This window comes from Dipodomys merriami, unplaced genomic scaffold (assembly GCF_024711535.1).
Source record: "Dipodomys merriami isolate MVZ:Mamm:240054 unplaced genomic scaffold, mDipMer1.0.p SCAF_2, whole genome shotgun sequence".
Lineage (NCBI taxonomy): Eukaryota > Metazoa > Chordata > Mammalia > Rodentia > Heteromyidae > Dipodomys > Dipodomys merriami.
In genome coordinates, this window is record NW_027203381.1 from 60,474,115 (window position 1) to 60,543,685 (window position 69,571).

General features: G+C 43.0%; 3 protein-coding genes and 5 non-coding genes across 14 annotated transcripts in view; 7 read left to right on the top strand and 1 right to left on the bottom strand.

Moving 5' to 3' along the window:
• Kng1 (kininogen 1) overlaps positions 1–12,438 on the top strand; it is a 23,116-nt gene extending 10,678 nt beyond the window's left edge. The window contains exons 5-11 of one of the 3 annotated variants that reach the window (XM_070029783.1): positions 568–675; positions 3,435–3,519; positions 5,387–5,556; positions 7,191–7,295; positions 7,686–7,772; positions 9,981–11,823; positions 12,207–12,294. In XM_070029783.1, the coding sequence (XP_069885884.1) occupies positions 568–675; positions 3,435–3,519; positions 5,387–5,556; positions 7,191–7,295; positions 7,686–7,772; positions 9,981–10,805 (1,380 nt within the window). In that variant the 3' untranslated portion in view covers positions 10,806–11,823; positions 12,207–12,294. Of the gene's footprint in view, positions 1–567; positions 676–3,434; positions 3,520–5,386; positions 5,557–7,190; positions 7,296–7,685; positions 7,773–9,980; positions 11,824–12,206 lie in introns of all 3 variants that reach the window. The other 2 variants (XM_070029784.1, XM_070029785.1) reach the window with 2 other exon arrangements.
• A 21,992-nt stretch (positions 12,439–34,430) lies between these two features.
• Eif4a2 (eukaryotic translation initiation factor 4A2) lies at positions 34,431–40,576 on the top strand. 3 transcript variants are annotated; one of them, XR_011373529.1, is made up of 12 exons: positions 34,431–34,521; positions 35,348–35,393; positions 35,485–35,617; positions 35,907–36,046; positions 36,787–36,955; positions 37,045–37,154; positions 37,367–37,510; positions 37,792–37,929; positions 38,163–38,252; positions 38,475–38,554; positions 38,980–39,086; positions 39,812–40,576. XR_011373529.1 is itself a non-coding variant. In XM_070029786.1 (11 exons), the coding sequence occupies exons 1-11, from the start codon at positions 34,493–34,495 to the stop codon at positions 39,954–39,956; spliced, it is 1,224 nt and encodes a 407-aa protein (XP_069885887.1). In that variant the 5' UTR covers positions 34,431–34,492; the 3' UTR covers positions 39,957–40,576. The 3 variants fall into 3 exon arrangements, 1 of the variants encoding a protein (XP_069885887.1); XR_011373530.1 differs by having other exon boundaries at positions 38,980–39,090; positions 39,812–39,910; XM_070029786.1 differs by lacking the exon at positions 38,980–39,086.
• Positions 35,737–35,805, top strand: LOC138832728 (small nucleolar RNA SNORD2). The gene has a single exon (XR_011373663.1). It is a non-coding gene; the product is annotated as a small nucleolar RNA SNORD2 (small nucleolar RNA).
• LOC138832667 (small nucleolar RNA SNORA63) lies at positions 37,195–37,321 on the top strand. The gene has a single exon (XR_011373615.1). It is a non-coding gene; the product is annotated as a small nucleolar RNA SNORA63 (small nucleolar RNA).
• On the top strand, positions 37,549–37,726 carry LOC138832725 (small nucleolar RNA SNORA81). Its single transcript, XR_011373660.1, has one exon. It is a non-coding gene; the product is annotated as a small nucleolar RNA SNORA81 (small nucleolar RNA).
• LOC138832666 (small nucleolar RNA SNORA63) lies at positions 37,966–38,097 on the top strand. The gene has a single exon (XR_011373613.1). It is a non-coding gene; the product is annotated as a small nucleolar RNA SNORA63 (small nucleolar RNA).
• LOC138832677 (small nucleolar RNA SNORA4) lies at positions 38,276–38,416 on the top strand. Its single transcript, XR_011373623.1, has one exon. It is a non-coding gene; the product is annotated as a small nucleolar RNA SNORA4 (small nucleolar RNA).
• Positions 40,569–57,947, bottom strand: Rfc4 (replication factor C subunit 4). 3 transcript variants are annotated; one of them, XM_070029787.1, is made up of 11 exons: positions 57,883–57,947; positions 55,779–55,919; positions 53,768–53,846; positions 50,984–51,063; positions 46,805–46,924; positions 43,098–43,241; positions 42,624–42,744; positions 42,059–42,184; positions 41,034–41,114; positions 40,835–40,951; positions 40,569–40,747 (listed from the first exon to the last, which is right to left on the bottom strand). In XM_070029787.1, the coding sequence occupies exons 2-11, from the start codon at positions 55,907–55,909 to the stop codon at positions 40,652–40,654; spliced, it is 1,095 nt and encodes a 364-aa protein (XP_069885888.1). In that variant the 5' UTR covers positions 55,910–55,919; positions 57,883–57,947; the 3' UTR covers positions 40,569–40,651. The 3 variants fall into 3 exon arrangements, with proteins under 3 accessions (XP_069885888.1, XP_069885889.1, XP_069885890.1); XM_070029788.1 differs by lacking the exon at positions 57,883–57,947 and adding an exon at positions 57,715–57,876; XM_070029789.1 differs by having other exon boundaries at positions 40,680–40,766.
• Between the last annotated feature and the right edge of the window lie 11,624 nt (positions 57,948–69,571).

Below are 69,571 nucleotides of genomic sequence, written 5' to 3' on the forward strand. Positions count from 1 at the left end.
GCCTGACAGCTTATCCAGACTTTTCTAATATCCTAGTGCGTCCCTGTATTTCAGCCTTTTGTGGGTGATCTACTTTGGCTAGCAACCTTCTATTGCTTCCATGTAAGACATGTGTATTATTCCATTATGACCAAATATAGTGTTCAGAATGGGGCCTGCTTAGGATAAGGCAAGAAATCTCACTAACTAGTGATGTGAGAATTTGAGGACTTACTAGGCAAGGTCACTCCAGCTGGAAGTCTTCTTATCTAGACCATTGTAATTCACTAGGTTCAACAAACGCTTTTCTCTCTGCAGCCGAGAAGAACAACTTTTGCTTGGTCTTATATAGAAAATAGAATAACTCCACCTATACTATTGCTTTTCATTTGAAGATGGATAGATGTGGAGGGGCTGGCAAGAGCCTCAAATTTTATTTAGTGGTGACTAATGTCTAATAATAATAATAGTTTGTATTGCTTGAGTACTTATATGTCCTTCAATGTTTTAAATACAACATGATGTTCATGTTTCATTGTAAATACTGTTTAAACTGTACTTTTAATAAGCAATCTAAATTTGTTTCAGGTGGTGGCTGGGTTGAACTTCGAGATTATATACACCATTTTGCAAACTAATTGTTCCAAGGAGAATTTTCTGTTCTTAACTGAAGACTGCAAGACCCTTTCAAATGGTGTAAGTGGCCAAAATTTAATTGTTAATAATAAAGCTCCTAGCCTTTTGTTTAGTTTTCACAAGCACAGGAACTATCAAACTGTGTAGGAAAACCATTGCTAAAATTTAGATGACATGGCTGGGAGTGTGGCTTAGTGGTAGAGTGCTTGCCTAGCATGCATGAAGCCCTGGGTTTGATTCCTCAGTACCATATAAACAGAAAAATCTGGAAGTGGTGCTGTTACTTGCGTGGTAAAGTGCTAGCCTTGAACACAGAGAAGCTCAGGGACAGCACCCAGGCCCTGAGTTCAAGCCCCAGGACCGGCAAAAAAAGAAAAATTTAGATGACATTAGCAACTCAAATTTGATGCAAAAATCACATGAAAATGAAAATTTACATTTGCTTGGAATCCTGAAGTTCATATTGCTGCACAGCTAGCAGTAAGTGTTGGCAGAGTAGAGCAGGGTCTATGGCCTGAGCAAAGATGAAGCAAAGAAGGGCTTATCTTTGGCTTGTGTCTTCATACTTTGAATTCTTCTCTTCTTCCCAGTAGCACCATGTCTTGCAGTATTCTACAGCTCTACTCAAGACAGCTTTTCACTTCTAGTTTCCCCGGGCTAGTTTTCTTTTTCTTTAAAACAAAAAAAACCAAACAAACAAAATCCAGGTGTTGGTGGCTCATGCCTATATAATCCTAGCTGCCCAAGAAACTGAGATCTGAGGATTACAGTTCAAAGCCAACCTAGGCAAGTCTGTAAGACTCTTATCACCAATAAACTACTCAGAAAAAGCTGAAAGTGGCACTGTGGCTCAATTGATAGAGTACTAGCCTTGAGACAAAGAATCTTAGGAACAGTAACTAGGTCCTAAATTCAAGCCCCAGGACAGGCACAAAAAATAATAAATAAATAAATAATAAAATAAACACATTTGCCTCTTTGTGACTCTTCCTAGGAGGATATTGTATCTTCCTAACCACAATTATGTTAGATGGTATCTCTCAGGGTAGTTACAGTGTTCAGTTTTGTTTTGTTTTGTTTGTGCATAAATTAAGGGCCTTATACTTGCTAGGCAAGCAAATACATTTTTATAAAAGAATGCTAGCCAGGCACCGGTGGCTCACGCTTGTAATCCTAGCTACTCAGGAGGCTGAGATCTGAGGATCGAGGTTCAAAGCCAGCCCAGGCAGGAAACTCTATGAGACTCTTATCTCCAATAAACCACTAGAAAACCAGAAGTGGCGCTGTGGCTCAAGCGGTAGAGTGCTAGCCTTGAGCTGAGGAATGCAGGGACAGCGCCCAGGCCCAGAGTTCAAGCCCCACAACCAACCCCCCCCAATTAAATAAATAAATGCTATTATTTTTTATATTTCTAAATAATTTCTAAATAATAATTTCTAAATAATTTATATTTCTAAATAATTATATTTCTAAATAATTCTAAATAATACATTTCTAAATTTCTAAATAGAAATGTATCTCTAATTCTTAAAAAGGCATTTATTTTAAAAATACTTGCAGCTGGGCACCGGTGGCTCAAGCCTGTAATCCTAGCTACTAGGAGGCTGAGATTTGAGGATTACAGTTCAAAGCCAGCTGAGGCAGGAAAATCCATGAGTTTCTTATCTCCAATTAACCTCCAGAAAACCGGAAGTGGTGCTGTGGCACAACTGATAGAGTGCTCACTTTGAGCTGAAGAGCTCAGGGACAGCACCCAGGCTCAGAGTTCAAGCCTCATGACCACCAAAAACCAAACAAACAAACCAACACCATGCAGCCAAGATGTGTGAGTTGGGATGAAATTTGAGAGTAAAAACAGTATATTCTCTGATTCTTTAACAGTTTTTTTCTGTTTCAGTCAAGTTTTCTTATTGATTTTCAGTCAATGTCGATCATGAATACTTTTCCAGGATAGTATCCATTTCACAGGAATTTAAAATAACATGTACTTGTTGATAATATTCTCATATTTTTATATTTATCTGTATGTTATGTTGTTTTTACACATTCAGTATTTTTCTTTGTTCAAAAGGATCAGTTGCATTTTTTAATTAATATTTTTTGTTTTTGTTTTTGGTGCCAGTCCTGGGGCTTGACCTCAAGCCCTGGGCACTGTCTCTGAGCTTTTGTGTTCAAGTCTAGTGTTCTATCACTTGAGCCATAGCTTCACTTCCAGATTTTTGTATGTTTGTTGGGATATTTTGTAGTTAATTGGAGATAAGAGTCTAACAAGCTTTAATGCTCGAACTATGATAGATCTCAGCCTTGAGTAGCTAGAATTACAGGCATGAGCCATTGGTGCCTGTTACACTTTTTTTAATTCTTAAGTTAAACATTTAGATTTGAGATAGGAGGGTAGTTTGGTTTATTTACCCCATCTTTTTAAATTATGAAATCATAAAAGCATAGATTAGGCTTCTATGGTGTTTTGGCAACATGTATACAATTCTTATTTTTACTGTTTTCTTTTATCTTAACCTTGGGAGAGCTCAGACTTTTATCTCTATATATAAACAGTGAACTGTTATACATGTAATTACATAGTCATTATTTCTATCCAAGGAATTCTTGTCATTTCTTGTTTTCTGTGTGTGTTTATACTTGTGTGTTTTTCTTATTGATTCTATTACATGTTTCTTATTTTTCTTTTATAATTAACCTATGTTTTATTTCATTGTTTTCTATGCAGTGATTTGGAAAGTAAATGTTGTATCTCTTAAGTTTATTAGTATTTAAATTATTCTCTAAAAGGATTTTAATGTTTCCATTTTAAAAACTAGGATGCTGGTGAGTGTACAGACCATGCATTTGTGAATATTCATCAGAGAATTGCTTCATTCCAACAGAATTGTGAACTTTATCCAGGTGAGAGATAGCACCCTATACCCTAGCTGTGGATAGTGAGCAAATCTTTTCATAGAAGCTATGCTTTTGTTTCCATGATACAGTCACTAAGTTTATGTAACTTCTAGGATATTTTGTGTGTGTACAGTTTCTGAGGCTTGAACTCAGGGCCTGCCACTGTCCCTAAGCTATTTTGCTTAAGGCTGATACACTACCACTTGAGCCACACCTCTATTTCTGGCATTTTGCTGGCTAGTTAGAGATGAGTCTGATGGACTTTTCCTTTTCCTTTGAACCTCCATCCTGAGATCTCAGCCTCCTGAGTAGCTAGGATTATAGGTATGAGCCACTGGCATCTGGGTCCTATAAGCTGGTCTGAAGATATCTTCCCATACCTGATTATGCTGTACCAGCTGCAACTGGTATTGATTGTAAGTGGCCACAGACAGAAAGGACCATTTGTGATTTTTGAGTAAAGATAACTTTTGAGTACAATGCCACTGGTGGGTTTTTTCCAGTCCCGGGGCTTGAACTTACAGCCTAGGCACTGTCCCTGGACTATTTTGCTCAAGTTTAGCATTCCATTGCTTGAGCTACAGCTTTACTTCTGGCTTTTTTGGTGCTTAATTGGAGATAAAGCACAAGATACGTGCCAGTGGCTCATGCCCATAATCCTAACTACTTAGGAGACTGAGATCTAAAGATTGGCGTTTAAAGCCAGTCCCAGCAAGGAAGTCTGAGACTCTTATCTCTAATTAACCCCACAAAAACTGGAAGTAAAGCAGCAGAATACTAGCTTTGAGCAGAAGAGCTCTGGGACAGTGCCCAGGCCCTGAGTTCAAGCCCTGGGACTGACGGGGGAAAAAAAGTCTCATGAACTTCCTTGTCTGGGCTGCCTTTGAACCATGATCTTCCTGAGCAGTTGGGTTCCAGGCATGAACCACCAGCACCTAGCCAGCTGGTCTTTATATCCAAATTGTTCTTAAAATTTGGTGGTATAAACAAGGCAGCAGTGGCTCACACCTGTAATCCTAACTACTCAGGAGGCTGAGATCTGAGGATCATGGTTCAAAGCTATCCTGGGAAAGAAAGTTCCCCAGAGACTCTTATCTCCAATTAACCACTCAAAAACCAGAGGTGGTGCTGTGGCTCAAATGGTAGAGCACTCGCCTTGAGCTGAAGAATTCAGGGACAGCACCCAGGCCCAGAGTTCAAGCCCCACAACTGACAAAAAAATCATTATTTCATTTTTGTAAATTTAATATGGTTTATTCAGTCAATACAAATCAGTATTTTATTTTTAAAAGTTGACTTTCTTTATACTTGAAAATTGTTTTATGCTGCACAGTGAGCAGCTTTACTAAAACTATATGTTCCCCAGAACTACAGACTTTAAAATTCTCTCATTAAGAGACTCATTCCATTAAAAATTGCTTTTTACAGTTTGCACCAAAAGCATAGAAAGTTGTCAGGGATTGTGGTTCATTCCTCTAATCCTAGCTACTCAGGAAGCTGAGATCTAAGGCTCAATTTTGAAGCCAGCCCAACAAATCCAAGAGACTCTTATCTTCAATTAACCAGCAAAAAAAACCAAAGTGGAGGTGTGGCTCAAATGGGAGAGTGCCAGTCTTGAGCAAAAATGCTAAGTGAGAGTGCAAGGCTTTGAGTTCAAGATCCAGTTTTGGCGTACATATACAAATGAAGGAATTCAGAAGAAGTGTAGCATACTGATTGAGTCAGTTGCCTCTGTTTGAATGTTACCCACTGAGCTCTGAAGAGGAGGAGTAGGAAGTGAATCTTGTCTTGTGTCTGTCATTCAGCACTGGACCAGGGCTATACACAGCACTGTGTGCAGTGCACATGTTGATTGGAAATCTGATTCTTTCAGCGGAAGACGAATCACATGTTCCCCTGGTATGTGTTGGCTGCCCCAAGGAGATACCCGTGGACAGCCCACAGCTGGAGGAGGCGCTGACTCATTCCATTGAAAAGCTTAATGCAGAAAATAATGCAACTTTCTATTTCACGATTGAAACTGTTAAAAGAGCTACATCACAGGTCTGGAAATGACTTTAAGTAGTGGAAAAATAGTCTATTTATTTTCATCTTTCTGCTTCAAGCTAACACTTTACCACTTGAGACAGAGCTCCATTTCTGGGTTTTTGATGGTTAATTGGAAATAAATGTCTCTCAGACTTTTTTGCACAGGCTGGCTTTGGACTGCGATCCTCAGATGTCTGCCTCCTGGGTAGCTTACAGGTGTGATTAGATGTAAGTAGGTTAAGTGTGATCAGACTACAGGTGTGATTAGGTGTGAGTAGACTGCAAGAGCAAACCACTGGTTCCTGGCTCTTCTCCATGTTTTTAAGATGCATAAGGAGATGGAGATGACTATAGTTTGTATTTTCAAAAGTGGAGTTACACTATCATCTTGTAACTCACTTTGTTTCAATAATGACTCTTCTTCTAGGTCATTAGGTATACATGTCATACATCACTTTTAATAGCTACATGAGGGGCTGGGAAGGTGGCTCAGTGGTAGAGTGCTTGCCTTGCATGCATGAGGCCCTGGGTTCGATTCCTCAGCACCACATAAGAAAAAAGAAAAAAGCTGGAAGTGGTGCTGTGACTCAAGTGGTAGAGCACTAGCCTTGAGCTGAAGAGCTGAGGGACAGCGCCCAGAGTTCAGGCCCCACAACTGGACCCCCCCAAAAAATAGCTACATGATATTACAAATATACACAGACACTTAAATCTTATGATTAAATGCTAGCTAATTTGGTCAACAAATTGAGCTAAGAAAATGTTTACTGGATGACAGCATTTGTATAGTGACTAGAACTGTTGTTAAATGGGAGGGATTGGGTTGGGAGGGATGGGGACACTGGTGACAGGGGTGACATGGATTTAGATGCACTGTACTTATACAGACCATAAAACACTTACTACTCAAAATATTAGCGGAACCCTGAGGAATACAAATACTTAATCCATATAATCTTTATAGTAATGCTAACTCAGTATTTCACTGATTCAAGGTTTGGCAAGGACTCTAGGTGCTGGTGACTCACGCCTGTAATTCTGGCTACTCAGGAGGCTGAGATCTGTGGGTTGGAGTTCAAAGCCAGCCCAGGCAGGGAGAGAGTCTATAAGACTTTTGTCTCCAATTAATCACCAGAAAACCATAGAGTAAAAAGTGTGGTTTAGGCACTGGGAAGGTGGCTCAGTGGTAGAGTGCTTGCCTTGCAGGCATGAGGTCCTGGGTTTGATTCCTCAGCACCACATAAACAAAAAAAGCCGGAAGTGGGGCTGAGGCTCAAGTGGTAGAGTGCTATTCTACAGCTGAAGAGCTGGGGGACAGTGCCCAGGCCCAGAGTTCAGGCCCCACAACCGACCAAAAAAAAAAAGTGGGCTGGGAAGGTGGCTCAGTGGTAGAGCGCATGCCTTGCATGCCAGAGGCCCTGCATTCGATTCCTCAGCACCATATAAGCAAAAAGCAAAAAGCCGGAAGTGGCGCTGTGGCTCAAGTGGTAGAGCGCCAGCCTTGAGCTGAAGAGCTGAGGGACAGCACCCAGGCCCAGAGTTCAGGCCCCATGACCGGACCCAAAAAATAAAAAAATAAAAAATAAAAAGTATGGTTTATCACACACTATTATTCATTAAGTACTTGTTTGTGCTACTTACTCTTCCAGGTGGTGGCTGGGATAGTATATTCTATTGATTTCTTGGCCAAGGAAACCGAATGTTCTAAGGAAACTAGCAAGTTCTCCAAAAGTTGTGAGCCCAAGAAAATCGGAGTGAGTAGTAATGAAGTGTTGTCCTTTTCAACTGAAAACTTGTTTGATGTTTTCTTTTTGTTGTATTGTTTTTTGTTTTTTATCAGTCATGGAGCTTGCTTGACCTCAGGGCCTGGGCACCATCCCAGAGCTCTGTTGCTCAAGGCTACAGCTCTACCACTTTGAGCCACAGCTCCACTTTCGGTTTTCTGATGGTTAATTGGAGATAAAGTCTCATGGATTTTCCTGCCCGAACTGGCTTTGAACCATGATCTTCAGATATCAGCCTCCTAAGTAGTTTGGATTTATAGGCATGAGCCACCAGTGCATGACTCCCTATTTGATGTTTTAATGATCATATGTTTAAGTGTCTCATGAGTAACTCAGGTCTCTTTTGCCTTTTCTTTTTAGCAACAGCTAAGCTGCCATGCTCAAGTTTATGTGGTATCTTGGGAGAAAAAAATTGAGGCCACCGTCATCTGTCAACCACTAGGAATGGTATAATTCTAAATGCAGCTAGCTTGGGGGTCATTTCAGCTCAATCTGAAAAGACTCGTGTTGGGATTGATAAGAAGCCATTTCTGCAACGAATGGGGGGGGGTCTTTTCTAAATGGAGAGAAAGGTCAGAGCAATGCTTTTATTGCTTTGTACACCATACACCAGGTGGACTGGTCTTTGCTCCGTCTTTGGGCTGGTAGCCAGGCAGTCTCCGCTGTGAGGCATTCCCCTTCAAGTTGTGCCTGAGTACATAACAACACCTCTTGGTGCTATGCTTATGTCCACAGGGCTGAGTGAGAGATTCAAACTCACACCAGTTCCCCACTCATGAATCAAAATCTACATGTCTAAAAGATCCCCAAAGGATTCACACACATCATTCTTTTTTTTTCGGGGGGGGGGGTGGTCGGGGCCTTCAGCTCAAGGCTAGAGCCATACCACTTGGGCCACAGCGCCACTTCCGACCTTTTTTTTTTTTTTTTTTTTTGCTTACGTGGTGCTGAGGAATTGAACCCAGGGCTTCACGCATGCGAGGCAAGCGCTCTACCACTGCGCCACCTTCCCAGTGCCTCACACACATCATTCTTGTCTGAAAAGCTTTAGGTTTTTATCCCTCCCTTCCCTCCCAGCCTGCAGCTTAACTTCAAGGTGCTCTTGCATGGTGCTTTATGTGGTGCTTTACTACTTAAGCCTCTGTACTTTAGGTGGTTAATTGGAGATGAGTGTCACCGATTTGTCAACCCATATGGGCTTTGAACTGTGATCCTCAAATCTCAGCATCCTGAGTAGCTACAATTACAGACATGAGCTACCAGTACCCAGCAAAAAGCATTTGTTTTTACCATCTTTTTAAGTCTTAAAAGAATCCTAGCTGGGTGCTGGTGGCTCATGCCTGTAATCTTAGCTGAGGAGGCTGAGATCTAAGGATCGCAGTTCAAAGCCAGCCCAGGCAGGAAAGTCTGTGAAACTCTTATCTCCGATAAACCACCAGAACACCGGAAATGGCACTGTAGCTCAAGCGGTAGAGCGCTAGGCTTGAGCTGTAGAGCTGAGGGACAGCGCTCAGGCCCAGAGTTCAAGCCCCAAGACCGACCAAAAAAATAAAATAAAAAAATAAATAAATGAAAAGAATCCTAGAGGATAAGTAATACTTTCCCTGTCTTTAAAGAGGAGATAGAAAAATTATAAAGACTCTGAAGTTCTAGAAAAAATAATAACATTATTCAGGACTTCCTTTTGTCCCAAGCACTTCTCAGAAAGAGTTGCCCTTATTTTCCATCCATCCACTTTGAAACCCTGTGAGGCAGGTACTGTTAACACCCACAGGTACTGTTAATATTATTCTGCTTGAAATTGAAGCTACTGGTGCTCAGAATAATTGCAGGTTGTATCAGAGGCTACCCTTTTCACCATGATGCTGATTATTAGAGAGGGCTGGTTTGACTCCAAAGCCCATCTTATTTTACCTTTGAACAGCATAGACTCACATGTAATAGAAGTGTAGATAGAAATAATCTTTGAGTCTGAATCTTCAAGACAAGCTACCTCTGCTCCTCTTTTCTAGTTTAGGTTTTGTTGGTGCCAGTACTAGGGGTTGAAACTCAAGGTGTGGGCTCTGTCCCTTGGCTTTTTTCTTTTTTTCTTTTTTTTTTTTTTGGGTCCGGTTGTGGGGCCTGAACTCTGGGCCTGGGCGCTGTCAATCAGCTCTTCAGCTCAAGGCTAGCGCTCTACCACTTGAGCCACAGCGCCACTTCCGGCTTTTTTCATTTTGCTTTATGTGGTGCTGAGGAATCGAACCCAGGGCCTCAGGCATGCAAGGCAAGCGCTCTACCACTGAGCTATCTTCCCAGCCCCCTTGGCTTTTTTCTGTTCAAGGATGGCACTCTACCAATTGAACCACATCTCCATTTCCTGGTCTAGGTACTTATCGTGTGTATGTATGTATATGGTCTAACATAGTATTACACAGAAGTTGCATTTCAAGTTTGTGAATAATGCCCAACAGGACTATAGCCTCTTATGGAATCAGTGTTTTAAGGCCCTCAGAGCCTTTTAAGATAAAACCAGTACTTTATATAGTATTTTAAATCTGGCAGATACCTGCTCCGTTGCAAACCAGCATAGTGTTGCCAGATCTCAGTCTCTTCTTTCTTCATTGATAGTGCGGTTTTCACAGTAATGCATTCATCTTAATATTTCCTGTTTAGATTGCATTGATGAAAAGGCCTCCAGGTTTTTCACCTTTCCGATCAGGAGATGTGCAGAAAACAGGAAAAGAAACAACTGTAAGTCCACCCTACACTTCCATGGTACCTGTACAAGATGAAGAGCAGGATCCAGAAAATGAACAAGGACCCACTCATGGGCATGACTGGGACCCTGAAAAACAGATAAAACATGAGACTGGTCATGATCCTAAACATAAGCATGACCAAGGCCATTCACACCATGGCCTTGGCCATGGACATAAAAGAAAGCATGGCCATGATCATGAACTTAACCAGTATAATCTTAAACACCAAAGGGGACATAGCCTTGGCCATGAGCATCAAATGGGACATGACCTAGCCAATGGACATAGACATAAGCATAAACATGGTCACGACCATGGAAAACATAAACATAAAGGAAAAAAACATGGGAAGCACAGTGATTGGAAAACAGAGCCCTTGGCAAGCTCTTCTGAAGATAGTACTACATCTTCACAGACACCAGAAAAGACAGAAGGGCCAGCACCCATTCCTTCTCTGGCCCAGCCAGAGGTAGCAGTTACCTCTTCTGGCTTTCAGGACTCAGACCTCCTTGAAGCCTGGACGACTATCATCCCAACAGCTCCCACAGAGAATGATGATGACTGGATCCCTGATATCCAGATAGAACCAGATAGCTTTTCATTTAAGCTGATATCTGATTTTCCAGAAACATCCTCCCCTAAATGTCCTGGACGTCCCTGGAAACCAGTTAATGGAAAGAATCCAACCATGGAAGTGAAAGAATTGGATGATTTCGATCTCATTGATGCTCTTTCCTAACCTATGCAGCCATGGGGGTTTCTTTACCCCTTCATCAGCCCAAATATCCTCATGTGAAAGCGCCAAACATTATGAAATTTTAGAACAGCCTAGAGAGTGATGAGTCTCTGAGAGAGGACATCAGTGATCTCTGTCCCTGTGTGAAACTCTGTACCTGAATTTTAAATCCTGAGTCTTTCTCAATAGCTTCCTAAATTAGCAGAAGACAGACAAACTAACCTAATGTCCTCATGACCTACTGCAGTTAGCTGCTCTGATAAGGAATGTGTGTACCTTAAAGTGTACACATACAGTGATTCCAATGGTTCATGATTATACAGCTATTCCAATGGTAGCCTCTAGTCCACAGTGTGTGAAAATATGGGAAGTCTAAAGACTGCATGTTGAACTTGGAAATGGGGTGAAAATAATAAGGAAATTTTTCCATTATTGGCTAACTAGAAAGAAATACAGGTTAGCCAAAAGGAAGGAAAGGGTAAAGTAAATTAGTTGACCTTCTGTTTTCTAGTTATACATACTCTCACTTGACCAAGAGTTTCTCCTAAGTCTTTCATTTCAATTTGCTCATTACTCTGGGCCACAGGCTTTCATAAGTTTCTGTTTATTTTTTGCTAAGGTTGCATTGAATAGTCCTCAATTTCCAGAAACTCTGCATTTAATGATAAGACTGATTTTTTAAAAAAAAGAAGTAATATCAAAGTAGATTTATGCAAAGCATCTTTAAGAAAATTGAAACAGGAAGATCATGGAATGTCATGCAAACTTTCTTCAGAAACTCTATGGGAAAATTTCTCTGTAGCCTCAAGCTAAAGACACATCATCTCTTTGTTATGATACTGAAAGCCATTGACTCTGTACAAAATACAATTTATAAGCCAGATACTGGGGTCTCAAACATGGAATCCTAGCTACTCAGAAGGCTGAGACCTGGAAGATCAAGGTTCAAAGCCAACCCAGGCAGAAAGGTCTACAAGATTCCATCTCCAATTAACCAGCAAAAAAAAAAGCTAAAATAGAGGTATGGTTCAAATAGTAGAGTGCCAGCCCCTGAAAAAGAAAGCTGAGGGAGTGTGAGTTTAAGTAGCAATATTGGCAATATATGTGATTTATACTATCATAAGGAAAGCATAGATTTTATAGTCCATGCTGTGTTTTTACTGAGGCAAACAAAGATAGGGCTTTAAACACCTTCACCTACCTGTGGATACATGAGTCTCTTCTATTTCAATTAATTGGATGCATTTTAGCCCTGAGTACTTCATTTCAAATATTGTTCCTACTTTTAAATAAAAAAGCAATTATATGAGGAAATAAAGTTACCTTGTCAACTGGGACTGCATTACTTTTTATTTAAAAATTTCACAGTAACATCAGATTAATGGAGTTTTACTATACTTACAGAAGCAGCTCCAGTCCTGTGTGTACAGGGGCCATGCCCCGAAGGCAGGGACAGAGCCAACTCCTGAAAGTGAGGTCTCGAACAGTGAGCAGAATCTTCTTACCAGGCAATAACCCAGCAACCTCTGCCAGCAGCTTTGAGTAGAAGGACACGAAGAAACATGGGATAAAATTTAAATAGAGGATGCCATTTTTTATTCTGCTCCTAGGCAAAATAAAGTTTAGACTTGATTCATTTACTGGTGTCTTCTTTCAGCCATGCCCAACATCCTGTAGCAAATTCCAGCTTGTCACCAAAGCTGTAGCTATGCCTCTGGAACTCACAACCTTAATCTGGAATATTCTCTAATAAGGGCAGAAGTCCTTAAATGAGACTGCCTTACTACCCAAATGCAAAGTTAGGGGGCAGGTGCTGGTGGCTCATATCTGTAATCCTGGACACTTAGGAGGTTGAGATCTAAGGATCCTGGTTTGAAGCCCAGCCCAGGCAGACAAATCTGTAAGATTCTTATTTCTAGTTAACCAGCAAATAGCTGAAAGTGGAGCTGTGACTCAAGTGGTGGAGTACCAGCTTTGAGTGAAAAAGCCAAACAAGAGTTCAAGGCCCTGAGCCAAGCCCCAGTACTGGTACAAGGAAGGAAGGAAGGAAGGAAGGAAGGAAGGAAGGAAGGGAGGAAGGAAGGAAGGAAGGGAGGGAGGAAGGAAGGAAGGAAAGAAGGGAGGAAGGGAGGGAGGGAGGAAGGAAGGAAGAAGGAGGGAGGGAAGAAGGGAAAGAGAGAAAACGAGAGAAAGAAAAGAAAGAGAAGGGCTGGGAAGGTAACTCCGTGGTAGAGCGCTTGCCTTGCATGCATGAGGCCCTGGGTTCGATTCCTCAGCACCACATAAGCAAAAAGAAAAAAGCTGGAAGTGACACTATGGTTCAAGTGGTAGAGCGCTAGCCTTGAGCTGAAGAGCAGAGGGACAGCGCCCAGGCCCAGAGTTCAGGCCCCACGACCGGACCTCCCTCCCCCAAAAAAAGAAAGAAAGAAAGAAAAGAAAGAGGGGCTGGGAAGGTGGCTCAGTGGTAGAGCGCTTGCCTTGCATGCATGAGACCCTGGGTTCAATTCCTCAGCACCACCTAAGCAGAAAACGTGGCGTTGTGGCTCAAGCGGTAGAGTGCGAGCCTTGAGCTGAATAGCTGAGGGACAGCGCCCAGACCCAGAGTTGAGGACCATGACTGACAAAATAAATACATAAAATAAATTAAAAAATGAGAAAGAAAAGAAAGAGGAAAGAAAGTAAAGAAGGGAGGGAGGGAGAAAGAAAGGAAGGACGATTAAGGAGTCATATTTCTACTAATCTAAGCATTCTCTCTTTCTCTCTGCCCTCCTTATTTGCCCTTCTCCTAATTCATCTGGCCAAAGCTAGGCTTGCTTAATATTTTTATAATTACTAAAGAAGAGGGCTGGGAATATGGCTTAATGGTAGTATGCTTGCCTAGCATGCATGAAGCCTTGGGTTCAATTCCTCAGTACCACATACACAGAAAATGCTAGATGTGCTGGTGAGGCTCAAGTGGTAGAGTGTTAGCCTTGGGCAGCCTTGAGAGGCTCAGAGACAGCACCAAGGCCCTGAGTTCAAGCCCCAGGACTGGAAAGAAGGAAGAGAAGGAGGAGAAGGAGGGGAAGGAAGAGGAGGAAGAGGAAAGTAAAACTTTGTCAACATGATGTCTACCAACTTTTCATTTTCAGAAAACAGCTAATCGCCCAAAGTTATTAGAAATAATTGAAGCCTTCCTGATCCCTGTAAAGGAGAAAATAGGAAAACAATGAAATCAAACATAATAGGAATTTTAAATTTTCTTTAGTAAAAACATTTATTAACTGCCTCTGATAGCCATTCACTGTGCCAGACCAAATTTTAGTGTGTAACTTAATCCTTATGAACATGTGAGGCCCAAGATCATTTTTCTTTTACAACTTGGAATCTGGAGCTCTTTGCTCCCTATGTGGGGTCACAGAGTTAATCCATCACAGAGCTGGCATTCAAACTCAGACTTTTTGGATCCATTATACAATGTCATTTTGTACCTTTCTTATCAATATTATCACAAAAAATGCACAACAATCATTTCTGCAAGATGGTCATTATCTCAGTAAAAAAGAAAATAATCCTCTCATTAAATAGCTCCTTGCAGCTGGTGCTATTCTGAGTACTCTTCAGAGTAAACTGTAATAGAGAAGCATCTAGTCCTGAGAAAAAGAGAAATGTGTTTTAAAAGATCTAAATCCTTTCCCTACCGGAGTTTACAATCCCACTGGGCAGTCAAAAGGAAAGCATACGCAGCAGAAACTTAATTCAAGCCATGATCATTTGAGGGGCAGTTAGCAGACACAACCGTGTGATATGATGTTGGAAATTGGGTGGTATTTGCCTCCTAGCTACTCCGTGGGCTGAGATCTGGGGAACAAGATTCAAAACCAACCAACCTGAGCAGACAGTCACTAGTGAGCTAGCAAAAAGCAGAAAGTGAAGTTGTGGATCAAGTGGTAGAGTGCCAGTCCTGAGTACAAGAGTGTGAGAGGATGTTGAAGAAGTAGAGGTACAATATTTGGAAAAGCAGGCCCAATTGAGAGTTTACTGTAACAGCAGTCCTTGCTACAGCTCTTGACATGCTCAGAGTTTTTAAGATAGATCATTCTGAAGGGTTGGAGTGGGGTAGCATTAGTTAAAATGCGAAGAGAGGGCTGGGAAGGTAGTTCAGTGGTAGAGTACTTGCCTTGCATACTTGAGGCATTGGGTTTGATTCCTTAGCACCTCATAAGCAGAAAGTCAGAAGTGGCGTGTGGCTCAAGTGGTAGAGCACTAGCCTTGAGCTGAAGAGCTGAGGGACAAGCACTCAGGCCCAGAGTTTAAGCCCCACAACCCCCCCCCAAAAAAAAAAATAGAAAGAAAGAAAAAGAAAAGAGGAGACTGGAATCATGACATGATCTAATAGTTTCCAAAATGTGGTGTTTCAAAGGTGACCCCTACTGGCTGACATAGGAAGCTATCAGTCTATTCAACCATTGCAAGTAGTGTATTTCCTTCTCAGGCCTTTCTGTAAAAAAACTAGTCCTTGCTAAGCAAACACCCTAGCTAAGCTACACCCTAGCCTTAACCTCTCTCACATTTCCTTTTTTGTGCTGGTCCTGGATGTAAGGTATATTAAATAGGTAGGTTTCATTAGGTAGCCAATGAAGAGAACACCACGCGCTATTCAGGCAGGGAAAGAAAATTATTTACCCAACTGCCCCCCACCTCTGTGCGTGGTGGAGAGGAATGACCCCCCCCCCAGGCCAGGACTTATATAGGCCAAGGACAGGAAGAGGTGTGTCCAGGTGGGGGAAAGGTGTGGCCTGGGACCCTCCTGTGGTCAGATGGGAGGTAGGAGGGGGAAGGTGACTGCTTCCAGGAGTGGCAGTTACCTAGGTAACAGATACTGGGCAGAAACTTAGCCAAGCGGTAGGGAGGAGTCCCTGTGTAGACCTTACACTGGGCTTGATTGAACTCAGATCCTGGGTCATGTTTCTGAGCTCCTTTGTTTAACGTATAGGCACAGGCAGAAACTTCCTGAATGGAGTCCCAGGGTCACAACAAATTGGAGAAAGACTCGGACAAATGGGACTACTTTTAAATAAAAAGTTTCTGCACAGCTAAAGCTATAGCAACCAAGCTAGAAAGACCGACTAACTGGGAAAAAAATATTTATCAGCAATATATCAGACAAGGGGTTAATATCCAGTATATACAGAGAACTCAAGAAACTAATCCCTCCCAAACCTAACAAACCAATTACTAAATGGGCAAGGGAACTAAAGAGAAACTTCTCAGAAGAAGAGATAAAAATGTCAAAGAAACACATGAGGAAGGGGCTCGGAAGGTGGCTCAGTGGTAAAGCGCTTGCCTTGCATGCATGAGGCCCTGGGTTCGATTCCTCAGCACCACATAAGCAAAAAGAAAAAAAGCCGGAAGTGGCGCTGTGACTCAAGTGGTAGAGCGCTAGCCTTGAGCTGAAGAGCTGAGGGATCAGCACCCAGGCCCAGAGTTCAGGCCCCACGACTGGGCCCCCCCCCAAAAAAAAAAAGAAAGAAAGAAAAAGAAACACATAAGGAAATGTTCACCATCCCTGGTTGTGAAGGAAATGCAAATAAAACCAACCCTGAGATACCACCTTACCCCAGTCAGATGGCCCACATCCTGAAGTCAGCCAACGACAAATGCTGGAGGGGATACGGAGAAAAAGGAACCCTATTATACTGCTGGTGGGAATGTACACTTATACAACCACTTTGGAAAGCAGTCTGGAGGGTCCTCAGAAAGCTAAATATTGACCTCCCTTATGAGGTCATCTATCCTGAACAACAGGAACCAATATACAAGGACACGTGCACCTCCATGTTTATTGCAGCACTGTTCACAATAGCCAGGATATGGAAACAACCCAGATGCCCCACCACAGATGAATGGATCCAAAAATTGTGGTATCTATACACAGTGGAATATTATGTAGCCATTAGAAAGAACTAAATAATGGCATTTGCAGGGAAATGGATGGAGCTGGAAGAAATCATGTTGAGCGAGGTAAGCCAAGAGCAAAGAGAGCACGTGGTCTCCCTGATAAGTGGATGTTAAATCCAAAATGTTAGGTGATATGACAAAATTAACAAGACTTAAGGAACAAAGGACTTCCACTCATCTGGTCTAATCACTACTAAATAACCCCATGCTGCTGATCATATGCATGGTATATATGTGTACACCAGAGGGAAACAAGGAAGATGACACAGAACTAGAGGGAATCAGGGAAACATACAACAGCAGGACCCATCAGCTGCACTGGACATTAACCAAAATGAACTAAGCAACTCAATGGCAGTGATGGGAGGGAGGGAACAAATGGGAAAGAGGGAACAGCTGATGCTATGCAAAACAAAAGAAATGGGGCTGGGAAGGTGGCTCAGTGGTAGAGCTCTTGCCTTGCATGCATGAGGCCCTGGGTTCGATTCCTCAGCACCACATAAGCAGAAAATAAAAGCTGGAAGTGGTGCTATGGCTCAAGAGGTAGCGTGCTAGCCTTGAGCTGAAGAGCTGAGGGACAGCGCCCAGGCCCAGAGTTCAGGTCCCATGTCCAGCAAAAAAAAAAAAAAAAAAGAAATGCACATATCACCCAATATGGAAGAAATAACTGTATCACAAAGCTCATAGAACTCATAAATGTTATAGATCATGATAGATAATTTGCCCCAGGAAAGTTAGAATGTGTTTGCTAAGCAACACTATCCCACAATACTGTGAAATTTGGGGAATTATGTAACCACTTAATCACAGTAAAGAATTTGAAAAAAAAAAAAAAAAGACTAGCATTCTACCATACCACTTTCAGTTTTTTGTTTTTTGTTTTTTTTTGGTTGGTTGTGGGGCCTGGGCACTGTCCTTCAGCTCTTCAGCTCAAGGCTAGCATTCTACCATTTGAGCACCACTTCTGGCTTTTTCTGCTTATGTGGTGCTGAGGAATCAAACCCAAGGCCTCATGCATGCAAAGCAAGCCCTCTACCACTGAGGCACCTTCCCAGCCCTTTTTTTTTTTTTTTGGTGGCTAATTGAGGATAACAGTCGCATGGACTTTTCTGTCCAGGCTGGCTTTGAACTTCAATCCTCAGATCTCAGCCTCTTGTGTAGCTTTCTTTGGTCCAGCCCACATTCCTTTCATTGCCTGGCCCTAACTCCCCAATCAGGAAGCTTATATTGGCATTTCACTCCACCATCTACTTCCTGCTAAGCCTGATTCTTAAAGACTAGACTCACAGTAGACACATGCCTGTTGGCCTTGTCCTGGTCTGTCTCATACCATGCATCCTCTGAATACTGATGTACCCTGCCTTTACCTGTGGGAGGGAACCAGATTTCCCCAAGGATGCTCACAGAAGCTTCCTCTAGATCCAGTGAATTGGGTGACAACCCACTGTTCCACAAAACTTAATGGCCCTTTCAATAGTAAGTTAGATAACCATAAAGCAAAATATTACCATTATGCAAAAGCCCTTTTGTTAAATAACTTAAGATTGTACATTCAGCCTTTATTTCACAAGAACCTCATTTGAACACCGTTCTGTCTCTTGCACATATTTGACTGGAGACCTTGCTCAGTGTAATCACATTAGGAACCCTATAATGATATGGCTTAATACCACGGAAAACAGCGTTTGTTTAACCTATCCAAGTCCAGTTTCCTTATCAAAAATAGTAGATTAAGCCCAGCATGTGGCCTATGCCTGTTATTCTAGCTACTCTGGAGACTGAGAGCCAGAAGATCAAAGTCTAAAGCCAACCTGGGCAGAAGAGTCTGAGAGACTTCATCTCTAAAATAACCAACAAAAAACTGAGCTTGAGGCATTGCTTAAATGGTAGAGTATCAATTCACCAAGCAAGTGGTACAAATGTGAAGTCCTGAGTTTAAATCCTGGTACAAAGAAGGCTGGAAGACAGGCAGGAAGGAAGGGGAAAGTAGAGAAAGGAAGGAGAAATAAAATAGCTGGGCGCTGCTGGCTTTTGCCATTAATCCTAGTTACACAGGAGGCTGAGATCTGAGGATCACAGTTCTAAGCCAGCCCAGGCAGGAAAGTCTGTGAGATTCTTATCTCCAACTAATCACAGACAAAGGCGGAAATGACGCTGTGGCTCAAGTGATAGAGTGCTAGCCTTGACCAAAAGGAGCTCAGGGACAGTGCCTAGGCCTTGAGTTCAAGCCCCAGGATCAGAAACACACACAGACACACAGACACAGACACAGACACACACAGACACACAGACACACACACACAAAATATAATATAAAGAAAGAAAAAATAATGTACTTGCTAGGTGGGGGCATGTTATGGGAATTAAAAGTGACAAATTCATGAAATTGCCATGAAGCTTCTCACATGGTAAGCATTCAGTGAAAGTTAGCTATTACTATATTACTAGGTTGCATATACTATTTCTCTGAGAGTTCACCTCGGGATAGAAAACATTTTGTCTGACAATAAGATGTGTGTAACACAGCACACATCCCTTTTCCCTCTGCAGGTATATTTAGGATTCGAATGTTGTAATAAGTGTCTTTCAAGTGGCTGGTGATAAATATTCAGAGCCTCATTCCATTTGCTTGGGTTCTTCACCTTGTTTTGTGTGAATTCAAATCTCTTGGAGGAGCAGTAGATATTTGTTAGGTAATTTAAATTGGCAGGTAAATTAAATTGGCAGCTGACTAAAGAGAGCAGCACAGTGTTATTCAGGCAAGGGAAAGGTTTACTTGCAGGCCGCCTCTGGTCAAGTTGGAAGCCTACACAGCAGGAATAAAAAGGGTTGAACCACAGCCAGGTTTGTATGCGATGGGGGGGGGGGGGGGCGGTGGAGAAGATTGCCTCCAAGTGTGTCGGTTACCTAGGTGACACAGGTACTGGGCAGAGACTTAACCAAGAAGAGGGATGAGTCCGTGAGTCTGCTCTGCCTTCACTGGGTGGACCTTACATTCCAGCCTCTTAATAATCATGAAACAGGGCACAGATTCTCTCTGGTTACTTCCTGCTGACAAGGAGCATCAACATTAGGGGTAAAAGGCTGAAATGTGGTGTCCCCTGACCCCTGGAGAAGGCAGCAAGCAGCAGCTGTCCCTTGGTTGATGCAAGTCCTTGAGTGAAGTCTGGAAGAAGTCTCCTGAGGCAGGGGCTGGGCAACAATAAAATGAAAAATATTACTGAAATGAAGAAATTAGATGCCAATACTTGGAAGTAACAAAAGGGATGATGTGGAGAGGTGCTCGGAGAGTAGCTGGCTCAGTGTTACTCCCTGGGATCTTCAGGGATGCGAGGCAGCCTTACCTGGGTAGGCCCATGGGGGAACAGGTGTACCTGGAAGTCAGTATTGGTATAGAAGGGGCAGGAGCAGGAGCCCTTTTTATTCTTGACAGATGAATCCACTGTGGCTATCTGTTGTGCTTGACTGCTCTTTTCTCCAATGAACTACTCAGAAAAAGCTGGAAGAGGCACTGTTGCTCAAGTGGTAGAGCACTAGCCTAGAGCATAAAGAGGCTCAGAAACAACACCCAGGCCCTGAGTTCAAGCCCCAGAGTTCAGGACCAGGAAGAGGAGAAGAAGAAGAGGAAGAGGTACATGAAGCAGAAGCAGGAGGGGAAGAAGGAGAAGGAGAAAGAGAAGGAGAAGGAGAAGACGGAGGAGAAGGAAGAGGAGAACAAAAAGGTGGGGCAGCAAGTGCCAGTGGCTCAGGCCTATAATCCTAGCTACTTAGAAGGCTGAAATCAGAGGCTGGGAAGGTGGCTCAGTGGTAGAGCACTTGCCTTGCATGCATGAGGCCCTGGGTTGATTCCTCAGCATCACATAAGCAAAAAGAAAAAAGCCAGAAGTGGCGCTGTGGCTCAAGTGGTAGAGCACTAGCCTTGATCTGAAGAGCTGAGGGACAGTGCCCAGGCCCAGAGTTCAGGCCCCACAACCGGACCCAAAAAAAAAAAAGAAAGAAAAAGAAAAAAAGAAGGCTGAAATCTAAGGATTACAGTTTGAAGCCAGCCTGAGCAGAAAACTCCAGGTGACTTATCTGGAATTAAGCAGCAAGAAGCCAGAAGTAGAAATGTGATTCAAGTGGTACAGCACCAGTTTTGAGCAAAAGAGACAAGTGAGAACACACAGCCCTGGTTTCAAACCCCAGTACTGATACAAAAAAAAAGAGAAGGGGGAAAGAAAAACAAGGAGGAGGAGGAGGAGGAGGAGGAGGAGGAGGAGGAGGAGGAGGAGGAGGAGGAGGAGGAGGAGGAGGAGAAGGAGGAGGAGGAGGAGGAGAAGGAGGAGGAGGAGGAGGAGGAGGAGGAGGAGGAGGAGGAGAAGAAGAAGAAGAAGAAGAAGAAGAAGAAGAAGAAGAAGAAGAAGAAGAAGAAGAAGAAGAAGAAGAAGAAGAAGAAGAAGAAGAAGAAGAAGAAGAAGAAGAAGAAGAAATTGCTCTTTAACAGTAATCTTAGGGCTGGGAATGTGGCTTAGTGGTAGAGTGCTCACCTAGCATGAATGAAGCCCTGGGTTCAATTCCTCAGTCCACATGAACAGAAAAAGCCAGAAGTGGCACTGTGGCTCAAGTGGTAGTAGAGTGCTAGCCTTGAGTACAGAGAGGCTCAGTGACAGTGTCCAGGCCCTGAGTTCATGCCCAGGATTGGAAGAAAAAAAAAGTCATCTTAGCATTTTCTTCTCCTGCAGAATTAGAAAAAGACTGGCAAAAGACCTTGGTTATAGCCACAGCTTTTTTATTTTGCTTCTCTAGGTAGAAAATCTATATGACACCTTAATGAGTAGGTGGAGCTAAAAATATTCAGTACCTTCATAGAAGTGAATAAAATAGTAGATCGTAGGGAAAAATATGAGTTCCAGTGTTTTAGGTAGAGTACATTTGCCAGCTGGGTAATGGCGTACAGTTCACACTTGGCTAAGTGGGAATAAATTTTCTAAGAAGCCCTGGAGCTAGAAGTGACCAAGCACTTACTTAGCATTATGAAGCTCAAGGTTGGGTCTCCAATAGCAGAAAATATTAATTAATCAATCAATCAATTAATTAATTAATGGAAATATGGTGGCGCATACCTATAATCCCATCTTCTCAATGGAGGCACAGATCAGGAGGAGCTGCAATGCTTGGAGACTGGCCCAGGCAAAATGCTAGCAAGACAAGATCTCAATAAATAATGTGGTGTGATGTTTTCATGCCTCTTATCTGAGCTAGCTGAGACTGGCTAGCCTATAAATCCCAGCACTTGGGAAGTTGTTGCAAAAGAGTCTGGAATTCATGTGAAAATCTTGTCTCAAAAAAAAAAAAAAAAAAAGAGAGGGGCTGGGAAGGTGGCTCAGTGGTAGAGCGCTTGCCTTGCATGCATGAGGCCCTGGGTTTGATTCCTCAGCACCACATAAGCAAAAAGAAAAAAGCCAGAAGTGACGCTGTGGCTCAAGTGGTAGAGCGCTAGCCTTGAGCTGAAGAGCTGAGGGACAGTGCCCAGGCCCAGAGTTCAGGCCCCATGACCCCCCCAAAAAAAGAATTTGGGCCAGACACCAGTGGCTCATGCCTGTAATCCTAGCTACTCAGGAGGCTGAGCTCTGAGGATCACAGTTCAAAGCTGGCTGGGGCAGGAAAAGTCTGTGAGGCTCTTATCTCCAATAAACCACCAGAAAACCGGGAGTGGTGCTGTGGCTCAAGTGGTAGAGCGCTTGCCTTGAGCTGAAGAGCTGAGGGACTGTGCCCCGGCCCAGAGTTCAAGCCCCATGACCGACAAAAAGGAAGCAAAATAATAATAATAATAATAGTAGTAATAATAGTAATAATAATTTGGGGCTGGGAAGATTCCTAAGGCCTAGGCTCTCTTCAGAGGTACCTGAGAGGCTGACACATCTAGAATATGACCCCACCAGGACCCTCCAAGTAAATTCCATGGGTGGGGATGTTGCTACTTGGAATAATAAAAATGGTGAGGTCTGGGAAGGTTGCACAGTGGTAGAGTGCTTGCCTTGCCTGCATTAGGCCCTGGGTTTGATTCCTCAGCACCATATATGCAGAAAGAGCTGGAAGTGGCGCTGTGGCTCAAGTGATAGAGCACTAGCCTTGAGCTGAAGAGCTGAGGGACAGCACCCAGGCCCAGAGTAGGCCCACGACTGACCAAAAAAAAAAAAAAAAAGGAATTAAATAGGACATTATTGTTGTTACTGGTGGCTCATGCCTGTAGTAGAGCTATAGATCAAGTGGTAGTGAGCCAGCCTTGAACGAAAAAGCCAAGTAGGAGTAAGATGCTCTGAGTTCAAGCCCCAGTATTGGCATACATAAATAAATAAATAAATTGTGCAGGTGGCTCTAATGTACAGATCAGGGCTGTACCTTTATACAATAGTGACATCAGAGTTACCATTAACTGTTATACCAGATACAACACAAAGATCCAATACACATCATATAGGTATAAACCACATTTTGGTTATTGTTTGTTTTTTCAGTGCTGGAAATCAAACCCTCACAAGTGCTAGATAAGCACTGTACCATCAAGTTGCACCATCAGCCCTTTGTTTTTTGTTTTTGCCAGTCCTTGAACTCAGGCTTGAACTCAGAGCCTGGGCACTGTACCTGAACTTCTTTAGCTCAAGGCTAGCCCTCTACCACTTGCAACACTTGCTGCACCACTTCCAACATTTTCTGTTTATGTGGTACTGAAGAATCAAATCCAGACTTCATGCTAGGTGAACACTCTACCACTAAGCCACATTCCCAGCCACACCATCAGCCCTTTGAATCCCATTTTGAGAAAGATGAGTCACAGTGTGCTTGATTTAAATATTTCATGCTGAGTAGAAGTTCCTCAGGAGAGCAGAAGGGGAAAGCAGTTTGGTCATGGTTCTGAAGTCCACATCTCTGGAGCAAGGATTGGAGGTGCTATGAGGAAGATTTCTGAGTCAGGTTAGTTGGCCCTAACCTGACTTGGATGGTCCGTCCATAAATGTATAAGGGGGCAACCTAAACCTAGGATCTGCCGGATGAGGCCTAACACAGGACCAAGAGGGAAAAGGAGAAAGATATATATGGGCACTGACATTTGCCCATGGTTGCTTTGTAAGTAAAATAAACAAATGTTCCTTTAGTGTATTTAAGTCCATTTTTTGAACATTTAGTATTTACTGTTTCACCCTCCATCTCCAAACAACTTTATGCAGCTTATTTAGAGTCTATAAATGTTAGCAACTAAATGCCAAGAAAGAGTAGGATGGAGGCTATTCATATTTAAATTTTCACCTTTTGTGTGCCTGTGGGTAGTCAGGAGCTACAGCTCTTAGTCAGCCTTCTTACTCAGGGCTGGCACTCTTCCACTGGAGCCATACTTCCACTTCTGGCTGTTAGTTGGTTACTTGGAGATTAGCGTCTCATGAACTTTTCTGCCTGGGCTGGCTTCCAATCACAATCCTCAGATCTCAGCCTCCTGAGTAGCTAGGTGTGAGCCATGGGTACCCAACCTCATTTTTGTATCTTTAGATGATTTGATTCCCAAAATTCTTTTATAGTTGTAAGAGCTTTGTGAGCACTACCTAATAACATTAACACCCAGCTGGAAAAGTGCAGAAAGAAATTGCCATGAGTTTGATGAACGTCATTACTGTGATCATACTAGCCTGTGGCTGCTGTGGGTATGGATTCATAAATGGGCAAAGACCCATCTGTGAGTCCTTAGTCTCCAAGTCACAGAATCAAGGATCCTTCCTTCATGACTATGTGTTTTCCACTTTTGAGAATTGATTCAGCTTACAAATTTTTTTTTGGTCCGGTTGTGGGGCCTGAACTCTGGGCCTGGGCGCTACCCCTCAGCTCTTCAGCTCAAGGCTAGTGCTCTACCACTTGAGCCACAGCGCCACTTCCAGCTTTTTTTTTTTCCTTTTGCTTGTGTGGTGCTGAGTAATGGAACCCAGGGCCTCATGCATGCAAGGCAAGAGTTCTACCACTGAGCCACCTTCTCAGCCCTCAGTTTACAATTTTAATTTTATTCAAGTGAGAAAAGATTCTTTGTGAGCCTGGATCCCTACTAGAGTACTATTTCTCATCTCTAATAAAATGGAAAATGGGAGTGATTGTCCAGAGACAGGAACCTTCCTTAGGGAGATTGCTCCTCCTTTGTAGGGAATTGTTGACTCCCTCCCCATGAACCTAGGGCTGACCTCTTAGTGGATGCTTGGGGTCACTAGGAGAATGTGCTTTCTCTCTTTTTGGGGGGGGGCGGGGGGGGGGGTCTGGTGGTGGGGCCTGAACTCTGGGCCTGGGCGCTGTCCCTCAGCTCTTCAGCTCAAGGCTAGCGCTCTACCACTTGAGCCATAGCGTCACTTCCAGCTTTTTTCTTTTTGCTTATGTGGTGCTGAGGAATTGAACCCAGGGCCTCAGGCATACAAGGCAAGTGCTTTACCACTGAGCCACCTTCCCAGCCCCATGTGCTTTCTCCTTAAGCAATACATTTCTCTTTTTTCTTTTGTCCTTGCTCTTTTTTTTTTTTTTTGCTTTGTTCCAGAATTTTTAAAAATTTAATTTTTTTGTAAAGGTAATGTACAGAGGGGTTGTCTTTGTTCTTATAAGAGTCACCCAAAACTCAGTTGGTATCTTCATGGAATCTGTCTATGGCTGGTAGCATATCTCAGTGGTAGAGTCCTTGTCTATTTTACATGAAATCCTCTGCTCAATGTCCACTACAGAAAGCAGTCAAAACTGTCTGGCTGGCCGCTAGTGACTTGTATCTGTAGTCTTAGCTGAGATCTAAGGATCTAGCCAGCTGGGGCAGAACAGAAAGTCTGTGAGACTCTTACCTCCAATAAACCACTAGAAACCCGGAAGTAACACTGTGACTCAAGCAGTAGAGTGCTCGCCTTGAACTGAAGAGCACAAGGACAGTGCCCAAGGCCAGAGTTCCAGCCCCATGACTGTTGACAAAAAAAAAAAAAGAAAGAAAGAAAGAATGAAAGAAAGAAAGAATGAAAGAAAGAAAGAATGAAAGAATGAAAGAAAGAAAGAATGAAAGAAAGAAAGAATGAAAGAATGAATGAATGAAAGAAAGAAAGAAAGAAAGAAATTATCCTCAAAATGACCTTTTAGGGCTCAGCTCCTACCTAGGAGTTTACATATATGGATTTGTATCTCATTCAGCTGGTTAAAAAAAAAAAACCTGGCAATCACAGACTGGGAATGTGACTTAGTGGTAGAGTGCTTGCCTACTATGCATGAAGCCCTAGGTTGGATTCCTTAGTACCACATACACAGAAAAAGCCAGAAGTGGCACTGTGGCTCAAGTGGTAGAGTGCTAGCTTTGAGCAAAAGAAGCTCAGAGACAGTGCCCAGGCCATGACTTCAAGCCCCAGGAACTGCAAACAAACAACCTGGGAATCAGCATTTGGTACATGCATAACAAGACCAACTTCAGAAATAAGTCTGAAGAGTCACCAATACCCCAGGTTGCCTGGACCTGAAGAAAGCCCAGCCAAACAAAGCATCAAAGTCCATAAACCACATGTGTCCAACTTTCACTTGAGTAAACTCCTATGATCTTTTGCTGCTATCCTGTGTCTTGCTCAATTTGTTGTTAGGGACAGAACCTGACACATTTCTCTCAGAGAAAGACAATCTCCAATTCCTCCCTCAATACCCAGTAACTCTAGGAGCCTAGTCTACCTAGATTCACAAACTATTTAGAGTGTTCTGGAAAGTTTAGAAACATCAAATCACACTGGATATGGCGGTTCACATCTATAATCATCAGCCTTTGAGATGCAGCAGAAGGGTTCCTGAGTTTGAGGCTAGGCTGGACCAGCTTGGCTAAAAAAAAAAAAAAGCCAGGCTCCAGTGGCTCATGCCTGTAATCCTAGCTACTCAGGAAGCTGAGATCTAAGGATTGTGGTTCAAAGCCATCCCAAGCAGGAAAGTCCATGAGACTCTTACCTCCAATTAACCATCAGTAAACTTGAAGTGAGACTGTGGCTCAAGTGGTAGATTGCTAGCCTTGAGCTGAAGAGTACAGGGATAGCAGTCAGGCCCAGAGTTCAAGACCCACGACCAACAAAAAAAAAAGGGGGGAGGAGGAGGCTGGGAATGTGGCTTAGTGGTAGAGTGCTTACCTAACATGCATGAAACCCTGGGTTCATTTGTTTAGTACCACATAAACAGAAAAAGCTGGTGGTGCTAGCCCTGAGCAAAAGCAGGCCATGAGCTCAAGCCCCAGGACTGGAAAAAAAGAAAAAGTAAAATTCAAAAAGCAAACAACAACAAAAAGCCCACTTCAATTCCCACAAATCAGTCTAAGGAATTGTTTGCGGAAAATTCATCTCACTTCATTCAAGTTGAGCATTTAAATGCTAAATCATTCTGAAGCAAGATAGATTGGAGGAGGGAGTACAGAATGAACCTTGGAAAACAGGAGCTAGGAATTCAGATTTAAAAAATGTATTAGCTTCATGAAAGGCTCATAGGCAGTCACTGGTGGTTCACATCTGTAATCCTAGCCACTTGAGATCAGAGGATAGAGATTCCAAAGGTGGGGGGAGTTCCTGAGAGTCTTATCTGCAATTAATCACCAAAAAGCCAGAGGTGGAGTTGTGACTCAAGTGGTAAAGGACAAAGGACAGTGCTCAGACTCTGAGTTCAAGCTCGAGTATTGGCACCCCTGCCCTCTGCCCTTCCCCCCCCCCCGCCAAAAAAACCAAGCACTGCTTCCTTTGTTTTAAGCATCAAACTCCTTCATTAAGTTGTAACTTATAGTAAAACAAGCAGCCATCTCTCTGATCTTGTCTGCTTGCCCAAATGATTACAATCCTCTGAGAAATGAGTAAGAAGGACTGGGAAGGTGGCTCAGTGGTAAAGTGCTTGCCTTGCATGCCCAAGGTCCTGGGTTCGATTCCTCAGCACCACATAAGCAAAAAGAAAAAAGCCAGAAGTGGCGCTGTGGACAGTGCCCAGGCCCAGAGTTCAGGCCCCACGACTGGACCCCCCCCCCAAAAAAAAAAAAAAAGAAATGAGTAAGAATATTTTAAAGCAAGAGACTTTTCCTGAAGAAAAGAAACAGAAATCATTTGATTAAATGACTCCTATGATCACAGAAGTGTTTGCAAAGATGAAAAACTTATCTAAGGAAGGACATGTGGCATCTGATAAAACCCAGCCTTCATTTTAAAGGGGAGACATTTGTGTCTCAGTGACTCACGTTTCCTAAACTGGCCAGACTTGATACTCTGGGCCTAATTTAAAAACAGTAAAACAAGCAGAATGACTGAATAAGCTAAGGGCCCATGGCTCACCCCTGTAATCTAACTGTTCAGGGAGCTGAGATTTGAGGATCAAGGTTTTAATCCAGCCTGGGCAGAAATGTCCAAGAGACTTCCAGCAAAAAGCTAGGAGCAGAGCTGTGGCTCAAGTAGTAGAATGCAGTTAGAGCCTTCAAATAAGCCCTTAATCTAGAATACTTGAAACAATAAGAAATCCCAGTCTAGTGCCAGTGCCAGTGGCTCATGTCTGTAATCCTAGCTACTCAGGAGGCTGCTATGTGAGGATCAAGGTATGAAGCCAGCCCAGCGGGAAAGTTTGTGAGACTCTTATCTCCAATAAACTACCAAAAACCAGAAGTAGAGCTGTGGCTCAAATCATAGAGTACTAGTCTTGAACAAAAGAAACTCAGTTATAGTGCCCATGCCCAGGACTGGCACAAAAAGAAAGAAAGAAAGAAGAAAGAGGAAAAGAAAGAAAGAAAGAAAGAAAGAAAGAAAGAAAGAAAGAAAGAAAGAAAGAAAGAAAGAAAGAAAGAAAGGAAGGAAGGAAGGAAGGAAGGAAGGAAGGAAGGAAGGAAGAAAGAAAGAAATGGGCTGGGAAGGTGGCTCAGTGGTAGAATGCTTGCCTTGCATGCATGAGGCCCTGGGTTCGATTCCTCAGCACCACATAAGCAGAAAAGGCTGGAAGTGGTGCTATGGCTCAGGTGGTAGAGCTCTTGCCTTGAGCTGGAATGCTGAGGGACAGGGCCCAGGCCCAGAGTTCAGGCCCCACGACCTACCAAAAAAAAAAAAAAAAAAAAAGAAAGAAAGAAAGGGAAGGGAAGGAAGGAAGGAAAGAAAGAAACTCTTGAATGTTTACCACCATATGAGTCTCCAGCTTCCAAGTACATATGCCTTCTTTTCTACCACTCATTCTTTGTTTACTTTACATATATTGTGCAGTATGTTTAGTTGTACTTAGTGGAGAGAAGATGGGAAAATACATCTACTTTATCCTTGCAGAAATGGACTTCATTGTCTTTAGTGGCTAAGTATATACTTGCATACAACTTACAGATCAGTGTCTTTTTGAAAGACAGGTTGTAGCTAGTTTTCTGCTATAAAAATAATGAGGAGTAGACTGCCGTGCTATAACCCAGAATCCCATCACTTGTAAGGCTGAGGCCAGAGGATCTAGAATTCAAGGTTAGCCTAGACCACATAGTGAAATCTTATCTAAAAATCAATCAATCAATCGAGACAGGCAAGATGCCACATGGCACTTGTTTCAGAAAGTTCAAGACTAAGTCGAGCAACTATAAAGTGTTTTATTATATATATATATATTTTGGGGGGTCCTGGGGGCTGTCCCTCAGCTCTTCAGCTCAGGGCTAGCGCTCTACCACTTGAGCCACAGCGCCACTTCCAGCTTTTTTTTTCTGCTTATGTGATGCTGAGGAATTGAACCCAGGGCCTCAGGTATGCAAGGCAAGCGCTCTACCACTGAGCCACCTTCCCAGCCCTAGAATATTTTTTTTCTGTCTTGTGCATGTGTGTGTGCCAGTGTCAGGCTTGAACTCAGGGTACTGTCCTTCAGCATTTTTGCTCAAAGACAGTACTCTACTACTTGAGCTAGAACTCTATTTTTGGCTTTTTGGTGGTTAATTGGAGAGAAGGGTCTCAAGGACTTTTCTGTTGGGGATGGCTTTGAACTGAGATCCTCAGATCTCAGCCTCCTGAGTAGCTAGGATTAAGCGTGAGCCACTGGCGCCCGGTTTGGGGCATTATTTTCTTAACTTTTTTTTTTTTTTGACCAGTCTTTGGGTTTGAACTCAGGGCCCGGACATGGTCACTGACCTTCTATTGTTCAAGGCTAGTGCTCTACCACTTGAATCACAGTACCACTTCCACTTCTGGCATTTTCTATGTGGTACTGAGGAATCGAACCCAAGGCTTCATGCATGCTAGGCAAGCACTCTACCACTAAGCCACATTCCCAGCCCTATTTAAAAAAATTTTTTTTTCTGAGATAAGGTCTTGCTATACAGTCTAGTTATATCTAAATAGAAGTGTGCTACTATCTGTAGGTGGAATGCTTGATTAAAAAGCAGAAACTGGGCTGGGAAGGTGGTTTAGTGGTAGAGTGCTTGCCTCGCATGCATGAGGCCCTGGGTTTGATTCCTCAGTACCACATAAACAGAAAAAGCCAGAAGTGGCACTGTGGCTCAAGTGATAGTGTGTTATCCTTGAGCTGAAGAGCTGAAGGACAGTGCTCAGGCCCAGAGTTCAAGCCCCATGACTGGCAGAACAAACAAACAGAAACCTAGATTTAAAAAATAGGATACTGGGGGCTGGGAAGGTGGCTCAGTGGTAGAGCACTTGCCTTGCATGCATGAGGCGCTGGGTTTGATTCCTCAGCACCACTTAAACAGAAAAGGCCGGAAGTGGTGCTGTAGTTCAAGTGGTAGAGCGCTAGCCTTGAGCTGAAGAGCTGAGGGACATCGCCCAGGCCCAGAGTTCAGGCCCCACGACCGGACCCAAAAAAAAAAAAAGTGTTTTATTAGGGGGCTGAGAAGGTGGCTCAGTGGTAGAGTGCTTGCCTTGATGCATGAGGTCCTGGGTTCGATTCCTCAGCACCACATAAACAGAAAAAGCTGGAAATGGTGCTGTGGCTCAAGTAGTAGAGTGCTAGCCTTGTGCTGAAGAGATGAGGGACAATGCCCAGGCCCAGAGTTCAGGCCCCATGACCGACCAAAACAAAACAAAGTATTTTATTAGGATATGTGAAGCATTTTGAACACAGATACTTTTGTAGATAATATTCTTGTATCAGTTATACATTTCTTGTGCATAACAATATTTTCATGATTTTATGGAAGGAGAATATCTTTGTTTACAATGAATAAGACATAGTGGTACAAGCCTATAATTCCAGCACTTGAAAGGCAGAGAGAGGAAGATTGCAAGTTTGAGACCAGCCTGAGGTATATAACATGAACCTGTCTCAAAAGCAAAAGAAAAAAACAAGTATTATGTGTGCATACTAAGTGATAAAGACTTTTTTTTTTTTTTTTTTTTTTGCCAGTCATGGTGCCTGAACTCTGGGCCTGGGCGCTGTCCCTCAGTTCTTCAGCTCAAGGCTAGCGCTCTACCACTTGAGCCACAGTGCCACTTCCAGCCTTTTCTGCTTATGTGGTGCTCAGGAATCGAACCCAGGGCCTCATGCATGCAAGGCAAGCACTCTACCACTGAGCCACCTTCCCAGCTCCGATAAAGACTATTAATAAACAACAATTATATAAGAAAAATTCATATAGTGCTACAAATTTTTATGCATCAATAAACTATCAAGCTGCTGATTAAAAAAATTGTTTTTGCAGTGCTGCGGTGATTCCAGGTCTTTTTGCATATTAGATGAACACTACCACTGAGCTATGTCATTTGCCCTAAATTCTGTTTTATTTATTTATTTATTTATTTACTTATTTATTTATTGTATTGGGTTGAATTCAGGGCCTCAGGCTTGCTAGATGGATGTCCTACCACTTGAACCATACCAGCAGCTCAATTCTCTTCTCATTTCCTCTCCTCTCCTTTCTTCTTCCTCTCCTCTTTTTTTTTTTTTCTCTCTTCTTTCTTCTTCTTTTTTTTTTTTGTTGGTCGTGGGGCCTGAATTCTGGGCCTGGGCGCTGTCTCTCAGCTCTTCAGCTATAGACTAGTACTCTACCACTTGAGCCTCAGCCCCACTTCTAGCTTTTTGTGCTTATGTGGTGCTGAGGAATCAAATGGAGGGCCTCATGCAAGCAAGGGAAGCACTCTACCACTGAGCCACCTTCCCAGTCCCTTCTCTTCTTTCTTCCCTCCCCCTCCCCCCCCCCCCCCCCCCAGCTTGTCTGTCTTAAACTCAGGGCCTGGGTGCTGTCCCTAAGCTTTTCTGCTCAAGGCTAGTGCTCTACCACTTTGAGCCACTGGAGATTAAGAGTCTCAAAGACTTTCCTACCTGGGCTGGCTTGGAATTGTGATTCCCAGATCTCAGCCTCCTGAAAGCTAGAATTACAGGTGTGAGCACCAGTGCCCCACTAAATTCTTTTTCTTTTAGTCTGGAAAAGTTGTCATGTAGCACCCCTATTCTCAACTGCATTCCTTGAACCTCCTACCTCTTCTGGCATACAGGCATGAATCACCACATTACCTTGTTTGTTGAGATAGAACTTTCTTCTTTCTGATCTCTGTCAGCTGAATAGTTCAGATTTCAGGCATGTATAACACTGCACCCTGGCCCCCAAGTTGCTGTGTAGCAACTTTAAGATAATGTAAGAATGTCAAGATGAAACAATAGATGAATCTTGAATAAGATTTGGTATTTTCTATGGAAAATAACACAGCCAGCATGGAACATTCCCTCTCTCCATCTCCCCCTTCCCTTCCCCTTTGCCCCCATTGGTCTGGGGCTTAAACTATGGGCTTCACCTGCTTGTTGTTGACTGGCACTGTACCAGTAGGACTGCAGCTTGCTTTCCTCCTCTCTTCTCTTCTCTTCCCTCTCTCTCTCTCTTTCTTTCTTTCTCTCTTTCTTTCTTTCTTTCTTTCTTTCTTTCTTTCTTTCTTTCTTTCTTTCTTTCTTTCTTTCTTTCTTTCTTTCTTTCTTTCTTTTTCTTTCTTTCTCATAATCCTCCTGTATCAATCAGCCTGTCAAATGCTAGGATTACAAATTTACCTCATCACTCCTAATTTCCATTATTATTGTTATTATTTAACTCCTTAGTAGCACTTGTAACCTAAAGGTTAGACATTGACTGCTTCCTCCTAAGAGACTTTGTAAAATAAAAGGCTACTCTTTGACTACTTCCTCCTGAGACTTTGGAAAATCCTCATAGCATCCACTGATAATCCTAAAGAAAACACCTAAAGTAGGTGTTAATTGCTGATTAAGTTCACCCCACAACCACTTGCTTTTACCCTAACACTCAAATGCAACTAAACAGTTGGTCCTTGTGGTTTTGGCTTAGCATTTCCTCTGATTTCTTAGTTTCTGGGATATTTTTAGGCAGTTTTGAATGAGACAGTATCTTTTTTCTGAAAATGTCTGGCCTCACCTTGAACCTGGATTTGAACTAGCCTGAGGGCTAGGTCCACTTTGTTATCTTGGTGTTAATTTTTGTCACAGTTCTTGGCATGCATTTTTTTGGGGGGTATAAAAATAGTATTTAGAGCCAAATATCTTCTGTAACCTACAAAAAAATTTCCAGTACAGCAGGAAATGTTTTGAGTGTTCCTGATGCTATCTTGCTTCTTGAGTAGGGTTGTTTTAAAATTCAATGTTTTAAATATATTGTCTTTTTATTTTTAGCCAGCGGCCTGTAAACTCTCTGAGCTTAAGGAGCCAGATAGTTCATTGAAGCAGGAAGAACTGTGTTGCTCCGGATTTCAAAACACCAACAGGCCAATTAAAAGCAATCTCTTATCAATTATTATTATTTTTAAAAGACTAATTTAGACGGGAATTAAAACCTGTCCAGTCCCAAAGTAGCGCTGGGTGATCAGCCCCCTCCATAAACACCCATTTACATTCCGGCCTCACAAAGAAAAAGGCCGATCCTTAGCCTTTACCCACTTGCCAGGTTGATAATGATGTTAAGCGGGCATTCCTCGCAGCTGCTGCGTGAAAATCACTCGCCTTGTTTTGCTGCGGGAGCAGACAAGGAGCACATGAGAATGAAGTTGCCAGTGCAGGGCCATCGGCCAATGACACTGGTGTTACGCCCCCCCCCCCCCCCCCCGGGCCCCGCGCCCTCGCCCCGCGAACTGGAGATTCGGAGACCTGCCGGGCCCGACATGATGGACTTAGTTATTCTCCCCAGCAGAGGAGGTTCACGCACTGGAAATCTGAGATTATGTGCATGGTTGGGGTAAACGTCAGGCGGTTCATCACGGTCTGCGCAAACCGCGGACCGCCGCCCCGCAGCCAGACTCAAGCGGAGCCCCTACCCCGCGGTGCCCCTGGGGCTGCAGGGGCGGCGGCGGCGGCGGCCCCCAGCGGGCCGCGCCTCGGGCCCGCACGCACGCACGCACGCACGCAAGCACGCACACACGCCGCCCACTGCGGCCCCGGGAGCCCGGCCCGCCTCTGCGTCACGGACGCGGAAACCCCGTAGGAGCAGGGCGGGCGGCGAGAGCGGAGTTCCGTTCTCATCACTGCGATATCCTTCCGCTAGCAAAGAGTTCCCAGCCCCCCCCTCCCAATCCTGGGATCTCCAACCCATGCTATCAGATCGGGGAATCCCATGGACATTTGGGGTTTTTTTTTTCTCATCGAGCCTCTGAGGATGGGACGTGAGAGAAGGAACCCCAGGGTGGTAATGCTGGCGGTCAACCGCCGAGCGAGGAGAGATTCCTCCGCGAGAAACGGGTTCCGGCCGCGAGCCTATAAAAAACGGGTGGCGCGGTGCGGCTGTCTTTCCAGTCGGGCTCGGAGGCGTCCTTCGGATCATGTCTGGTGGTTCTGCGGACTATAACAGGTACGGCGCGGTCTGGCGGTACTCGGGACCCCCTCGTGGAGGGCATGTCCCCCCCCCCTCCGACCACGGAATGGGTGGCACGGAATTAGGTACTGGGTGTTTTTTATTTTTCTCACGGTAGAGCCCCCCCCCCTCCCCCTTGTGCCCTTCCAGAGCCTTCCGTGATGGGCAGGGCCCGGGATTGCAGGGGGACAGATGGAGGGCCTGGAGGCTGCTCTCTTCCTCCGGGACGTGTTACTACAGCCCTGCCCGGCCGCGCTCCCCGTGCCGGACGGGACACGCTGGTGGGAGCCGTGGCGCAGTCTGCGTTAGGCACTGCGTTACCGGGGCCCCGAGTCAGCCTGACGGCCTGCCACGCGAGGAGGGGGCCTGGGTCTCTTTTGATGAGAGGATGGGGTGGTCGCGGTTGCCCCCCCCCACGCCCCAGCCGGTGGGCGGTGGGGACCGGGCCGGACACCGGGGAGCCGACGAACCGTTGGCGTAGCCCCTCGCCAAGGCCTCTCGGTCCGCGTCAATCACCGGGGCTTGCGCAGAGTTAGGGGCGGAGCTCGGCGCGCGGAGCTCTCGCGAGACGCTCCGTTCCCCTGGACGGGAGGGCCCGAGCTCTCCGAGCTGGGGAAGGGGCTGGTCCTGGGGCCTGCTCTCCAGAGGCCTTCCCAGTGGGGAAGGGAACCTGGATACCTCCCCCGGAACCAGCTTCGTTTGGCTTTGGAGGTAGTCAACGCGTTCTGGGAGGGTGATGACCCAAGGATTGTAAAAAAAAAAAAAAGGTCACAACTCGTGGCCGAGGGCTGTATTGTCTCACTCTTACTGTTTTTGTCTGCAGAGAACATGGCGGCCCAGAGGGAATGGACCCCGATGGTGTCATCGAGGTAAGCAATAAGCAATGGATGTGGATTTTGTTAGCCCAAGAAAAGGTGCCGCATTAGTTTTCCATCTTATTTACTGGTACTATTCTTACAGAGCAACTGGAATGAGATTGTTGATAACTTTGATGATATGAATTTAAAGGAGTCTCTTCTACGGGGCATCTATGCTTATGGTTTTGAGAAGCCTTCAGCTATTCAACAGAGAGCTATTATCCCTTGCATTAAAGGTAAAAGAAAAAAGTGTTGACCTTTATTTACTAAAACGAATTCACTGTTCAGCATTGAGGTGGCCCATAAAAGGGAAAGTAACCTTTGGGGGACTGCTAGCACCTATTTGTATTCCTTAAAGTGAAATGATGGCAATCATCTTTCGGGACTGACCTGAAATGAAGAAAATACTCACTGCTGATCACTTGATTGTTTGGGCATAATCATGTTCCAACTGGAATACATGGTGTGTGGTAGAAGTGACAATTTTGCTGTGGGATCGGTAAATGTGTATCCTACTTTTTTTAGGGTATGATGTGATTGCTCAAGCTCAGTCAGGTACTGGCAAGACAGCCACATTTGCTATTTCCATCCTGCAACAGTTGGAGATTGAGTTCAAGGAGACCCAAGCACTAGTATTGGCCCCCACCAGAGAACTGGCTCAACAGGTATTGATAGTGTAGTTCAAAAAAAACTGCTTGCGTGTTGCATAGGTTTCAGGTTTCACAACTGAATAATTTTAAGACAGTACAAATTGTCCTATCAGCCATCCTTTATTATCCATGCATGCAGGGAGTTCAAAGTTAAGCAGGAGGTGGGTGTGTAGGTACTGTTTATAGTAGTAAACAGGACGAGAATGCAAAGTTTTCTGTTAACAGTGGACTAGATGTATAGCCATTTTTTGTAGTTGAATCCAGTTGTGCAACATGAAAACTGCAGTGACATGTTACCATTTGACTGTCTCAGTAGTTTGTGATGCATCTGTTGCATGCGATGTTTTTGAAGCTTAATGACATAATTGGCTCTTCAGTAAAATTTTCAATAAAGCCATAACCTTTATTAAAATCCAAGATTATAAGACAGGGTAATAGTACCTACCCTGAGACAAAATTTGGCCAATATTTTCCCCAGCTGTAATTGAAGATCATGTTTCAGTATTACACTTTCCTGCACAGTGAATAATGTAGGAAACTAATTGTATAGCTGATGTCTGGGATAACAAGATCCCACGTTTGAAACAGTCAAGAAATTAAGGGAATTAGAACAGTCGTGATTAGACTTGGAAGTAGTTTTATGCTGTGCATGCATAGAAGCTGTTGGCAGACCAAGTATTTGCCATTATGCCTTGGAAATAAGTCTTCAAAGTTCATAATTCTACAATGGAATAATTATGGTTTTTGGCCTTTAGATCCAAAAGGTAATTCTCGCACTTGGAGATTATATGGGAGCAACTTGTCATGCCTGCATTGGTGGAACCAATGTTCGAAATGAAATGCAAAAGCTGCAGGCTGAAGCACCACATATTGTTGTTGGTACACCAGGGAGAGTGTTTGACATGTTGAACAGACGATACCTTTGTAAGTAGTGTTCTTAAAGAGTATAGTTTTGTACTGTTGGCAATAGTTACATTAGGGAGTTTTGAAATTCTGAATGGCTTTTTTAACAGCTCCAAAATGGATCAAAATGTTTGTTTTGGATGAAGCTGATGAAATGTTGAGCCGAGGGTTCAAGGATCAAATCTATGAGATTTTCCAGAAATTAAATACAAGTATTCAGGTAAGCATTTATTTTGTCCTCAAAGTTGAGGCTTGGATTAATGCAGGCACAGTTACAATATAACTGAAGTGTTCTATTGTCGTTCCCCCTGCTTAAAGCATATGATACATTACTATCTCTGTCTAGCTTTATTCCATACTAAGACAGAGACGCTTGGTCTCAAACATTAATTACTGTGAAAGTTCTGTTTACTTGAATTACATTTTTTTAAGGTCGTGTTGCTCTCTGCCACAATGCCAACTGATGTGTTGGAAGTGACCAAAAAATTCATGAGAGATCCGATTCGAATCTTGGTGAAGAAGGAAGAATTGACCCTTGAAGGAATCAAGCAGTTTTATATAAATGTTGAGAGAGAGGTAATTTGTCTTTAGTGTTCAATAATGTTTACTTTGTTTACTTCTTGTATAAGCACTGTGCTAAAATTGCAGAAACTAGGATCCTGTCTTGGTTTCTGTAATAATGCTAGCAGAGTACACACAAGAAGAAAAGTAACTGCACTAGATCCTAAAGACTGGGGTGGACCTCTTTCTTAATGTCCAGTGTCCTTTGTCTTAAGATTTGGTGCAATACGCTGATAGAAATAAACTTCTAGTAGAGAGTTGGGAACTAAATGCATCTTTTCTTTGAAATATTTAAGGAATGGAAGTTGGACACACTTTGTGACTTGTATGAGACACTGACTATCACACAGGCTGTTATTTTCCTCAATACAAGGCGCAAAGTAGACTGGCTCACCGAGAAAATGCATGCCAGGGACTTTACAGTTTCTGCTCTGGTAAGAGGTGTTCTAATTGAGTGTTAATGTTTGTTACAGCAGGATTTAGACTACAATATAGCTGCTAAGTGCTGTGTTGTCGTTCCCCCTGCTTAAATTAAGGTTGTTTCTTAACTATACCTGTCTGCTATACCTCTGTAGCAGCCAGGGACGCTTGGTCTCATACATTTGTGAAAATTCAGTGTTGACCTGGCTGGTAATTCTTGATTTAAGATTTGCTCATTTTCTTGCAGCATGGTGATATGGATCAGAAGGAGAGAGATGTTATCATGAGGGAATTCCGTTCAGGGTCAAGCCGTGTTTTGATCACTACTGACTTGTTGGTAAGTTTGACTTAACTTACAGTATACCAAAAGCTAATTTTGGGGAAAGGTTTTCTTTAATAACCTTTACCAACTTAGGCTATTTGGGAAAATAATTTGACCACATACTCCACAATGGGCTATACCATTTAATATAGTTCATTACTAATTTTGTGGCCTACATTACATCTCAATTTTTCTGAATTCAGATTATAACATTTAACATGCACTGTTGTATTTCAGGCTCGTGGAATTGATGTGCAACAAGTGTCTTTGGTTATAAACTATGACCTGCCTACCAATCGTGAAAACTATATTCACAGGTGAGAAGACAGCATCTTAAACCTATTTGAATTGGTGAAATAAATTCATTTGTTGGTTTCCTACTATGATTTGTATGACAGGTGACATCAAATCAGGGATAGATTAGTAGGACAGTAATTTTAGTGAGATGTACCTAAAGTTGTCCTTGGGAAGACTGCTCAGAGCAGTGTGGGAAAACATGTAAATGTTGGTCAGATTGATTATACACAGAATAGGTTGCTTTAGATCTCTTGGTGTTTTGTTTGAACTTTTAGTGATCTTGTGTCCATGTGCTTTTTCTTGGTGATTTCTATAGTTGGGATTTTCTTGGTGTTGCTGGTAGCATTTTGAGTGATCCCTGGTTTAGTTATAGTGGCTTTATCCCTAAATAAATTGAATTGTACTTTGTTATATGATGTAAAAAAAGACTTTTTAAAAAATACAGGAGTCGATAGCACCAGTTGATGACGAGATGGCACTCAGAAACGGCGTTGACGTAATTTAGGACGTGGATTCATAAGCGAAACAGCACACTGTTTGAATAAAGAGCGAGTCGGTATTTATATTTGTTTTTCTTTTGTCATGATTATTTGATATTTTAAGTTGTTCCAGCCAAGGCATTTTGTATGTTAGCATTTCTTAGGGAGCATTAGGTGGTTTGTATTGTCTGGTTTCTGTAGGAAGGTAGAGAGCTGTTTTGGAGGTAACACGTTTTGAGTAATTGAGTATACAACGTGTGAAACTGAACAAAAAAAGCAGTGATGAGTTTGGGTTTACCCTGCCAAATTTGTTTTCCCACTGGAAAAGTTGTTAGGTTTTAGAAAATAGTTAACCTACAGCATTTTGTATTTACAGTTTACAGTTCCAGAAGTGCGTCGAGTGGATTACATAACTGTTCTCTTTTATCCCTGGTGTTTACATCTGTCCCAGGCTGACTACTGCTCTTGGCTGGCCCACTTTGGTATGGGCTTTAATTTCACTACCCCAAACACAATACTGCCATCTGCTTTATTATAATTAATGCTCAAGGCGCCTGATAAAATCTCATTTTTGCAGCCAGACAAGCCTTGAATCCTTTTGGCACTAACTGCAAAGGAAGATTTTTTTTCCTCCATGTATTGATTTTAGCAGCTAATGCTCCAATTAGAAGCACGATCTATAACCTTGATAAGTAAACAGCAGCTGATGGTTAACAAGTGGATCATCATGTTCAATAAGTTCATAAAGCATTTGAGAAGTAGTGTTCTTCTGATTGCCCTTTTCTTTCTCTTATACAGAATTGGCAGAGGGGGTCGATTTGGGAGGAAAGGTGTGGCTATAAACTTTGTTACTGAAGAAGACAAGAGGATTCTTCGTGACATTGAGACTTTCTACAATACTACAGTGGAGGAGATGCCCATGAATGTGGCTGACCTTATTTAATTCCTGGGATGAGAGTTTTGAATGCAGTGCTCGCTGTTGCTGAATAGGCGACCACAACGTGCATTGTGCTTCTTTGGGAATATTTGAATCTTGTCTCAATGCTCATTACGGATCAGAAATACAGATTTTGATAGCAAAGCGACATTAGTCGTAAGCTCTGTGAGGAAAGTCCTTGGCTTCATCCTCTTTAGAGTTAGACTGTTGGGGTGGGTATAAAAGATGGGGTCTGTAAAATCTTTCTTTCTTAGAAATTTATTTCCTAGTTATGTAGAAATGGTTGTATTAGATGTTCTCTATCACTTAATAATATACTTGTGGACTAAAAGATATAAGTGCTGTATAAAATCGGCCAATTATGTTAAACTAGCATATCTGCCTTTACTGTGTTTCTCAGCCTGAATAGAAAGGCCTTTAAAATTTGATTTTTTTAGAAAGCATTTGAATGCAGTTTGTTTGGTATTGTATTTATTCAATTAGTGCTAAGTGTGAAATGGACCCTGTTGCTAAACCCCAGCAAGCAATCATATCCTAGGTAGGGTTAAACTCCCAGTAAAATTGCCATATTGCACATGTCTTAATGAAGTTTGAATGTTAAATAAATTGTATATTCACTTTAAAAATGAAGCTTTCATTTTATTTGCGTTTTGAGCAGTTGTACAAAGGGGGGTTTTCTAAACCAGGTGACTAGCGCCAACTCAGCAATTCTGAGTCAGTTGTTGCATCAGAGTTGCACAAAGGCTGATGAGCTGCAGGTGTTCATCAGCACCATCTGCTAAGCATTTATCCACATCCTATAAGGAAATAAGATTACTAAAGTTACTGATGTAGTCACAAGGAAATATGGTAAAGATTACTGAAGTAGTAATATGCATACTCACAGCAAGTTTTTCTGTAATAATAGATTTTTGTTTATCAGAAAGGTTGTCATTCTCTACAATTACATCATGAAGTTGATTCACAAGTTGGGTTGCTGCATGGCCATCATCTATTAAGTCCTGATAAAATAAAGTTGAGAGATTTTGGTATGATTTTAATTACAAAAAGTTTACAAAGCAGATACGAATGTAAAATAATTACCTTTATCACAGCTTCTAGTTTATCAAAAGACCCACTCTGACATGCAGCAACTATTCCATTGATGGTTTCAGCTGGTATTACCTACAAATTTAAGTGTTGGAGAACATTCTATGAATCCCTTTGTAGAGTAGGAATATGGAAAAGTAGGAGCCTACATTGGGCTTGCCATTTTCCTAAAACAAGGCTTTCTAGTGCAGATCATTTGCACCTCATGATTAAAGTTCTGAGCAACTACAGAAAGGTTTAGTGGCCCTACCCCAACTTATTTATTTTTTTTTGGGTCCAGTCGTGGGCCTGAACTCTGGGCCTGGGCACTGTCCCTCAGCTCTTCAGCTCAAGGCTAGTGCTCAACCACTTGAGCCAGAGCGCCACTTCTGGCTTTTTTCTTTTTGCTTATGTGGTGCTGAGGAATTGAACCCAGGGCCTCATGCATACAAGGCAAGCGCTCTACCAGTGAGCCACCTTCCCAGCCCCACCCCAACTTATTTTTAAAGAACTGACAAGTGATCTAGAGAGCAGAGCATAGGGACCCTGCTTCCAGTTTTGGGTCAGAGTCTGGTTGAAGGTGTGGCAGGCACACTTCTGGCCACAGTAGAAAGTGAACTGAAAGTGAAGGTTGCAGCCCCAGGTGGAGTTAAGAAATCTGGCAAAAGCTGTTCCTTGTCCCTGAGATGGAACAAGATGGTAACTGGGATTATCAAGATTAAAATTTTTTTTTTTTTTTGGTCTTGGGGTTTGAACTCTGGGCCTTGGGTGCTACAAGCATTTACCACTTAAGTCACAGTGCCACTTCCAGTTTTCTAAGTGTTTTTATTGGCATATCACAGACTTTCCTTCCAGGCTGGCTTTGAACCGGGATCCTCAGATCGAAGCCTCTTGAGTAGCTAGGATTACTTGCATTAGCCACTGGTGCCCAGCTAATTTTTGTAATTATTCTCTTATTAGACTTGTTAGGCTTTGTTGGTTTGAATTTTTCTATAAGGCAAAGAAGTCCAACTAGAATTTCAAAGTAATAATACTCTTACCCCAGCAATGTCGGTGATCACTTTTTCCACGACCTCATTTCCACCTGTTAATCGAGTAGCACTTTGAAGAAATGTAATAGCTTTCCTTAAGTCTCCTTCTGATATTTTAACAAGATAAGCTATTTCCTGAAGAGGGAAAGAGTTATTTTTTAAACTTGAAAGGGTGAATTAAAACTTTTAAACAAAAATCAGTGTTAGTGGACAAACAACATTTGTTTGGGGGAGAATCAATTCTATAAAAGCAGAATTTCATGGAGATAGCACTGTCCAAATGGAAGGATAGCAATATTTTGCTTTTGTAAGAAGTTGGCAGAGATAAAAAGTTCATTATGTTTTCTGGGTCATATAAAGTAAACAAAGAAAATTAATGTTTAAAGTTCTGTTGTAATAAAGGGCTATATAATATTGAAAGAATTATTAGGTACTAAAAACTTGTCATTATGCAGAGACTGGCTGAAAATTGCCTTAAGAACAGAGTAAGTAATACATATTTAATATTTTCAGGACCTCATGTGCATCCACTAAAGGAAGGAATTAATTACAGTAACCAATAACTAACAATTACCTCACTGCTAATTTTGACATTTTCCTTCTCAGCAATTTCTAGTAATCGCTGCTGTTGAATTTTGTCTGACAGAGGTTTGAAGCGGAATTTTGAACATCTAGAGGTCAAGGGTTCAATAATTCTGAAAAAAAATGGGCAAAACATATTGGTGTCTAAGTCAACATCTGATGGTGGAATTTCTGAATGTTTTTAAAACAAGTGAGTGAGGTGATGTGTCAGTTATTCTGATCTGATTATTATACATATGTAAAAATGTTGCATGGTACCCCATGAATATATACAATTATGTGCTAATTTTAAAAACCAGATGTAGCAAGCACACGCTTGTAATTTAGTTGTAATTTAGCGCTAAGAAGGCTGAAGTAGGAAGGTTATAATTTCTATGTCAGCCTAGGACACATAGCTGAGACCCTCTCAAGAACAACTACAAAGAAGGCTGCCTAGCATCTACTATCTTTAAAGCAATATACATACCGACTGACATAGTTACAGATGAGACAGAATCGGGTTGTTTTGGACTCTTTCTCCATGGTACGCCTTAAAGCTGCTTGAGCAGCTGAGGTCATAGAATCTGCTTCATCCAAAATTACAATCTTAAAAGGAGGACATGGTTTCCCACTAATGCAGAGAAACAAAGGAGCTGAAGATTAATACATAGTGTTCACTAACAGCTTTGCTGAGATAAAATACACAATGCAATTTACCTACTTATGGTGTACAACAAAATATATTTTCAGTAGTCTCCACTTACATTCTGTAGAGAAATGTTCCAAGAACATTAGAGGATGCTTGAAGTGGAAGTGTATATGCGCACACGTGCGCGCGCACACACACACACACACAAATATACAATATACTTACATAGTTATAGATGAAGCAACTGGGTTATACATACACATGAATATGTATGTATATATACATACAAGATTTTCCTGTTAGATATACTTAAATTTAACTTATAGGAGCTGGGAAGGTGGCTCAGTGGTAGAGTGCTTGCCTTGCATGCATGAGGCCCTGGGTTCCATTCCTCAGCACCACATAAGCAGAAAAAGCCACAAGTAGGGCTGAGGCTCAAGTGGTAGAGCGCTAGTCTACAGCTGAAGAGCTGAGGGACAGTGCCCAGGCCGAGTTCAGGCCCACGACCAACAAAACAAAACAAAAACAAATTAGGCACAGTAAGATTAGCAATAACCTAAAAAAATTGAATCACAGTAATATGTAGTAATAAAATTGCCAAGTCAGGCAGGCGCAGGTGGCTCACATCTATGACCCTAGCTAGCTACTCAGGAGGCTGAGATCTGAGGATCCCAGGCAGGATCTGAGCCAGCCCAGGCAGGATAATCCATGAGACTTTTATCTCCAATTAACAACCAGAAAACCAGAAGTGGTGGTGTGGCTCAAGTGGTAGAGCATTAGCCTTGAGCTGAAAAGCTGATGGACAGTGCCCAGGTCGAATTCAAGCCCCACAACTGACAAAAAAAATAAAAATAAAATTGCCAACTCATTAATCTTGTGCTTTGGGGCTATTACAAAATAAAATGGTTATTTAGAATACAAACCATGAAATACTGACAGCTGATTTGGTAACAGAGACAGCTACTAAGAGACAAATGAATCATTTGTCCCAGATGGGAAAAGAGATTTCATCATACTCTGAATGATATTAATTGAAAAACTAAGACTGATAGAATTTTTAATATTTTTACACCTTAGATAACTATGGGTGTTAACATCACAGAAAGTAAAAGAGCATATAAGGTAGAGAGGGGGAACTACATATTCAAGAATTGTGCAACCATCATTCCAGGCTAATTTTAGAACTGTTTTATTACCTTAAAAAGAAACCCTATGCCTGTTAGGAATTACTCTTTCCCCCACATCTCCCAGCCTAGGCAGTCACCTCCTTCCTGTCTCTAGGTTTACCCATTCTAATTGTATAAATCATGAATCATGTAATGCATGGCTTTTGTTAACCACCAACTCTCAAATTATTCTGTCTCCTAAATATGCAATTATGGGTATGCACCACCATGCCTGGGTAGATCAAGTGGTCTTTTATCCCAATCTTTATTTTACATAGGAGGAAACAGGGTGCTATAGAAGTTGTGAGTACAGAATCAATTCAAGGTGGACATGTCACTGAAACTGAACTTCTATTTCTCATTCATACAAAAATCAATTCCAGGTGGATCAAAGAACTCAAAGACTGAAAAATTTAAATCTATTAAAGGAAAAATGTAGTAAGACCCTGGAAGATAATAGGCACAGGTAAATACAACTCCAGTTGCCCTTAACAAATGGGACATTAGTTTCTGCAAAGCAAAATAAACACAGAATGGGAGGAAATCTTTCCAATTATGCAACATAGAGGACTAATATCCAGCATATACAGAGTTCAAAAAGTGAAAACGCAATCCAATTAATAAACAGGCAATTGAACCAAACAGTTTTCAGAAGAAATACAATTGGCTAATACAGTTAACATGTGGAAATGACAGTTCTTCACATTCAATAAATTTTGAAGTGTTCTCAGTTGTAAAATTTAAATATATGTTCAGATATCAAAATTTTAATCTTAGAGCTCTGCCACTTAAGGAATGTAATTGACTAAATTCCTATTACCTTTAGGGAAGACAATCTTGTTTTAATTATTTTTTTTTTGGGGGGGGAGGGGGCCTGAACTCTGGGCCTGGGCGCTGTCCCTCAGCTCTTCAGCTCAAGGCTAGCGCTCTACCACTTGAGCCACAGCGCCACTTCCGGCTTTTTTCTTTTTGCTTATGTGGTGCTGAGGAATCGAACCCAGGGCCTCATGCATGCAAGGCAAGCGCTCTACCACTGAGCCACCTTCCCAGCCCTCTTGTTTTAATTATTTAAAAATTATTTAAATATTTTATTGTTTAGTTATTAATATTATTTATTTACTTTTTGCCAGTCCTGGGGCTTGAAGTGCTCTACCACTAAGCTATATTCTCAGTCCTAGTAATACTATTTTTCACTCTAAAATTATCTAAGTTTGGATCCAAACTATAAAATATACGCTATAACTTAAGATACTTGAGAGACTGGGCACTGATGGTTCATATCAGTTACCCTAGCTTCTCAGGCAGCTGAGATCTGAGTATCACATTTTGAAGTCAGCCTGGACAAGAATGTCTGTGAGATTCTACTCTTTTGTTTTTCGTTTTGTTGGTCATAGGGTTTGACCTCAGCCCCTGAGCAATGTCCCTGAGCTCTTTTACTCAAGGCTAGTAGTAATCAACCACTTTGAGTCACAGCCACTTCCAATTTTCTGGTGGTTAATTAGAAGTAAGTCTCATGGACTTCCTGCCTGGGCTAGCTTTGAATAGTGATCCTGAGTAGCTAGGATTATGGGTGTGCACCATTATGCACAGCTTGTAAGACTTTTTTTTTTGGGTCTGGTCGTGGGGCCTGAACTCTGGGCCTGGGCGCTGTCCCTCAGCTCTTCAGCTCAAGGCTAGTGCTCTACCACTTGAGCCACAGTGCCACTTCCAGCGTTTTTTTTCTGCTTATGTGGTGCTGAGGAATCGAACCCAAGGCCTCATGCATGCAAGGCAAGCGCTCTACCACTGAGCCACCTTCCCAGCCCAGCTTGTAAGACTTTTATCTCCAAAAAATTACATGCATACCACCAATTTATTAAATACCCTTGAAAACTTACTAACTTGAAACTATTATATACAATCAAATGGTCATTTCAACATATCTGTAATTTAGATGTAAGTATGATCCAGCATAAAAAAGGAATTGAGCTAGGCACTGGTGGCTCATGCATGTAATCCTGGCCTTAGGAGGCTGAAAGCTGAGGATTGAGATTTGAAACCAGCTCAGGCAGTTAAGTCTGTGAGACTCTTATCTCCAATTAACTACCCCCAAGAAGCCAAAATGAAGGGTTGTATATGCTGAGGGCATACTTAGGACATAGCAGATAGCATCATCTGGAAAGACAGAGCAAGCCTGATAATGACTTAATAAGGCCACTAGAGGGCTCTACCCTCATGATTTCTAGTTATCTTCCAAGGTCTCACCTCCAAATACCATTCCTGTGAATTTAGGGATGAACTTTCTAACACTTTTAACTTTTCAGAGGATATAGTCAATTTACAGCCTTTATTTAAAACAAAGATAATGACCAACATTATGGAAAAGTAAGGTTTACTTACTCTGAACGACTTCCTGACACAGTTAATTGAGCAAAAGTTTTCACTTTCTCTCGTACTACTTGTATTCCACGTTCATCAGATGCATTTAACTCAAGAACTCTTAATCGAAACAGTTCAGGACTATTTAAAAATGAAAAAGATATATGAAACCACACAGCACACAAGTAACCCAGGCATAACTTGAATACACTTAACATGTTATACACTTTACATGGTACATGGTAATATTTTGGCATTTTTCATTAATGAAAAAGTGTAAATATATATGTCAAACTTTTGTATAATAAATACCTTGTCATGTTAACAAAACTACTGTAATATATATTTAACATTAGACATTGAAGTAATGTTAAATATGTTACAACTTAGCACATTTTGAGTGTTTCTAGAAGGCAGCTTGCTATAAAGAAAATTAGTATATTAAAACATGATTCTTTGTTATTTTTGTTTTGTTTTCTTTGTCTTATTTGTTGGTTTATCTGTCTTTGGGAGGGTAAGAGAGAAATGGAGGAACAAAGGGTGAAGAAATACAGCAGTGGTACTCAATAGATACTATGGTGAAAATGAACTATATAACTTATAGGCGGAGACTGGAGGAAGTTGGAGGGGTTACCATCCAAAAAGAAATGTACTTTTTATTTTAAAATTTTTATTGTGAAGGTGATGTACAAAGGGGTTACAGTTATACAAGTCAGGTAATGAGTACATTCTCTTCTGAACAATGTCATTCCCTCCTAGTTTTTCCCTCTTGACTTCCCTACTTCCCAAGATGCATACAGAAATGGTGGGACAATTGGGTGGGTGGGAGGGGGAGGATGGGAAGGGATAGGAAGGGCAAACAAAGGAGGAGGCTACAATGCTTGATAAGAAATGTACTCATGGGGCTGGGAAGGTGGCTCAGTGGTAGAGCGCTTGCCTTGCATGCCTGAGGCCCTGGGTTTGATTCCTTAGCACCACAGAAGCAAAAAGAAAAAAGCCAGAAGTGGCACTGTGGCTCAAGTGGTAGAGCGCTAGCCTTGAGCTGAAGAGCTGAGGGACAACACCCAGGCCCAGAGTTCAGGCCCCACGACCGACCCTCCCCACCCCCAAAAAAAGAAATGTACTCATTATCTTGCCCATGTAATTGTAACCCCTCTAGTATTTTCACAATAAAAAAAAAAAAAAAAAAGAAAAGAAAAGAAATGAAATGGTGGGACAAAGGGTGAATCAATACAACGGTGAAACCCACTAGATACTATGTTGGAAATAAAACTATTAACTAAGAAATGTACTGTTTATCTGACTTATGTAACTGTAATCCCTCTGTTTATAACCTTTATAATGATAAAATGATAAAAAATTAAACAGTGGTGTGGTTTTCTTATTTTTGTTTTTTGGTGACAGTCCTGGGGCTTGAACTCAGGGCATAGATGCTGTCCCTGAGCTTTTCTGCTCAAGGCTAGCACTCTACCACTTGAGCCACAGCTCCATTTCTGACCTTTTGGTGATCAACTGGAGATAAAAGTGTCATGGGTTTCCCTCCCCAGGCTGGCTTAGAGAGACACTAGTGCTTGGCCTTTTTTTCTTTTTTTCGGGGGGGGGGGCATGCTGGGGAATCAGGCTTTGCACATGTACTTTTATCACTGAACTATACAGCCCCCCCCTAAAACATGATCAATAAATCACTAAAAGTAACATTCACTGTAGAAAAATAAAATGAAATATTAATTTCCTAAACAGTTTTAATACTTTCCTCTAGTCTTCTTTCTTCAGAGTATTTTTAAAATTAAAAACAAAATAACATAAAAAAAAATCCTACTAACTGAGGCCATAGTTCAATGATACAATGAATGCTTCCCACGTGGGAGGCCCTGGGCTCAATATTGCAGCACCAACCTCAACTACCTCAATCCCTAAAAAAAAGAAACTTCACGAGATAGTTGTTTTGGGCTGGGAATGTGGCTTAGTGGTAGAGTGATTGCCTAGCATGAATGAAGCCCTGGGTTCAATTCCTCAGCACCACATACACAGAAAACGCTGGAAGTGCACTGTGGCTCAAGTGGTAGAGCTCTAGCCTTGATCACAGAGAGGCTCAGGGATAGAGCATACATCCAGAGTTCAAGCCCAATGACTGGCAAAAACAACAACAAAAAACAAGATAGGGCTGGGAAGGTGGCTCAGTGGTAGAGTGCTTGCCTTGCATACATGAGGCCCTGGGTTCGAGTCCTCAGGACCACATAAGCAGAAAAAGCCGGAAGTGGTGCTATGGCTCAAGTGGTAGAGCACCAGCCTTGAGCTGAAGACCTGAGGGACAGTGCCCAGGACCAGAGTTCAAGCCCCACGACCAACCAAAAAAAAACCCCAAAACAAACAAAAACTAAGATAGTTGTTTCTATTTAACACTTCTCCTTCCTCCCTTCTTTTCTCCCTCCCTCTCTTATCATTCCTTTCTTCCCTTTATTTTTTGTCATGAGGCTTGAACTCAGGGTCTGGGTGCTATTCCTGAGCTTTTTGGCTCAAGGCTACTGCTCTATCACTTTGAGCCACAGCAGCACTTCGTTTTCTGGTGGTCAAATGGAGATAAGAGTCTCACAGACTTTCCTGCCTGAGGTGGCTTCAAACCAAAGTCCTGACTTCAGCCTCCTGAGTGACTAGGATTAGAGGTGTCAGCCATTGGTGTCCAGCTTAATTTTTCCTAATTAGGAAAATATTCTAAATATTCTATGGATATAAATATTAGGAAATTCTGCGAATATGTTCTATTTGAAACTACATATATAATATGAAACCTAGAATTAAAAGTAAGATTTTTTTGTTGTTTAGTTCTCCCCCCTCCCTTTTTTTTTGGGTCCGGTTGTGGGGCCTGAACTCTGGGCCTAGGCGCTGTCCCTCAGCTCTTCAACTCAAGGCTAGCGCTCTACCACTTGAGCCACAGCACCACTTCCGGCTTTTTTTTGCTTATGTGGTGCTGAGGAATCGAACCCAGGGCCTTGAGCATGCAAGGCAAGCGCTCTACTACTGAGCCACCTTCCCAGCCCAGTTGTTTAGTTCTTTAAGGATTTTTTTTCCCTTTTCTTTTTTGGGGTAAGGTCTTATAATGTATCGAAATTTGGCATGGAATTATATAGCTCTTGCCTCACTATCCAGAATGCTGAGATTATAGGCATGAACCAGCATGACTAGCTATAAGCTTTATCCTTTTACAAAGAATATATAAGAATTATATATTGAGGATTGACCTACTCTGGATAAAATAACAGTACCATTAATGGTTTCATTACGAGTACACTGCTAAGGTTGCCTCAGTTTGAATCTGTCTTAGTGGGGGAATAATCAAAAACCCGAATAAAAGTTGTTGTCTATTACACAAAACACATAAGGTCTATATGCAGCTTTTCCTTTTCTTTTCTTTTTTGCAAGTCCTGGGGCCTGAACTCAGAGCCTCGGCACTGTCCTTGAGATTCTTTCGCTCAAGGCTAGCATTCTACCACCTGAGCCACAGCAACACTTTGGGCTTTCTCTGTTTATGTGGTACTGAGGAACTGAACCCAGGGCTTCGTGCATGCTAGGTAAGCATTCTATCATAAAGCCATATTCCCAGCCCTCAGCCTTTTCTTTCTTTCTTTCTCTTTTTTTTTGTTTACGAAGAAGCAATTTTATTGAGAAGGTTCCTACACTGACTGGCCAGGGCCTCAGCCCAGGCTTGGGAGCTGATACTGGGATCCTGAGTGGCCCCCTCAGCCTTTTCTTTTATGTGTTTTATTTTGAAGTGTTGGGGATTTTTCATGTCAAGTCTTTAAAAGGACAGGTTAGTAAGTGGTGCTGTGACTCAAGTGGTAGAGAGCTTGCCTTCAGCTGAAGAGCTCAATGACAGTGCCTAGGCCCAGAGTTGTTTTTTTTTTTTTTTTTTTTTTTGTCGGTCATGGGGCTTGAACTCTGGGCTTGGACGCTGTCCCTCAGCTCTTCAGCTTAAGGGGAGTGCTCTACCACTTGAGCCACAGCGCCAGTTCCGGTTTTCTAGTGGTTTATTGGAGATAAGAGTCTCATGGACTTTCCTGCCTGGGTCGGCTTTGAAACATGATCCTCAGATCTCAGCCTCCTGAGTAGCTAGGATTACAGGCATGCGCCACTGGCGCCCGGCTGGCCCAGAGTTCTTTAAAAATAAAAAGTGAATTGACAGATTAATGGATTTCAACTTACCCAAACAGTTCTCTAGCTGCTGCCAAAATAGTAGACGTTTTACCAGTTCCAGGTGGCCCATAAAATAAGAGATTAGGGAGCTGTGGGAATTAAATTTAAATTTTTATAAATTGAATTCTGGCACAAATATCTGTGGAATGGGAACTGGAGGCTCAAGTGGTAGAGTGTTGGCCAGAAGCCCAAATGTCAAATGAGAACTTAAGGTGTTGATTTCAAACCTTAGTACCAGCACAACAGAGGGAGATGCACAACTACTGTGTGTGGAATGATATAGAAACTTCCTTAACAAGAAGGATTAAGTCAAAACAAACACTGGTTAGGAAAAGGATTTTAAACTGTTTTGTAACTGTAACTTTTTTTCAAACACACACTATGGAACAGGCCAATACAAAATCTAAATCCAATATGCTCCACAACTGAAAAAAAATTTTTTTGTTCTGGTTCTGGGGCTTGAACTCAGGGCCTGGACACTGTCCCTGAGCTTTGTTTTCCCTGCTCAAGACTAATGCTCTACCACTTGAACTACAGCTCCACTTCTAGCTTTTTTGTGGCTTAATTGGAAATAAGAGTCTCACAAGCTTTGCTGCCTGGGCTGGCTTGGAACTCCAAGCCTCAGATCTCAGTCTTCTGAGTAGCTAGGATTACAAGTGTGAGCCATTGGTGCCTGGCTCAAAACTTTTTTTTTCGTCAGTTGTGGGGCCTGAACTCAGGGCCTGGGCGTTGTCCCTCAGCTCTTCTGCTCGCTTGAGCCACAGCGCCACTTCCCGTTTTTTCTGCTTATGTGGTGCTGAGGAAATCGAACCCAGGACCTCATGCATATAAGGCAAGCACTCTACCATTGAACCACCTTCCCAGCCCAGCTCAGAACTTTTTGAGTACTAGTGTGACTGTGATACTATAAGTACTTACTCTGAACACATTTTTCTCATGATATTAATGGAATTTCCTCTATATGTAAATATATACACACATATACATATTCATACATATACACACAAATAATTAGTAGCAGGGTTTGAACTCAGTGCCTAGCACTCTCATTTGGCTTGCTTGCTCACCATACACACACACACACACACACACACAAATGTTAGGATTTGGACCCTAAATGTGCTCCAAAGGCCTATAAGCTAAAGGCATGGTCACCAGTCTATGGCACTACTGGGAAGTGGCAATACTTTTAGGAATCAGGGCCTACTGGAAAGAAGTTAGGTCATTGAAGGTGTGCCTTTGAAGGGGACATTGGGATACTGGCTCCCCTCTTTTCCCTTTTTTATTTCCTGGTTGTCATCAGGCAAGCTGCTTTGCTATGCCTTAAGGTCTCCAAAGCATCCAAGTGACCATGGATTAGAACCTCTGAAACAAAGAGTGAAAATAAATTTTTCTCCTTTCATGTTATCTAATGACGTGTTTTGTCACAGCCATGGAGAGCTAACAAAGTAAATATTCCTAAATCTCAAATTCAAAAATCTTTGGTTCTTGGATAAAGGATACTGAATATATTGTAATTACATTAAGATAATAAAATCCCAAACTGAAAGAATATCCAATTAAAAGCTGCCAGATTTAAGGAAGCAAATCTGGAGCATAAAGCAAAAGCCATGTCCCACTTTGACCTTACTGAACACTTAAAGCACTTGGAAGGACTGGGACATAGCTTAAGTGGTACAGTGTTTGCCTAGCATGCTCTAGATCCTACCTCAGCACACACATACATAAACAAACACAACATGGATACAACATTACCAATTAAAATTGGTATTTCTTCACCTGGGTTTTGTTTATTTTGTCTCTTAATAATTGAAAACACAAGTTACTCAAGGATTTTTTTTTTTGTCAGTTGTGGGCCTGAACTCTGGGCCTGGGCGCTGTCCCTCAGCTCTTCAGCTCAAGGCAAGCACTCTAACCACTTGAGCCACAGCGCCACTTCTGATTTTTTCTGCTTATGTGGTGCTGAGGAATCGAACCCAGGGCCTCATACTTGCAAGGCAAGCACTCTACCATTGAGCCACCTTCCCAGCCCACTCAAGGATATTTTTATCCTATATATCCTAGCAGAGAATAACCATGTTTTAAGCAGAATTAAAAAGTTCAATGCTTTTATTTATTTATTTTTTGGTCAGTCGTGGAGCTTGAACTCTGGGCTTGGGCGCTGTCCCTGTGCTCTTCAGCTCAAGGCGAGTGCTCTACCACTTGAGCCACAGCTCCACTTCCAGTTTTCTAATGGTTTATTGGAGATTACAGTCTCATGGATTTTCCTGCCTGGGCTGGCTTTGAACCGAGATCCTCAGATCTCAGCCTCCTGAGTAGCTAGGATTACAGGCATGAGCCACCAGCACCCAGCTTAATGCTTTTAAAAAGAAATCCTAAAGTTAGGTGAACAATTACACTTTCAAAACATCTTTATAATACATATTTATTATTTGGTTTACTTGTTTAGTCTATCTCTCCTCACCAGAATAAAAGTATCTGTCTTGTTAACTGATCTTTAATACTATTTAACAATGGCACATAGGATTAAAGACTCATTAAATATTATTATTTTTTTTTGGGGTCGGTCATGGGACTTGAACTCTGGGCCTGGGAGCTGTCCCTCAGCTCTTCAGCTCAAGGCGAGCGCTCTACCACTTGAGCTACAGTGCCACTTCCTCATTAAATATTTATTAAACTAATTATACAACTAATATTAAGGACTCATTGGATATATAGAAGATTACAAAGGAAAAGGGTGAATAAAAGACTTAAATTATGAATCTCCAAATGGCACTGAACACTGCTACTCACATCAGCTCCTTCTAAAGACTTTTTCAGCACTGCAACTACTTCTTCCTGGAAAGCAACTTCATCCACACATTTTGGGCGACTGGGAATGAAAGGGAGAAAGATTATTTAGTATACTATGGTACTACATAAGCAGAAAAAGCCAGAAGTGGCACTGTGGCTCAAGTGGTACAGTGCTAGCCTTGAGCAATAGAAGCTCAGGGACAGTGTCCAGGCCCTGAGTTCAAGGCCCAGGACTGGAAAAACAACAACAACAACAATAACAACAAACAAAAGTCTCAAATGTTCCTTTTGCTAAAGTATCATTAACAACTGTTATATATTGATGGAACGAAAAACATGTTTTATGATTCAAGTAGATGGAAACTTTACTTGTATTTAGGGAAATCTAAACTGACGGAATAAAACACTATTTCCCATCTACACTGCTTGAACAAGAAAAAATGTGCAAGAGTTTCATTAGCAACACTTGCTAACCAAGCAAGTTTATTTCTTTTTTTTTGGGTCCAGTCGTGAGGCCTGAACTCTGGGCCTGGGCGCTGTCCCTCAGCTCTTCAGCTCAAGGCTAGCGCTCTACCACTTGAGCCACAGCGCCACTTCCAGCTTTTTTCTTTTTGCTTATGTGGTGCTGAGGAATCGAACCCAGGGCCTCATGCATGCAAGGCAAGCGCTCTACCACTGAGCCACCTTCCCAGCCCAAGCAAGTTTATTTCTTATGTAAATACTTTCTTAGCAAGTAGTATCATATACTAACAAAATGATGAACCTCAGCTAATAAGAGAAAAACATTTAATAATTTAATGAGAGGAAATGATTGTTAGTATATACTTAATATATATTAAGTGGGCACCAGTGGCTCACATCTATAATTCTAGTGACTTAGAAGGTTGAGATCTGAGGATCCTGGTTTAAAGCCAGTCTGAGGAGCAAAGTCCATGACTCATAACTCCAATTCACCAACAAAGCCAGAACTTGGAGGTGTGGCTCAAATGGTAGAGTACCAGCTTTGAGCAAAATGCCAGAGTAAGAGCCCCAGTACTGGCACACACACAAAAATAAACAAAGAATAGGAAAAACAAACAAACCCCAAACCATAGTTAATATCAATTCTAAATTTTTTATACCAAAACAAAAAAGACCTTAAAAGACCTTAAAAGAGTCACTAAACTGAGGTAGAAAAATACTAAGCTTAACCAGTATGAAACACAATTATATAATTTTCATCGTACATCATTAGTAACTTAATATAAGTGACAAAAATTATACTCCCAAACCTGAGACCAACCTTTCTTTTTTTTTCCAGTCCGGTAGTGGGGCCTGAACTCTGGGCCTGGGCACTGTCCCTCAGCTCTTCAGCTCAAGGCTAGCGCTCTACCACTTGAGCCACAGTGCCACTTCTGGCTTTTTTTTTTTCCTGCTTTTGTGGTGCTGAGGAATCAAACCCAGGGCCTCATGCATGCAAGGCAAGCACTCTACCACTGAGCCACCTTCCCAGCCCCCCCAACCTTTCTTCTTAAATAATCAAACCTAAGATTTTTAAATAAGCACTGGTAGTACCAGACAAAACATGAGGGCCCGCAAACCCTTTCTAATAACTAACTTTTCCATCCAATGATATCTGATTATTACAATTACTTGTAATAGTTTAGCTGATCCCAAAGTGCTACTTCAAATGTCATTTTGGTAAAAATGTAAAAATAAATGAAACCTAAGAATTTTCACCTTTTAGTAATAGGAAACAGATCATTACTTACACTAAACTCAACTTACAGAAACTTTTTTTTCACATCTTTGAAACTGTAGGCTTCAGTTACTGAGTTCATTTACAAAATAAGGGAAGAAAATCAGGTCTCTGTAAGGTACCTTTCAATTCCAAGATTCTAGGATTTCAGTAATTGGGTGATTTTCAAGGATAGCATATAAATAAAGCAAATAATAAGTCCCTCTTACATTAAAAAAATAAAAGATCAGAAATGGGAATTGGTTATTTCAGCAAAAAAAACATTGTTCTTACTATTTTTCCACCCATGGAACAGGTTTGACTTTCTTGTTTTCTCCACTGCTTCCTGCAGTGGCAGCTATTCCTCGGTCTTTGGTCAATGGTGGTTTAGTACTGATAGATGTGCCTTTTAGAAATGCCTGCATGGTTTCTTCCCTATTAAAAAAAAAAAAGTTTTTTTTAAAACCATTAAGAAGCTCTACTGGAAAGCACAATTAACCTTACACAAAAACATCCACAACAGCTGGGCACAGGTGGCTCATGCCTGTAATCCTAGCTACTCAGGAGGCTGAGATCTGAGGATTGAGGTTCAAAGCCAGCGCGGTCAGGAAAGTCTGTGAGACTGTAATCTCCAATAAACCACTCGAAAACTGGAAATGGAGCTGTGGCTCAAATGGTACAGCGCTCGCCTTGAGCTGAAGAGCACAGGGACAACACCCAAGCCCAGAGTTCAAGCCCCACGACCAACTCCCCAAAATATAAAAATAAAAAAAAATCCACCATTACTTAATGAAGGACATCATTCCACAACCTAAGATGCCCTAGAGCACGCACGTATTAGGGGCCAGGGAAGGAATTATGAACAAACATAAATCACATGCCAGGAAGTTGTTTTTTTTTTTTGGTCTGGGGTTGCACTCTGGGTCTAGTACCTGGCCCCCAGCGTTTTTGCTTAAGGGGAGTACTCTACGACTTGAGCCATAGTTTCATGAGCTTTCCTGCCCTGGTTGGCTTTTTGCAATCCTCATTACAGATGTAAGCCTTGGGTACCTGGCTCATAAAGATTCTTAAAGGGTTCCAAAACCATCAATAAATGTTTGGTTTTTGGGGTTTTTTTTTTTTTTGGGTCTGGTCGTGGGGCCTGAACTCTGGGCCTGGGCGCTGTCCCTCAGCTCTTCAGCTCAAGGCTAGCGTTCTACCACTTGAGCCACAGCGCCACTTCCGGCTTTTTTCTTTTTGCTTATGTGGTGCTGAGGAGTTGAACCCAGGGCCTCATGCATGCAAGGCAAGCACGCTACCACTGGCCACCTTCCCAGCCCTAAATGTTACTGTCCTACAGAGGTCTTTCTCTAGTCTTTTCCATTCCAGTCATAGGCCCAGCTCTAGCTCAGCCGCTGAAACTGGAGACAAGTAGGAGTGCTTGGTCCACATATGAGAACCTTTCCTTGGGCCTCCAGCTCCGTTCATGAGCCTATTTTCTTTGCAAAGCCAGTGCCCACCTTAAGATTTTGAATGTGATTGTGTGCATGATTGTGTGTATATGTGAGAGAGAGAGAAAAAAACCAGCTGTTTTTCTAATAGCAAACAATGGAAGAAAACAAAACTATGCAAAGAAACAAAAGCAAAACTCATAGATTTATACAGAACACAGTGATTAGCAGTAACATTTAGATAATCATGCGTGCAGGATGTTTTCAGGAGTTAAACACATGCACAAAGCCTCATGTCTGAACATCCCTAGCATTCGTGACAATCTTTTCTCCTCACCCCTACTATTATACACCCCAGAGTCTAAACCAATGTCAACTACTTGGTAGATGTGCAATAGTTGGGTGAGTGAATTAATTACCACTTTTGAGACTAGTTTTCCCCCTCTGCAAAAAAAAAAAAAAAAAAAAAAAAAAAAAAAGAGCTAAGGCCTACAGCATGAGGCAATTGAACTAAATAAGATAGCACACCCGGACCTCTGTGCTTGGCGTGTGCATATATTCAATAGAACCGTTAATAACCACCACAACAGCAATAGTAGTAATAATAATTGCAAACAAATGGTTTAAGGTGGTAAACGTCAACGGATCTTTTCATCCCTGCCTGCCATTTGGCCCGAGCTTCGGGTAGGGTGTGAGGGAGGCCGGGCTGGAGCCGCGGCGAGGGCGGGAGGCCTCACGGGGACCCCTGGGTTTGGGAAGGCGACGGCCGGGGCCCATTCTCCTCCTGGATCCCAGCAAACCTGGCTTCCCGCGCGGGGCGGCCGCACGCTGGGCCGCCGAGGCGCCAGCCACTGCAGCGAGCCCGCCTCTAGCTCGCTCTTGAGGTCCCGGGTTGGGGACCCGCAGGGGCGGTGGTGGAGTCTCAGCTCGGTCCCGCAACCCGAGGACAGCCGGCCTAGAGTACTTACGGTACCCGCAGGCGCCTCGGTAGCCGCGTTTCGCGCCACTCGACAGCGGACGCAGGGCACGGCGGGAAAACGTCACTTCCGGCGGGCCGCGGGCGCGCCGTGCGTCATTTCCGGCAGGGCTGTCCCGGTGCGTCTTGCAGTGGGGCAGCTTAGCGTGACCCTGCGAGGAGATCCGGGCGGCCCGCCGTGCGTGGAGACCGGGCGCCGGCGTCACCTAAAGAGGTGCCGGGGCTCCTGTCTCCGCGCACGGCCCCCGCTGGACACCGCGGGCCAAGGACGCCCTGCGGGAGTGGAGCGGGGCGGGCGAGGCCGGCGGGGCGGGCGGGCCGGTGCCCTGGCCCTCCGCGAGGTTTGGGGGACCCCGTCTGTAAGCACTGAGAACTCTTCGACCAGGAACGACTCGATTCGGCTGGCAGCCTGTTTTCGCCCCCCAAAGGACGGAGGTCGGGGGCCTTGGAGCCGACCCTCCTCCCTGAGCGGACGCCTCGCCGGCCTCGGCCCCGCCCGGCTGCTAAGCTAGCAGTGTGCTTTCAGGGCGGAGGCATCGGTGCCTTTTCCTTGACCCCTGCGGGGCACGAGGCCTGCCTTCGGAGGTGTTGGCCTGCCGGGGAGAGGGAGGACCGTCCGTACTACTATGGACACCTTCTTTTTCCCAAGTTCCATTCAGACAGCTGAAGGAGCGCCAGTGCAAAAGAGGCAGCCGCCAGGGTCTGGTGCCTGCAATCCTACTCACTTGGGAGGCCCAGGTTGAGAGGATCCGTCGGCTAGAGGCCCGGCCTGGCAGACCCCCTACTCAACCCATAGCTGGGCGCGGTGGCGCGCCTGTCATCTCAATGTACGTGGAGGCTGATTGAGAAGATGGGAAGCCAGGCCATCCCAGGCGAGACTCTTGTCTCCACGGAAGGAAAGTTGGAGGCGGTGACCGGTGACTGTAGCTCCAACGATGGATGTCAGGGATGCTCTTAGTAAGCATATAGCGAACTCAGGTGAGGGGGCAGGGAAGAGCCTATCTTAAAAATAACATGAAAAAATAGGGCTAGAGATGTGGTTCATCAGTATTGCACCGGCCTAACAAACTCGTCCTGAGTTCAACCCCACCTCCCTTCTGAGGGAAAAAACAAAAAAGCAAAAATGATTGATAATCACGTTTGGATCATCTCTTAAGTGGATGACTACAATTTGCTCTGCACAAATGCAGAGTGTGACATTAATTGTTAATGCTCCATGTCTTGGAACAAATGTTTGGTGAAGTTTGAAGCACCGTGGTGATACAGCAGGAGACAAATGAGAAGATACTGACAAGTAGCTTTATAGACAGAAAAATTAGGAAAATATGTGAGACTGGGAATGTGGCTTAGTGGTTAGTGATAGAGTGCTTGTCTAGATGCATGAAGCACTGGGTTCAATTCCTCAGTACCACATAAACAGAAAAAGCCCAATTGGCATTGTGGCTCTAGTGGTAGAGTGCTATCCTTGAGCAAAGAGAGGCTCAGCAACAGAGCCCAGGCCCTGAGTTCAATCCCCAGGACCGACAAAAAAAGAGAGGCAATAGGGATCTGGGAGACTACATTTTAGGACTGACTAATCAAGGAGTTAACTAGATTCACTAAGGGTGCTCTCTGCTACTTTGTGATTATCAGAGGCTTGGACCAGTCAGTCAATGGATAATATGAGGCTCACATCTGGACACTAGTTTTTTGTTGTTGTTATTGTTTGTGGGGCTTGAACTCTGGGCCTGAGCGCTGTCCCTCAGCTCTTCAGCTCAAGACTAGCGCTCTGCCATTTGAGCTACAGCGCCACTTCCAGATTTCTGGTGGTTTATTGGAGATAAGAGTTTCACGGACTTTCCTGCCTGGGCTGGCTTTGAACCACAATCCTCAGATCTCAGCCTCCCGATTAGCTCGGATTACAGGCGTGAGTCACCCTCGCCTGGAACTTGACAGGCATCTTGATCTTGGACTTCTCGCCTGCAGTAATTTAAGTTTCTGTCCGTTATAAAAATTACCCAGTCTCATATGTTCTGATGTAGCAGTACAGACTAAGACTTTTTTTCATTGTACTATTCAGTATTCAAAAACATACATTTCTCCTAGCAAATAACCCAGTTAGTGGGAGATGGGAAATTTGACAGGTGCATCCAAACTGAGAATTTGCTTCACTACATCTAAAGAACAAATCTATTACTCAGTTAACATAGTAAACCATATTTGTGAGCCAAGCATATGCTGTGATGGAAAGGAAAAGCATTAAATTTGGATAACAACAAAAACACCAAAATACAAAATGCTGGAACTGAAAAGCCCAGAGTTGGCTAGCCTCTCCCTTTCTCAGATATGCAGAAGGTCAACTTTACATAACCCATCAGTTGCAGAACCAGGACTTCTGAGCAGTTATGAAATGTCACTCATAGTGAGGACTTTAGCAATCCCTCGAGGTCTCCCAGAGAGGGTTATGTGAGTGAAGGAGCCAGGGCCCTGGGCTGGATCCTGTGAGGAAATAAGATGGGCACAGTACAGCCTCAAGGCCATTCAAACAATGAAGGGAAGGTGGTGTCCAAGGTCCCAAGGTTAAGAATGTCAGGAATATCTGCAGTTTATACCTGTCTTAACACTTCACAAAGCTCTGACATGCGCGCATTATCACCTCAGTTTGTTCTTACACCATCCCACACTGGTCTTTCAACCTTGGCATTGTTGGATATAATGACTGTACACTGCGTGTTGTGAGAGGACACTGGAAATAAGTAAAGGATTTGTTGTTGTTGGTTGTGGGGCTTGAACTCTGGGCCTGGGTGCTGTCCCTCAACTCTTCAGCTCAAGGCTAGTGCTCTAGCACTTGAGCTATAGCGCCACTTCTGGTTTTCTGGTGGTTTTATTGAAGATAAGAGTCTCATGGAGGGGCTGGGAAGATGGCTCAGTGGTAGAGCGCTTGCCTTGCATGCCTGAGGCCCTGGGTTCGATTCCTCAGCACCACATAAGCAAAAAAAAAAAAAAAAAAAAAAAAAAAAGCTGGAAGTGGCGCTGTGGCTCCAGTGGTAGAGCACTAGCCTTGAGCTGAAGAGCTGAGGGACAGCGCCCAGGCCCAGAGTTCAGGCCCCACGACCAGACCCAAAAAACAAAACAAAACAAATAAAGAGTCTCATGGACAGCCAGGCGCCAGTGGATAATGCCTATAATCCTAGCTATTCAGGAGGCTGAGATCTGATGATTGCAGTTCAAAGCCAGCCAGGGCAGGAAAGTCTGTGAGACTCTCCAATAATCCACCAGAAAACCGAAGTGGCATTATGGCTCAAGTGGTAGAGTGCTTGCCTTGGGCTGAAGAGCTGAGGGACAGCGCCCAGGCCCAGAGTTCAAGTCCCAAGACCAACAACAACAACAAAAAAAGTCTCATAGATTTTCCTATAAATGAAGGATTTTGGAGATAGGGCTTTTATGAGATATTTGGGCAGGGTGTTAGAGGTCAGCTAGGATTTGGACAGGGAAGAGAATAACCAATTGGTGGGACAGGGCAATTCTAGAAGTCAAGGAGAGAGGTGGGCACTGTGGTCTGGGACACCCTCTTCATTTTTGGCCTGAACGTTTGTGTTGGGAAGGTGGAAGGGAGCTATGGAGAAAGTCTAGGTACACAAAGAAAGGTTCGTAGGTGCAGACAGCTGTGTAGATTTCCTGACAGAAATCAAACCAGAATTTGATTGTAGTAACTGGTTTACTTGTGCTAGGCATATGAGTAATAAAAAGATAACTCTGGGACTCTACAATCACAGAGATGCCACCACATGAGCATAGTCAGATGCTTTAGAGCCTGGCTTACAAGGTTTGTGTACACAGTAGAAGAAAATAAAACTGGGAACAAGTTCTCAAGCTGAGTACTTTGCCTTTCATGTTTTAGTAGGCAATGAGGAACTACTGGAGTTGGAGCCCATAATGGGTGTTCTTATTATAGCTGGGAGGACCCCTGAACAAAAATGGATCACTGTCCTGGAGATATGGTTACACCCATCTTGATTGATTCTCCTTGACACACACGAGGAAGAGTAGAGAATTTGGTGGGCACATTTGTATGGCTTAACTTAGTATTAACAGAGCTACTTATTGAAACTTGGGTGGACACAGTCAAGAAAAAAAGGAAATCTAGAAGTGGGGGTTGGGGGTTGGAGGGTTGCCAGGAGAGCCAAGGACTGGAAGACTTTGGAGAGAGATATAAAATATATAGACAAATACATGGCTAGAGTATTTTTATATTTTATGTGTGTAGTTGCTTAGTTTCTTTAATAGTCGCTGACTCAAAGACTCGTGTATGTAAAACTGGCTACCATATTGGTAATACATTAGTGAAGGAGTGTCATTGTGACATTTCCACATATGTATACAGTATTTCCCAATCAATCTTGCCCCTCCTACCCCTATCACTCTCCCTTGCTCCTTTTTCCCTTTCTCAACACAAAAACAGATAGCACTAGCTCAAAACAGACATGTATTTCAATAGAACAGAATTAAGGACTCAAAATAAACCCACACAGCTATAGCCATTTGATTCTGGGGAAGTATCCCCAAAACATATGTTGCTGGGATAATTGGACAACTACATGTAGAAGACTGAAACTAGATCTGTCTCTCACCCTGTACAAACATCCCCTAAAAATGGATCAAGAGGGGCTGGGAATGTGGCTTAGTGGTAGAGTGCATGAAGCCCTGAGTTTGATTCCTCAGAACCACGTATGCAGAGAAAACTGGAAGTGGCGCTGTGGCTCACATGGTAGAGGGCTAGACATGAGCAAAAGAAGCTCAGGGACAGGGTCCAGGCCCCGAGTTCAAGCCCCAGGACTTGCAAAAAAAAGCCCCCAAAACAAAAAAAACCAGATCAAGAGAGGGAATGGGTGGAGGGGGGGCGGGAACTGGGAGGGACTGAGGGAGATAGGGAAGCTGTGACATTGTCCAGTAAGAAATGTACTCATTTACCTAACTTATGTAACTGAAACTTGTTTGTACATCACCTTTGTTATTTTAATAAGTTTTTTTATTGTGAAAATACAATACAGAGGGGTTACAATTACATGAGCAAGGTAATGAGTACATTTCTTATCAAGCATTGTTGCCTCCTCCTTTGTTTTTCCCCTACCATCCCTGCCCTCCCATCTCCACAACTACACTCCCCCCCCAATCACCTTTATAATAACAAAAAATTAGAATTAAGATTTTAATAAACAATGGATCAAGACAATGTAAGATCTACGATTTTGAAACATCACAGGAAAACAGAGAAAATGATAGGCAATGACTGAACAGGACAGGAAATGAGAGCAAATAGAGATAAGCATTAAGCTTCTGACCAGCAAAGGAAACAATTCTCAGAATAAAGAGACAACCTACAGAACGGCAGAAAATTATTGTCACTCTACTCATCTGATTGGTTTAATACTGGGAATAAAGAGCTAAAAAAGTAAACACCAAAAAGATACAAATGGGCAGATGAACTCAACAGACACTTCTCAAAAGAAGTACAAAGGGCTAATAAATACATCCTTAGCCATCAGGAAAATACAAATGAAAATTACACTGACATGTTAACTCACCCCAGTCAGAATGGTGATCATAAAAATGAGTAATCAAAAAAATAAAAGTCAGGGCTGGGAATGTAGCTTAGTGGTAGAGTGCTTGTCTAACATGCATGAAGCCCTAGGTTCGATTCCTCAGTACCACATAAACAGAAAAGGCCAGAAGCGGTGCTGTGATTCAAGTGGTAGAGTGCTAGCCTTAAGCAAAAGAAGCTCAGGGACAGTGCCCAGGCCTAGAGTTCAAGCCCCAGGAATGCCAAAACAAACAAAAAAGCAACCAGGTGCTGGTGGTTTATGGCTATAATTCTAGCTACTCAGGAGACTAAGATCTGAGGATTCTTGTCAAAACCAGTCCTGGCAGGAAAGTCTGTGAGAGTCTTATCTCCAATTAACTACAAAAATCTGGGAATAGAGTTTTGCTCAAGCAGCAGCGTGCTAGCCGTGAGCACAAAAGCTGAGAGCCCCCCCAGGTCCAGAGTTCAAGCCCCAGGACTTGCATGCGTGTGTGCGCGTGCTCACGCATGCACACACACGCACACATAAAGAGGAAAAATACTGAAAGGATGCTGTGAGCAGGGGTAGATGAATGCCCAGAAAGAACACATATACTATTGTTGGGAATGTAAATTAGTCCAGCACTGTGGAAATCAGTACAGTGGTTCCTCATAAGATGTAAAAATAGAGCTACCATGTAATCTAGCTATTCCACTCTGATATATATATATAATAAAAAATAAAAGCTGCTGGTGACTCACAGTTGTAATCTTAGCTACTCAGGGCGCTGAGACATGAGGAACACGGTATGAAGACAGCCTGGCAAGAAAGTCCACGAGACTCTACCTTCAATAAACTACTCAGAAAAAGCTGGAAGTGACACTGTGGCTCAAGTGGTAGAGCATTAAGGGCCAGTGCCCACAGCCTGAGTGCGAAGGCCAGGAAGGGAACACATCTACAAAAAATATGATAAGAGATACAATAGTCAAGTCAAATACAATAAGCAGGTTGTGAAATGAGCCTAAGTGCACATCAATGGATAAATGGGAAGCAAAAATGTGTGTGTGTGTATGCACAATGGAGTAGTCCTCAGCCATAAAATGAAATTATATTGTTTGCAGGAAAATGGATGTATCTGAAAATTATGATGCTAAGTAAAATAGGAAAACTATTGCATTTTTTTCATATGTGGAATCGACATGTAAGTAATTTGTAGGCTATTTGGATGAGGAAGGGGACAAGCAGATGAGGAAAAGAAAAGATCGCAGTTGGTTGAGATTATATATGTGATGATGTCACAATGTGTGCTAATCAAAAAAAGGTTATTTAAGCCAGGTGCCAGTAGCTCACCCCTGTAATCCTAACTACTCAGGAGCAGAGTGCTTGCCGTTAGCTGAAGAGCTCAGGGACAGTGCCCAGGGCGGAGTTCAAGCCCCACAGCCACCACCACCATCACCACCAACAATAAAAAGTTTCTTTAGAGCAGCTCCAGCTTTCCTAATGAAAATGAACCTGTTTGGGGCTGGGAAGGTGGCTCAGTGGTAGAGTACTTGCCTTGCATGCATGAGGTCCTGGGTTCGATTCCTCAGCACCACATCAGCAAAAAGAAAAAAGCCAGAAGTGGCACTGTGGCTCAAGTGGTAGAGCGCTAGCCTTGAGCTGAAGAGCTGAGGGACAGCGCCCAGGCCCAGAGTTCAGGCCCCACAACTGACAAACCAAACCAAACCAAAACAAAAAAACCCAAACCTGTTTGTGTGATAGAAATGGTGCTGGAATTGGGGCTGGGAAAGTGGCTCAGTGGTAGAGCGCTTGCCTTGCATGCATGAGGCCCTGGGTTCGATTCCTCAGCATCACATAAGCAAAAAGAAAAAAGCCGGAAGTGGCGCTGTGGCTCAAGTGGTAGAGTGCTAGCCTTGAGCTGAAGAGCCCAGGGGCAGCGCCCAGGCCCAGAGTTCAGCCCCCACGACTGACAAACCAAACCAAAACAAAACAAAAAAACCCGAACCTGTTTGTGTGATAGAAATGGTGCTGGAATTTATGTATTTTTATATTTTTTTATTTATTTACTTAGTTATTTTTTGTCAGTCCTGGGGTTTGAACTCAGGGCCTGGGCACTTTGCCTAAGTTTCTTTTGCTCAAGGCTAACACTCTACCACTTGAGCCACAGTGTCACTTCCAGCCTTTTCTCTTTATGTGGTACTAAGGAATCGAACCCCGGGCTTCATGCATGCTAGGAAAACAGTCTACCATGGAGCCACATTTCCAACCCTTGGTATATTTATATATACACCATTTAGAGAATCATTTATCCATTGGGAAAAGAGAGGCTGTCCTAATAGTAACATAGAGAATGGTTCCATTCTGCCATCTAGTGGTCAAGAATGGTAAAAACCAATTTACTCCAGATTCCTGCCTTCAGGCTGGATGATGCCTAAGGGGATGCTTTCCACCCCAGTTCTGCCCAGCCTTCAAGATCTGCCCGAGCCCCCCGCCCTGACTTCTCATCTGAACAGATTCTTTCTGGCACACTTAGGGATCTTTCCTTTCCTGATCACAGTTGGAGGTGCCCTGGTTGCGATCTATCTGCAGATGCTCAGCTCCTTAATCTGACTCCTGGACAGTGAGGGAGAAGAGAAGGAGGAGGGAACACTTAGAGTGGGGCTAAATAGTAGGAATGATGCAGAACGTGGCCATGTGACGCTTAAATGGACAGAGACCTTTACTTGGTTGTTAGGAAGACCAAATTTTGACCAGCACCTAAGGTAGTTGCTTAGTATTTGGCGATGGACGTTGTTCCTAAACTGTTTACCAGTCCTAGAGATATAATAATAGATATAATCGATGACTTAATCATCACTGGCATGAGAAGCAGGATGCTTCCCCTCGTCCTTTCCCCATATGGGAGAGCAATGACACTTGGCGGAGGTTTGCCAAAGAAGTGGGAAATGGGCATAAAGTAGAGGAGAAAAAGGACACATAAGAGGGAGAGGGAGAGGGAGAGAGAGGGAGGGAAGGGGGAAGACAATAATTTGTGCTTTTGTCAAGCACGAAAACACAAAAAGACAACGGTAGTTTTTCTGGAGACCAAAAAGACAACCTGGAGACGACTCTCTTACCCTTTGGCAGGTTGGGCCAGGCCCTCCTCCGCAGAGAACTGACCTGAGCCACAGCTCCGCAGGTGGGGTGCAGACTTTCTCAGGCTGCAGTGGTACCCGGTGCTTTATTGCTGAGCTCCTAAAGCAGAAAACCAACCAGGGAGGCTGGGCGGGGTGGGTGGGGGGTGAGGAGAAGGGGCCCGTTGCAGGCCTGTGCAGACCTGGTGATTGGGGTGGGGGGACACCGGGCTCTGGGGAGCCTGGGACATGCCCAAGTGTCTGCCTGTCGCTGGGCAGAACCCTTCTGTCCTCTAGGGGAGGATGCCAAGTTTAATTCCTGACAGGCTTACGTTTACATTCGTTAGTTTAAAAATCCATTTGAGAGTTTCTTGTATTTCTTATTATTAAAGTTTAGTGGCTTGCTTTTCCAGTTTATTTCATTTGGTGGTTTTCAGTTCCCTTATTTTTGGTTACTTATCTTCCCTCATAATGATTTCACTTTGAGGGTGCCCCATACTTGTGAGTCAGAAAGTTTGTGTTGTATTGTTCTTCATTATTAGACTTATTAGACTTGGTGACATAGTTATGTATTTGTCATACTCTATCTTCAGTTATTGTAATTAATTATTCTCCATTTTGTTTTGGTCTGTTTCTCTTTTACTTTTCTTTTTTTGGTGGTTGTTTGCGTGTATATATATTTTTCCATTTAATTCTGAGTTCTTTTCACTGTGACTCCCCCCCCCCTTTTTTTGAGTGCTGATTACAGGGCTTGAACTCAGGACCTGGGTGCTGTCCCTGAGCCTTTTTTTTTTTTTTTGTCGGTCGTGGGGCTTGAACTCTGGGCCTGGGCGCTGTCCCTCAGCTCTTCAGCTCAAGGCGAGCGCTCTACCACTTGAGCTACAGCACCACTTTCGGTTTTCTGGTGGTTTATTGGAGATAGGAGTCTCACAGTCTCTCCTTCCCTGGGCTGGCTTTGAACCGCGATCCTCAGATCTCAGCCTCCTGAGTAGCTAGGATTACAGGCGTGAGCCACCAGCGCCCGGCTGCCTGAACTTTTTTTTGCTCAAGGTTAGAACTGTATCATTTTGAGCCATAGCTTCACTTCCAGTTTTCTGGTGGTTAATTGGAGATAAGAGTCTCATGGACTTTCCTGCTTGGGTTGGCTTTGAAACCATGATTCTCAGATCTCAGGTTCCTGAGTAGCTAGGATTATAGGTGTGAGTCACCAGGGTCCAGCTTTGGCATAGTTTTACATTTTTTGTGACACACATCCATGCCTTTGATCTTGACTCTGTGTGTATGAGAGAAAGAGACACACACAAAGAGATTACTTAACACAACGAGTATATAATTTCTTTTTACTTATTGTCTGAAGGTGTGTCCCTTCACATTCCATAGATTGAGAGCCATAGGTCACAGCATTAGGAAGTAAAGCTATGGGATGGGCACCCGAGATATTCCCTTGACTCTGCCATTATGCAAGGATACAATGAAAAGGTGCCAGCTGGCAGCCAGAAGATAGGTAGTGTCTCATCGGGCATCTCGATCTTATCCCCTCTAGCCTCTATCACTTTGAATACTAAGTTCCTGTTATTAACCAGCTACTCAATGCTATTTTGGTATAGCATCCTGGATAGACTGAGACAGCCTGTCTTCTCCTGTCCATCACATTTACCCCCTTCACTACAAGACTATGTCAGAACTTTGGAGGGTTTCTTATTTTAGCTGAACTTAAGAATCTTCAGAAAGTACCATTTGGATCCACTCAAACACATCTGATCATCACATAGCTGTTCATGAAATGTATCCCAATCCTCTGGGGCTGAATGGAATCCTTTTCTAACACTAGGAAAAGGTCCATGCTTGCTAGTGCTGGAAGAAGGCCAAGTCCTAGATGTCATATGCTTTCTGGGAAGAGCATTGCCACAGATCATGCACCACAGTGGGTGACCAGAGGAGCCTTTCCAGCGCAGGCATTGCTGGATGTCTCTAAATGCTGCATTGGGTGCTCTGGGACCCAGTGTCCACTCTACCTCAGTGGACATTGCATCCTCTTCTCCAGGCCCTTTTCCTCAGTAACCATCCAGAAAATAGTTGTTAAACAAATTCTGGCTGTGGCACAATCTTCTTTTTGGGAAAGGGGCAAACTTGGGGCATGAATTCAGGACCAGCGCTTCTGTGCTCAAGGCCTGCCACTTGAGCCACAGCTTCACTTCCAGCTTTTTTGGTGCTTAATTGGAGATAAGAGTCTCACAGACTTTCCTGCTGAGGCTGGCTTTGAACCATGATCCTCAGCCTTCTGAGTAGCTGGGATTACAGGTATGAGCCATGGATGTCAGGCTGGGACACATTCTTAAAGTACTTTGAAATTAAGAAAACAATATCTTCTGTGGGCAACAATTTCTTTTTTCTTCAGTCTGGGGGCTTGAACCTAGGGCCTGGGTGCTGTCCCTGAGCTGGTTTTTATTTTTGTTTTTGTTTTTTCGCCTCAAGGCTAGAGTTCTACCACTTTGAGCCATATCTCCAATTCTGGCTTTCTGGTGGTTAGTTGAAGATAAGAGTTTCATGAATTTTCTTGCCCAGGCTGGCTTTGAACTGTGAGCCTCAGATCTTATCCTCCTAAGTAGCTATAATTACAGGCATAGCCACCAGTGCCTGGCTCTGTGTGTGTGTGTGTGTGTGTGTGTGTGTGTGTGTGTGTGTGTGTGTGTGTGTATTAGGGCTTGAACTGTTGCACTCTCACTAGGCTTGTTCACTCAAGGCGGATGCTCTACCACTTGAGCCATAGCTTCACTTATGGGTTTTGCTGGCTAGAGTTAAGAACCCCATGGACTTTCTTGCTCAGGCTGGTTTTGAAGCTTAATCCTCAGATCTCAGCTTCCTGAGTAGCTAAGATTACAGGCCTGAGCCACAGCATCTGGCTTTCCATTTGTTTTGAAAAGGAAGAATGCAGAAAAAAGGAGAAGAAAGGCTTTAAAAACTTTTAGAAAAATTGTCATATCCTCTTTGGCTTTATAATACTGCGTGTTATTGTTCTCTAGAGGAA

What these genes read in the sequence shown, in the direction of transcription:
- Eif4a2 (XM_070029786.1), top strand. Translation starts at nt 34,493, where the DNA reads ATGTCTGGTGGTTCTGCGGACTATAACAG. An exon ending in ACCCCGATGGTGTCATCGAG is followed by an intron (nt 35,394 to 35,484) that starts GTAAGCAATAAG and finishes CTATTCTTACAG; the next exon opens with AGCAACTGGAATGAGATTGT. An exon ending in ACTTTACAGTTTCTGCTCTG is followed by an intron (nt 37,930 to 38,162) that starts GTAAGAGGTGTT and finishes ATTTTCTTGCAG; the next exon opens with CATGGTGATATGGATCAGAA.
- Rfc4 (XM_070029787.1), bottom strand. Translation starts at nt 55,909, where the DNA reads ATGCAGGCATTTCTAAAAGGCACATCTATCAGTACTAAACCACCATTG. An exon ending in GTTCCATGGGTGGAAAAATA is followed by an intron (nt 53,847 to 55,778) that starts GTAAGAACAATG and finishes TTTCATTCCCAG; the next exon opens with TCGCCCAAAATGTGTGGATG. An exon ending in ATCTGTAACTATGTCAGTCG is followed by an intron (nt 42,745 to 43,097) that starts GTATGTATATTG and finishes ATTTTTTTTCAG; the next exon opens with AATTATTGAACCCTTGACCT.